This window comes from Tripterygium wilfordii, chromosome 13 (assembly GCF_013401445.1).
Source record: "Tripterygium wilfordii isolate XIE 37 chromosome 13, ASM1340144v1, whole genome shotgun sequence".
Taxonomy (NCBI): Eukaryota; Viridiplantae; Streptophyta; class Magnoliopsida; order Celastrales; family Celastraceae; genus Tripterygium; species Tripterygium wilfordii.
In genome coordinates, this window is record NC_052244.1 from 6491446 (window position 1) to 6563534 (window position 72089).

Genomic DNA, 72089 nt, shown 5'->3' on the forward strand with positions numbered 1-72089 from the left:
TCATTAGGAGGCCATGGGTCACTTAGTGTGATAGGCTCCAAATCGATTCACTTAGGTTCTATTAGTTCAATTGGTGTGTTGCCATGACTATTTGTTGATGAGAACTAGTTTTGATATTATTTGAAGCATGTTTATGGTCTTAAATCACTTTTGTGATAAAATCTCAAAAATGCTTATAAATCTTTTACAAAACTTGCATAAACCCCTTAGTTCTCCACTTTTTGAATTATTACAAAAAGGGGGAGAGACATGATGATAAATTGCATTAAAATCATTTGCCAAAATGCATATATAGGCATAACTTAAGAGGGAGTGTATATGCCATGATTGGGAGAGAATAGATGTTAAAGTAAGGGGGAGCTAAGCTTACTTAACTAAAGTTGTATATGAGTTTCAAAATTGTTTTAAATTGATATCATTAAACTTTTTAATGCACTTTGAATTGATATTAAATTCAATTACAATCAAATAGACATTTATATCTTGCATGTTTTGTAATCATCAAAAATGGGGAGATTGTTGGACCTATGGTCCTATATGTCTAATTTTGATGATATTAAATCATTTATAAATGATAATGAAACATTAAAGCAATATTTGATTTATATGAATTGAATTTAAATGACTATATATTTTTGAGATAGTGCTGGAAATTAAGTTTTGAAAACCAACATACATGGACTAAGTTAGAGCATTAATTTTTCAATTATCATATCTTAACCAACTTAGGTCCAAATGACTTGAAACTTGAACCACATGCACATGAAGGTTTAATACATGTTCTAGGACTATAATCATGAGAAATTAAGTGCATCACATATATATTTGGTCATATGCTTAAATTCCGCCAAAACTAGGTTTTACCTAATTTTGTGCATATGTGTTCTTTGTGAACGTGGTGAACCAAATGAACTCTGATTTAAATGAAATTTCGTGTGCATCTTAGTTTCATCACTATGAACATATTTGATTTAGTAAAGTTCAAGATAAAAGGTCATTTACACTGAGTTTGCAAAATGACTTTGAATTTACACTTAGAATTTATCGGTTTCACTATTAGTGATCTAATTGCTTGGTTGAGTGACCAAACGATTTCCGATTGTTATGAAATTTTACATGGACATTCTAATACATATAAAATGATTTATCATGTAGTAATATGAATTTTCTGGGTTGTTTTTCTAATGTAATTAACCTATGCGATCTATATGAAGCTCTTTGAGCTTACATGCAATTGGGGAGTTCTACCTCCTATTTCCTTGTAGGTTAATCATCATTGTGGTCTCATATGGCTCAGAATTCAGTATGTTCAAGAGTGGTCGAAGTCCTGTTTCTAAGAATGAGCTTGGAGCTCTAGGAAACTATGAAAAATCCTATATTTGCCAACTTTCCACTAAGGCATTTAATCAAGTTGAATGAATCCAACATTGAGGCTATTGGTTGTGGTCTTCATGGAGATACAACTCTTTTCAAACATGTGGGACAAACCTTGTCCTCTCTATCATTAGTGATATATTCTTGTTTGACATTTTCACTCAAGACATGTGCTACCAAGAAAGTTAGGATTGGTGCAATCAAACAAGATCCTTGACATTTTCACTCAAGACATGTGCTACCAAGAAAGTTAGGATTGGTGCAATCAAACAAGATCCTTGACATTTTTCACTCAAGACATGTGCTACCAAGAAAGTTAGGTTGGTACAATCAAACAAGATCCTTGACTAAGGGATCACTTTTGAAGTCTTTGATTCAAAATGAAGGGACAAGATGACATAGTACAATTTACATCCATGGTTGAGAGTTAAAGAGAGTTTGAATGGTCAAGATTTGAAGACATACATTGATCAAAGGGTTGTGTTTGTGACAACACTTATGGAAGAAAGGTACAACTTGACTTCTCTCAAGCTTCCAACGTCTATATGCTCTATAGTGGAGATTTGTTTGCTCAAATCATCAATGACCAAGATTAGGAGCTGCAATAGATGGTAGAGATCAACTCTTGAAGTTTGATCCAATGGCTGCAAGCATAGGAGAGAATTGCCTTTAAAAGAGGATCTTCCCTTTCATACAACTCGGAGAAGCAAATTGAAAATTATCCTTGAGAGAAACCTCTTGCTATCAAGTTCATCAATCATCAAGCTTTCTTGCTATTTGCTACAACAATCTTCTCCAATACAAGCCTCTACAATCAAGGACTTCTCACTACTCTTGCTTTTGCAAAAGGGAAGTTCCTATATCCTTTAGGCTTTGTTTACTTACAATTCACCCCCCCTCTTGTGTTAAACTCGATCCGTCAAAAACGTCCTTCATGTACAACGCCACAAGGTGGTATTTGTACCTTTTGTTTTCTCCTCTTTTCTATACTAATCACGTTAGTATTCATACAATAAATTTAATCCTAATCCAATTAGGATTCATAAATTTAATTGTAGAGATATTTTTCAACTCTATAATATATTTATTCCTTATCCTAATCTAATTAGTAAGTTATTGGTGAAGGATCGTGTTTAACACAAGAGGAGGGTGAATTGTGTCCACAAATTCCAATTGGAATCCCTTTTTACAATTTCAAACAAATCAATGTCAATTAGCAAATAACATACAACTTTGGACTCTAATGATTGTCTTAATCAATATTCAATCCAATGCAAGATGTGATACAATATGGTGAATGATCAAACATCAAATAATCAAGAATTGCAAAAAAAGATTTTTCAAACTACACCCTGCCCACAGATTTTGTAACACAGATTTCACCTATCAAATGATGTCAAAATATAACAAAATTTTATACGCAATGTCATAGAACCTTGATAAACACTATATCAAAAATTCAGATTAAAATTCAAAGTCTACCTACGTGACCAGTGCACGAACAAATTAGTGCTCCAGAAAATTCTGAAATCAAAACATTTGACCTATTGGTTTAGAGAAACCTCCACTAATGCAATTAACAACCTCAAGCAAATGATCAACACACAAGGGCAGAAAATCAGTTTTAATGCAAGATCTTGCAATGATCAAAATGGTTTAGGAAGTAATTAAACACTTGGTCAATCAACAAGCAAGAAATGCAATCAAGAAAATCGACACAACGATTTATAGTAGTTCGGAGACCCTTCTCCTACGTCTACTACCTAGGTTCACCAACCTAGGATTTTCCAACCTCCACTAAGGTGTGATTTTCCAAGAGCTCTACAAAACTCGTAGAGCACCCACAGTGGCTCTTGTAACCAAGTCCTCCACTCTACTTTAAAGGATGAAATCCAAAAAATGTTAAAAAAACCCCCATAGCAATTCTTGTATTTTAACGGAAGATTTTACAGTTGCTACAGTGATCAGCTAGAGGTAGCGGTTCACTGTAGCTCTGGTATTTTTCTTTAATAATAAAATATTAATTTTTTTTATTTCTTTAATTATTTATTATTTAGTTTTTCTCTCTCTCTTTTCCTTTGTCCTTCCGCTCTCCCGTTTTCTTCTATTGTTTTCTTTTATCATTTCCTTCTCTCCTTTCCTCCTTTTCCTCTCGAAAATTCTCGTTTGATCTATCTAAGTGGTTCTCTTCCAGTGCCAGTGGCTAGTTTGTGCCCAAATTGATTTCAATTTTGGCTGCAATAAGGTATTTTTCTTTTGCCCTAAAATCTCTATGATATCTGATGGTTTCAATCAGGTTGGTTTGTGATACTTTTTCTGAAGGGTGGCCTTATACTGGGTTCTGTTAGTTTTGTTTGCATCCTGGGTCAGTTTCTTTTGGCCCTTTGCTCCTGGATAATCATTCATCAAGTTTTGAAAGTGTGTGTAATATTTAGTTTTTACATGTATGCTCTTTTGAAACAATGATCTAAATGTATGCATGTATATTCCTTTTGAATTAAAAAAATATATTTTTTATATTTTCTGATATTTGCATTGAAATTATTATTTTATTAAAAAATTTTGTTGTAAAAAATATGCTTTGTTCATCATAATATAATCAGTAAAAATTAACAAAAATGAAATTGGAAGTGATTGGAGAAAATAAATATTTTAAGTTATAGAGGATGGTTTAGAGGAGCTGATGTGGAGTGTTGTTGAATTGTGATTCTGTAAAACTATAAAATGACTCATTTTATTATATTTTAGAGAATTTGTTAAGAGAAACTACAGGAGTTGCTCTTACACTAGGGTTTAAAACACTCCCTCAAACTACTAGGGTTTTAAAGAACTCCTTCAAACTTCTAAGGTTTCAAAGCACTCCCTCAACCTCAACCTCTCAAAGGTAGTTGCCCTAACAAAAGGGACTTTTACAAATGTTGAAGAATAAGTTCTCACAATGATAGCTCTATGTCAATTTGGTGGAGAACTCTCAAACACAACAATGGTAGCCTCCAAGGTATGGATTGAAATGTAAAACAAGTAGACTTTTTGAAATCTTAAATCAAACCCCCAAGATGAGAAGCACTTCCTCCTTGCAACAACAAGATAGTGTGGAAGCTTTTGTAGGGGTAAGGGTAGAAGCTTGAATCAATGAACAAGTTGGCTTGAATGCTTGTAGAGAGTGTTTTCTTTCAATCTTTGCAGTTTGCAATAGCTTCTCTAAGTTCTTCCAAGTGTGAGAGAACTACTTCATTTGTCTCTACACAATCTCCACCATTGGATCAATCTTCAATCTCTCAATCTTGGCCTTCCATTCATGACTCAATCTTGGCCCTTGATATATTTGAATCAACAAATCCTAGCCATAGGATTTCTAACCGTTGCCCACTTCTCCAAAGGTGAGAACTTGGCACATTTTGATATCAACCATTGGATCTACATGTACTTGCAAATATTGACCATTCAAATTCTCTTTAATTCTTAGCCATGGATGCACATTGTACTATGCCATATTGTCCCTTCATTTTGGCTTCAAGAATCAAGTAAGATATTCTTTTACTAAGTCTTGTTTGATTGCAACAAAGGAATCCCCATTAAAGCTCAAGTCTTGAATAAGAGACTGTCAAACAAGGAATATAGGTGATGTGGCCTCTTCTCCTCCAAGTATCTTCTTTCTCTCCTTTTGTTGACATTCACGAAATGGTGCCCCTGCACGTGTTCCGATCGATCGGACTTGGTCACCAATTGATCGCGAATCAACTCTGTCATAAAAGATGAAGTGCTGCCATCCACTCCCGATCGATCGAGAACCCAAACCGATCAATCGATTTTCTACTCGGCTATAAAATTTTGCACATATTTATTTCATGCCTTTCTTACTCCAATGACTGCTTGAATACCTTCCATATGACCCCAATGCTTAGCCCCTAAGGCTTGTTTTGATCATCACGTCAAGTCCTTAGTGGTAAGTTGGTGAAAATAGGATTTTCCATGGTTTCCTAGAGCTCCAAGCTCATTCTTAGAAACCGGAATTCAAATCTCTTACTGAATTTTGAGTCGTATGAGACCACAATGATTATTAACCAACAAGGAAATAAGAGGTAGAACTCCCCAATTGCATGTAAGCTCAAAAGAGCTTCATATAAAAAACATAGGTTAATTATATTTGAAAAACAACCCAGAAAACTCAGATTACTACATGATAAATCATTTTATATCACTACAAGAAAAAGGGTCTATTGATTAGCAGCGGTTATTTATAAACTGTCGCTATTGATTAGTTACACCTGGGTTTTAAAATGCGCTGGAATAGATATTCAAAAAATGCCGGTATTGACGATATATAGCCACGGTTTATTGAAATGCAAGTACACCTTTTAATTCAGTGGCGGTTTATAAACGCTGGTTTACGTATGATCAACAACTGCGTGTATCTTAGAAATAGAGGCGTTTTAAAGCGCCAGTATAGGTACTGATTGAAATGACATCGTTTTAGATTGGCGGTCTTATGTTCAGAAGACGAAAATTTCGCGCGACCGAAATGAAAAATGAAAACTTTTTCCGTATTCCCTCATATCCTCCCTCAACCCTAGACTCCTCTCAAACCCTCCCTCAAATCCTATCTCTGGTTCATTGCGAAGCAATATCTGCAACAATATCTCCCTCCAACGCTCCCTCAATCTCTGTCAGATCTGGACGTTTAGGTAAACTTTTGATTACTGCCGATTCAAATTCTTTCTTTGTTCTATTTGTTTTGTTGTTGGCTATCTTTTGATTATGGGTTTTCTTTCGAAACTATTTTCTTTCAAAGTAAAGGAGGAGAAGAAGAAAAGTCGTGTCCTCTCTACTCCTGAAGATAAACACACCTCTCAAATCTGACGAATTCTGGTACGCCATAAGCTGTCTTTCTCTTTTTCAGTCTAAGTTAGTTTTAATATTTCGAAATGGACCATGAAATTGATTTTGGTATCTTGATATATATTGGTTTGGACCTTCAATTGGATTCTTCGATTATCTAATTGTTGAGATATATTGCTGTAGTGAGTGGCTAGAAGTCTTCGATTCTCTAATTGTTGAGTTATATAGTGCTGTAGTGGATTCTCTAATTGTTGCTAGAAGTCTTTAGACGAAAAGTCTGTATAATCTCTGTTTTTGTCCAAGAACTGAAGCTTTTTTGTCCTAGAACTGAAGCATTTTTTGTCACCAAGTTTTGTCATTTTGAAATTTAGTTGAGGAAAACTCAGACCAATATCTGTTTTTGAAGGCAATTTTTGTCCCAGAGCTGTACATAGCATTTTTCCTCCTCTCCATTTGGCTCAAATTTACTTGGCCAGTCTAAAGAAATTGATGTAAAGGAGTCTCACATGGTTTTTGGACTTAACAAGTCAAAGATTAGGATGCAGGTAGATATTAATTTTACATATATAACAAATTAAGAACTAATAATCAATGGAGAGAATGGAAACTTACTGCAAACACTGTCCTTATTGATGTGATTCATTACTTGACTTTTTGTGAATGAGTTTACTTTGAATGCAGTGTCAAAAGTCATAATTTTGTATAATCTTCTTAGTTTTTTTGCTTAAAATATTTTAATTAGTCACTGTCCAGCTAAACTTCTTATCATTGATGTACTAGCTTAACCTTTTTAATTTTTTAATGGCTAAAACTATATCAATGCTCCTTAAGTCACAGTTGGCCAATTTTCTCTTCATGCTTGAACTTTGATATGATTTTTGTGGCTTGCTTAGCTGCTTCTAATTTTTTTTTTTTATGTTGTACGTTTTATTTTCAGAGATATATATCAATTGGGATATGTCTAATCAAATGCATGTACAGAGGAAGAGTGAGCAAAATAAAAAGATTCGTTCAAAACAAACTTTGCTCCATACTGCTGGTACAAAGAGCTTTGCGCGAGTTGCTGCTGAGATGGTAATAAATAAAAGTTGAATTTGTTTGCTATTGCCCTAATATTGCTATATTATACTATTTCTTCTATATTGACAGACTAAAATAGATGGTGTGGCTCCTTCACGTGCCAAATTATTTATCAAGACACACACACGTAAGGATGGCAGTATTCTCACTGAAGACACTCGTGAAAAGATAGTAAGTATAATAAAGTTTTTGGATAAATTATTGCTTTTAATGGTGTTTGCTTGGATAAAATAATTCTTATTTCTAATTGTAGCAAAAGATTGAAGAGAAAATCACTCAAGATCCAAATGTTGGGATCTCAAATGAAGATGACATAGGTTGGAGCAAGGATGATGTTTATTCTGAAGTCTATGGAGATGAAAGAAATGGTCGTGTTAGGAGTCTGGGTCATGGCCCTACTCCATCTCAAAAAAATTGTTATGTCCCTCGTTCATTAAAAGGTGTTTCTATCATTTCATCATCAACGAGTAGCAGACAATCTGCTCAAGTGATGGAACTTACGGATCGACTAGCATCATTGGAGGATAAGTTCACCAGATTCATGGATGCATTTCAATCTTATGCTGTTAGACATGTATGATATTTTTTTCTTTGATAATAAATCCATGCATGTTGCTAGACCTGTATATAAGTTAATGTAAATTTTGGATTAACTTTGCATTTGTTTCATATATGTTTTCATAGGGTGAATCAAGTGAGCATGTGGTAACTCCAGAGACCCATCTTCGTTCTTCAAGCTCTAGTCATGATCCTGTCAATCAAGTTGCACGACGTAAGTCACAATTTCGATCAACTTACATACTTTCTTCAACTGATCTAGTTGTGACATTGATAATTAATGGTCTTTGTTGATTACTAGTTGATATTTGGTTATGATTCTATAAATATTAGCGGAAGGAAGGAATATTGAACAGAGATAGCTAGATCAAAGCAGTTAGCTAGCTAGGTTGTCATCAATTTAGATTATAATTCAATACTTAGTTATTCTATTATGGGCATTTGTCTCTGAAATATATGTTTGTGATTCAAGTCTTATATCCATGGATTTTATCTGAATTGGAAAGTAGTTTGGGTGGGTAGCATGGTCATACTTTGATAGCCATGGATTTTATCTGATTATTAAGCATCGGACTCTTGCTTAGTTTTGGAAAATATCTCTGATTGAGGCCTCTAAGGCTGACAATTATCCTCATGTTGCTGCAAAGAGGATTGGAAAAATGGCTTAGAGCATGAGGCTTTGTGTCCTGCAGGGATTAGGAAGAACTCAGAGCTCTAGCCTAATATTCCCAAATTAATCTGAAGTGTTTTTTGTGCTAAATCCTGATTTCAATATTGAATGCTTGGTTGCATTTTTTCACTTGAGTTGATGTCTAATTCCAATTAATATTTCAGGAAACTGATAGGGCATTTGAAGATCTAGCTATTTTGGACCGTGCATGCATAACAACTTTGAGAAGGACTTCTGAAGATCAATTTTGGACTTTGAAGCTGGATCTACTAAAACGACTGATGTTTTATTCCAATTAATATGTTTTCTTATACTTTGAACAATATATGTACGTGATAATATATATATATATTATATGCTCAATAGCAATGGAAGTTTCTTCAAGTTATATCTCTATGTTTCATTAACTGATAATAATGTTTTGTGTTTCGATATGCTTAATTTCTTAAACTAAATTAATTAGTTGAATAAAATAAACAAGTTATAATAGCGGTTTTACAAAATTTCAGCAGTTATGGGTCACAAAAAACTATAACAAATTCCAGCGATTTTTAACCTATTGCCACGTTTTTTGATGTCACCAGACATATGTCTACAGCTATGTTTAATAAGTCAACAGCGATGGCTAAAAAACGCTAGTGTTTTACCTAGATATTACGGCGCTCAAAATACTTGTACCAACGCTCGTAAAAAACGCAGGTATAGACCTAGCGACGCAGACAATACCAGCGTTTTAAAACGCTGGAAAAAGATACGCCTGCGCTTTTTTGAACTTATGCCAGCGGTTTTAAGCGCTGGTATTGATTATTTTTATTGTAGTGTATGTATTATAATGTCTGTATAAAATTTCATAATAATTGGAAATCGTTTGGTTCGAACTCCCCATTCTAGTTCATTTGCAAAACTGAATTTCCAGCATATATTCAAGCATGTGTATATGTAAAATTCACATAGTATTAGGCAAAAGCCTCACTTAAAGCATGTGATCATGTAAGATAATCAATACGATATATTCATTCAAATTCAATTCATATAAATCAAATATTGCTTTAATATTTCAATATCATTTACAAATGATTTAATATCATCAAAATTAGACATGTAGGACCATAGGTCCAATAGTTGGCATATCTTAATCATATTAGTAAATGTCCATTTTTCGGTTAACACATGATGCCCTACTCCAAGTAGAATACTATATGTTTAGTATAACTTTTATACATCTCAATCAATTATCATATATAAATGATTACACCTACTATCTCATAATAGATCATTCGTTACTTTCGTAATACACAATTTTTCTATTATGTGTAACCTCAATAGATTCGACATAAACTAGTAACTGAACATTATTTCGTATAATATGCTAATCAGAACAACTTCTGATGTTTGGTTCGAACTCTTCCAATCCTTGCAAACAAATTAGAACTCTTTTTAATTTTCCCTACCATTATTTTCATGTAAGCTTTCCATAAGCCATGGTTGATACCTAATAACATGAGCATAAACCGAACGCTCCTCTTGCATCTTCATGTGGAACAGTTTCTTAGAGATGAAAAATCTCATGGTGCGGCTCCTCTCACCATACAACTATTATAGGTGTAGAAGTATGTTGGTAGCATCATAGCATCATCCATGTATTCATCTTCCTTTCATGTTCTATAAACTATTAGCTATTACAACACTGATGTTTGGTTGGAACACTTTCAATTCTCTGAAATGAATTAGAACTCTTTCTAATTCTCCTTGCAATTATTATCGTGCAAGGTTTCCATACGTCATGGTTGATGCCTAGCTACATGTCATGACTACCTAGTTATGAACAATATATATAGGCAAATATTTTGGTATGGATAACGTAAAGTTCATTAGTCAATCAATGATCCTCTATCGGATTTTCACCAAAAACCAATCAGTAGTTATACTAAACTAGGTTATAAGTATACCAAACAAGACATCCGGAGTTTTTCCTTTGGTATTGTAGTGTACACTTCCAATAACCTCTTCTTTAACTAAAGAATCTACCATAGGTTGTGTAAAATTACACAAGCTCTATGAGACATTTATCCATCCACGTTTTCCATGCAAAACCACATCAAAACCATGATGCATGCCTCTTTTGAAAAAGTTTAAACCATTTCCATAACAACCTCCCCTTATCCCATTTGTCCAAACCATGTAATTTTAAACAAAACCCAGTCCAATTTGCATTTTGAGCTACGCATATTAAACATATAGTTTAATCAAACCAATAAAAACCATTTTAAATAGTTCCTCCTCACTCGTCTATCCCTCTCATGAGATATCATACCCACTCGGGCAACCACAATGAAAACATTTCATAATTCATTTAATGCAATTTAAAACATACTTTTAAATAAACCTATAATTTCATTAAACTAAGGAATTTGTAAAACCTTTGTGTCGGAAACATGCAACCTGCGGAAGTATATAAGGACCTCATAGACATAAACGATAGCTAGACAAGTTTCAAAAATTTCTTATCAAATACTAATCACCATAGCACAAACCATATATCAATTAATTGCAAGAAGATTATATACCTTGAGATCTCTTTGATTTGATCTCTAATAATCAGGAACGAAGGATGGAGTCAGCAAGTTTGATACTAAGCTCAAACCTGTGGATCTTCCACCGTATGCATCAATTCCCAAACTTGGATTGAGAGGGTAGTCTCTTTTCTCCAAGAACCTAAAGAACACAAACCAAAACTAGTGGAAACGATTAGAGAGTAGAGAGGCCAACTGGTGTCTCAAAACTTGTGTTAACAAAACACACACTGTGTGTGTATTTATAGGGTTCGGCCACACCTAGGGTTTTCTCCCTAGGTGGGCTGGCCCCTAAGCCTCTCCCTCTCCTAATTCCAGTCCGTTTTGGTTTTCCTGTATCTTCTAGTATTGGGCTTCTGGGCTACAGTGGGGACCAACTAGGAAAAATAAAATATGGGCTTCCTATGAATTTAATTATCAGCCCAAACCCATGGACATAATTATAATTCATAAATTATAATATATTCCACTAAAATATTATAATTGCACTCCCCATTTTATCTCAAATTAAATATGAGCCTTTCGTTATACTTGTTCATAAATTCCTTACGTTAAGTTACAGATACCCGTCAATTAAATATGCCACTGACATATAATATTTAATTGACATCTTTAAATATTTCCTTGATCTTACCGCTTAACTTATTTGAATGTGTCGGATTAATTAAAATCCACCTGCAGGGTTTTGACACAATCTCAAATCCTATAAGCATTCTCAAGAGGGTATCATCAATCCATAATTGGATGTGAATTTTATTAACAGATTATTTTCCATCGTACCATTAATGCGGTGACCCAACTAACTTGTTGTTTGTTGGCCTGTACAAAAAGACCTCACCCTTTTGTAAATCAAAGTCCCGTACATTAAATGCACCTGTACCAATAATCTTTAATAAATTAAGAATATGAACAATTCTATAATGTCTGTGTGAGTGTACAATTTTCATATATGGTCAGACTGGGAAAATTGATTCATACGTAGTCCTGATCAATACACTCCAAGTGTACTGGTATAGTAAGTTCAAGCTTTGCCGCTCTCCTCAACCAAGATAGGTATACTGAAATACTATACCACAGCCAAGCTGATGGTTTGTCCAATTCCGTCTTAGCTGTGATCGCTTATATTCAATAGGAACTTATGAATTGATCTTCCGTGTGCAAGGTTAGACTCTACACACCAATTCATGTACCATATAGAATAAAAGACACTGATGTCAATATGTCTTTTCTCATTTTAAATGCTAAATATATTTTATTCAATAAATAAATCGAGTTTGAATATTACATAAAATAATGGCCTTTAGCATACTATTCCTATCAATCTTCCACTTCTGCTCAAGGCCATGACGATACACATCTTATTGCCAGGCCCTCCAAGTGTCCCTCAAATTGTTTTGTTGGTAAGCACTTGGTGAATGGATCCGCCAGGTTATCCTTTGATGCTATCTTCGCCACTACGACGTCACCTCTCCGTACGATCTCTCGTATCAAGTGATACTTGCGTTCAATATGTTTTCCTTTTGAATGAGCCCTTGGTTCCTTTGAATTTGCAACTGCTCTGCTATTATCACAGTAAAGTGTAATAGGCGACAGAGCTGTAGGCACCACATTCAAGTCTATAAGAAAGTTCCGGAGCCACACTGATTCTTTAGCTGCCTTAGAGGCAGCTACATATTCAGCTTCCATAATGGAGTCAGCAATACAAGATTCCTTGACACTTCTCCAACTAATGGCTCCACCTCCCAATGTGAAAACATACCCTGAAGTTGATTTCCTGAAATCTTTGTCTGACTGAAAATCTAAATCTATATACCCAGTGGGTATAAGCTCATCAGACTTGTAAACTAGCACATAATCTCTCGTTCTCCTTAGGTACTTGAGTATGTGCTTTACAACAATCCAATGTTCCATACCTGGATTAGACTGATATCTGCTAACTAGACCAACCATATAACATATGTCCGGTCTAGTACACATCATGGCATACATGAGGCTTCCCACTGCCAAAGCATATGGTACTTGACTCATTTTCTTTATCTCATCAGCATCTTTAGGACACTGATCTCGAGATAAAGTGACTCCATATCTATAAGGAAGAAATCCTTTCTTGGAATCTTTCATACCGAATCTTGCCAGGATGGTGTCAATGTAGACTCCCTGAGATAGGCCCAACATCCTTTGTTTCCGATTATTTGATCCCAAGAATGTGGCCGGCTTCTCCCAAATCTTTCATTTCGAATTGACTACTCAACTAGACTTTAACAGTAGATAATATAGCTACATCATTTTCGATGAGTAATATATCATCTACATAAAGTACTAAGAATACCACCACACTTCCATTGCTCCTCCGATAGACACAAGGTTATAAATGGATCTCTTAAGCTTACACAACAGATGCTCTTGGTTTCTCGCTACAAATCCATCTGGTTGCACCATATAGATGCTTTCGTCAAGACTTCCATTTAGGAAAGCTGTCTTGACATCCATTTGCCATATTTCATAATCATAATATGCTGCAATGGATAAAAGTATCCGGATAGATTTAAGCATTGCTATCGGCGAAAAGGTTTCCTCATAATCGATCCCTTCTTTCTGAGTGTACCCTTTCGTAACAAGCCTAGCTTTGAAGGTTTCAACCTTCCATCCACCCCCTTCTTTCTCTTGTAGATCCACTTGCAACCAATGGGTTTTACACCATTCGGTGGTTCTACAAGTTCCCAGACTTGATTTGAGTACATGGACTCCATCTCAGATTTCATAGCTTTCTTCCAAGATATTGCATCTTTATCTTGGAGAGCTTCTTTGTAGTTACTAGGATCAGTATCTTGTTCAGTTGTGATCATTTCATACACTTCACCCAATAGAGCATACCGACTAGGTAATCTAGTTACCCTCCCACTACGACGAGGCTCTATTTGTTCGTTTGGAGTATTTTGGTGTGATGATTCTGTTCGATTTGTATTAGGATCTTCACGCTGATCTGGTTGATTCCCCAACATGTCCTAATCATCCCTCTGAATAGAATCAATTTGGGATTCCACAATCCTCCCACTGTTATGTGGTACTGGATCGTTATCCTCAACTGGTATTTCTTGAGTTGTTTGGTTTCCTTGTGTTTCCCCTCTTAATTCTTCAAGAACAATCTTACTTTTGGGTTTGTGATTCATCATATAGTCTTCTTCTAGGAATCAGGCATTGGTGCTAACAATGACTTTCTGATCCTTAGGACTATAAAACAAACCACCTTTGGTACCTCAAGGGTATCCAGCGAAAAAACATACTTCAATTCTTGATTCCAACTTTCCAGTGTTCCCTACCAACACATGGGCCGGACTACCCCATATTCGTATATGGGCCAAGCTCGGCTTTCGTCTTGTCCATAATTCAGTAGGAGTAGTTGGTACTGACTTAGAAGGAACTAAGTTCAGAATGTAGGCAGCTGTTTCCAGGGCATAGCCCTAGAAGAAATTAGGCAACTCAGAAAAACTCATCGTCGATCTTACCATTTCCATAAGAGTCCTATTCCACCTTTCTACCACACCATTTTGTTGTGGTGTGCCTGGCGCAGTCAGCTGGGATGAAATCCTTTCTGCGTTTAAGTATTCCATAAACTCTCCTGAGAGATATTCGCCACCACGATCAGATCGTAGTGTTTTGATACTCTTTCTTAAACGCTTCTCTGTAACTGCCTTATAGCTTTTGAACATCTCAAAAGTTTTAGACTTACGGTGCATTAGAAAAATGTATCCATACCTTGAGTAATCGTCTATCGAAGTGACGAAGTACTCATAACCTCCTCTTGCTTGGATAGTCATTGGACCACACACATCAGAATGTACCAACTCCAAACATTCTTTGGCTCTATACCCCTTGGCCGAAAATGGCCTCTTAGTCATCTTACCTTCCAAACATGATTCACGGACTGGAAGTTCCTTAACTTCTAATGAACTCAAAGGTCCATCTCGTACCAGTCTAGTAATCCTGTTTAGATTTATATGACCTAAGCGTACATGCCAAAGATAAGTTTGATTTGGTTTCGAAGGTACCTTTCTCTTAGATGGCAAAATTGTTGAGTTAATAAATTCATTACATATAGCAGAATTTGGACTTATAATGTAAATATTATCTACCAAAGTATCAGAATAGATATAATGTTTATTGTACCTGATAACAATAGAGTTATCAAACTCAAAACAATATCCATTCAAAGCTAAAGATGGAACTGAAAGTAAATTTCGTCTCATAGCTGGTACATAAAGACAATCGTTCAAAATTGAAGTCCTATCACTACTAAAACTCAAATGAAAAACGTCTACTGCTTCTACTCTTAGTCTTGTTGCATCTCCCAAAAGCACATAACTCTCTTCTTTATTTGGTCATCTGGTTTCCTGGAACCCCTGCAACGAATTGCAAACATGATTAGTGGCTCCAGTGTCTACACACCAAGATCCAGTAGACACAACCGCTAATTGTGTTTCGACAACAAATAAAAGATAGTTACCTTGAGTATTCTTGCTTAGCCATGTTTGACATTGCTTTTTCCAATGTCCCTTCTAGCCACAGTGAAAACACTTGTCTTTCGGCTTTTTCACTCCACCTTAAATACCTTTGGAGTCGACTGATTTATTCTTCTTTTGAGTCTTTTTCTTCTTTTTACCTTTCGGTTTAGCAGAAGATCCTTTCTCATTCAGATTGACCTTAGCTTGCTTAGGTTGAAATTTCTCTGCTCCTTTAAGCTCATTGAGAAGTTCCAACAAGGTATAAAGCCTTTTGTTCATGTTATAATTCAGCCGAAAATTCTCATAGCTATCAGGAAGAGATTGAAGTACGATATCGATCTGGCTTTCACCATCAATATCAGCACCAAGTACTTCGAGCTCATTCAAAAGACTCATCATCTTAAGAGTGTGCTCACTTACATTGGCTCCTTCCTTCATATGGGTGTTTAGAAGTGTTTTCGTGACAGTCTGCCTTGCGGCTCTACCTTGATCACCAAACATCTCCTTTAGGCTATAAATGATGTCATAGGCACTTGTCATATTCTGGTGTTCTGTTTGCAACACGTCTGACATTGATGCTAACATGTAGCATCTAGCCATTTCATCAGCCTTCTTCCACTTCTTGTGAGCACTGATTTGCTCATCAGTGGCACCCTCCTCAGGCAATTCAGGGCATACTTCAATCAACACAAATTTGTACTCTTCAGAGGTGAGCACAATATCCAAATTTTTTTTCCAGTTGACATAGTTTGTTCCATCCAACTTATGGTCTTTTAATTAGTTAACTTGCTTTGGTCCTATAAATAATGGTATTGATTTCGATGGGAAATATTTTCATAATTTATAGTTAAGTGTATAACCATCACTTGATCATAATCTCACCATCTTCATAAAATTTATTCCGATGGGGAAATAATTTTATAATAAATGACTACCCATTATGACTATCAAGAAAACTAATAATCTGAGATATTTGTAAACAAAAATTTCCGATAGGGAGGAAGATCTAAGCCAACACATATTTTTAATTACATCTCTATTAAATTTCCTTACCAATAATCCAAACTTAAAAAATATTTCCATAATACCAAAACTCCTGGAATTGATATATCTTAAAAAATGCATTGACAGGAATTTACGCATTTTGGTGTCACTGCCCAAAACAAGATTCATTACGGATTTTCTCCATGAAGTGAAACCGTTATTGCAGCACCATAAGTTTTCAATTTAACGATTAACAAATCTAGCAACCAGGTCGTTCCCAGGAAAGAGGGGGGCTTTCTCCCACTTAATATTTTATTTTCGAGTGATTAATATTTTAATTTTCATGTTTAGATAACATCCATAAATAAATAGGAATCCTAATCTAGCATGGCATTTAATTACAATCATACATGCAATTAAAATAAGAGACATAGTTAAAATAGGAAACCGAATCAATCAAGAGTCATAGCTATCATGGTCTTCAATCAAGCCCGAATCTCAACTTGATTAGTGTTTGAAAACTGCTCGAAATACTACTGCCCGAACTGCCCTGTACCCGCTGCCCAATCTGCCCCTTACCGCCCACATTTGTCCGACAGCTTCCGGCGGTGACCGTCGGCTTCCGGATGCGCTATAGCAACTGTCGCCAGCACTTGCTGCCTGCGCTGGCAGCAGCTGCCTGTGATGGCAGCAGTAGTCGGCAGCTGCAGCAAGGCTGCCGGTACCCTTCGTCTCTTCGTTTCTTCATCTGCTTTTACAAAAAAAAAATCCTAGCATTCTTCAAACTGGAGTTCATAATCTAAAAAAATCGATTTACAAAAATTCCTACTCCTTTATTCGGAGTGAACAATTCTAAAAAATCAGAACTAAAAAAAAACTAGACCATAATAGCCAGAATTTCAGCCTGCAAAAACAAGTTAGCAATAACACAGAAAAACATAGATTATGCTAACAAATTAAATTTGACAAATTTTTAATTTTGTTTAGCATCGATTACGTATCTATGACCCCTCTGATACCAATTGTTGGAAACACGCAACTTGCGGAAGCGTATAAGGACCTCATAGACATAAAGGATAGCTAGACAAGTTTCAAAAATTTCTTATCAAATACTAATCACCATAGCACAAACCATATGTCAATTAATTGCAAGAAGATTATATACCTTGAGATCTCTCTGATTTGATCTCTAATAACCAGGAACGAAGGATGGAGTCAGTGAGTTTGATACAAAGCTTAAACCTGCGGATCTTCCACCGTATGCACCAAGTCCCAAACTTGGATTGAGAGGGTGGTCTCTTTTCTCCAAGAACCTGAAGAACACAAACCAAAACTAGTGGAAACGATTAGAGAGTAGAGAGGCCAACTGGTGTCCCAAAACTTGTGTTAACAAAACACACACTATGTGTGTATTTATAGGGGTCGGCCACACCTAGGGTTTTCTCCCTAGGTGGGCCAGCCCCTAAGCCTCTCCCTCTCCTAATTCCGGTCCGTTTTGGTTTTCCTATATCTTCTAGTATTGGGCTTCTGGGATACAGTGGGGACCAACTAGGAAAAATAAAACGTGGGCTTCCTATGAATTTAATTATCAGCCCAAACCCATGGACATAATTATAATTCATAAATTATAATATATTCCACTAAAATTTTATAATTGCACTCCTCATTTTATCTCAAATTAAATCTGAGCCTTTCGTTATACTTGTTCATAAATTTATCACGTTAAGTTACAGATACCCGTCAATTAAATATGCCATTGACATATAATATTTAATTGACATCTTTAAATATTTCCTTGATCTTACCGCTTAACTTATTTGAATGTGTCGGACTAACTAAAATCCACCTGCAGGGTTTTGACACAATCTCAAATCGTATAAGCATTCTCAAGAGGGTATCATCAATCCATAATTGGACGTGAATTTTATTAACAGATTATTTTCTATCGTACCATTAATGCGGTGACCCAACTCACTTGATGTTTGTTGGCCTGTACAAAAAGACCTCACCCTTTAGTAAATCAAAGTCCCATACATTAAATGCACATGTACCAATAATCTTTAATAAATTAAGAATATGAACAATTCCATAACGTCTGTGTGAGTGTACAATTTTCATATATAGTCAGACTGGGAAAATTGGCTCATACGTAGTCATGATCAATACACTCCAAGTGTACTGGTCTAGTAAGTTCAAGCTTTGCCGCTCTCCGTAACCAAGATAGGTATACTGAAATACTATACCACAGCCAAGCAGACGGTTTGTCCAATTCCGTCTTAGCTGTGATCGCTTACTTATATTCAATAGGAACTTATGAATTAATCTTCCGTGTGCAAGCTTAGACTCTACACACCAATTCATATACCATATAGAATAAAAGATACTGATACCAATATGTCTTTTCTCATTTTAAATGCTATATATATTTCATTCAAATAAATAAATCGAGTTTGAATATTACATAAAATAATGGCCTTTAGCATACTATTCCTATCACTTTGAACATCTTCCAAAACCATGAATACATGCACCACCTTTTTCCATAGAAGAGATCAAGAGTTGATAAGCAACTGGGAGATCAACAATTCCAAGGAAAAACACCGAGAACACAATTTAAGAAAGAGTCCAATATTATTAATATTTAACAACCAACTCTAACAACCTAATCAAAGAAATACGATGATTTCAATAATCAAGAATACACCATGGATTAGGAATTTAATCATTAGAAGTCCAAGAAACACACCATGGCCATACAAGACACCAAAGCACACAAATAATGGCTAAGAGTAATTTATTCAAAGTACACCTATGGCCAGAGTGGTTTCCACGAGGATTACCTAAATAAGAATAATAAAAAAATAAACACATTGTAGCTTAGAACGAAAAGAATAGGATTTTTCTACATCTCCTACTTAATGTTTTATCGAAAATCACCAATTCAATCCACGTGCGCATCTAGGTATTATCCATTGAGCCAATATCCATAAAACAACACAATATATTACTAAAAACATCAATTAAATTGATTTAAATTAAAAAAAAACCCCAAAATCACATTAGTTCTATAATCCCAATTTGTCCAAATCTCAAATAATGATGTTCTAGGTTTAGGAGACTTACCAAGGGTGAAGAACAGATAAATGGAAGTAATTTGAGCTCCCTTTAAGCCTCCAAGGATCTCCAAACTCAAATATTCAAGTTAGGGTTTGAATCTTAAAAGTTTGACAAAAAAGAGAGAAATAGAACACCAAATGGGATAAAGAGAGAGAGAATCATTTAACCAATTTGAAAACAACCAAAGTTTAGAGAATCTTACCTTAGTTGACGATCTCGAAGGGTTGGGAGAATGAATTTTGAGATAAAATGGAAGTTGGAAAGAGTTTGGGGCAAAAATGTAATGAAAAATCGTGAAAATGGCTATTTTAACAAGCTCTCCCCATGCCTTCCTTCTAGAGTCGCTCGAGCAAATTTTGACTTGTACCATTTCTATGTTTGGGAAATGCTTGTCAATCGATAAACTCCTTTGGTAGATCGATCGACTATAACTTTGACTCTTAAAAATAGTTTTTTTTGGCTAAATTTACCCTCAATTGATCCATATTCATTTCTAAGTAATTATAGCACTCCAAAATGCACACCAAATACATATAATCAACCCCGAAATACTTGGTATCAATTTATAAAGTTTTCAACCCCAAGTTTGACTATTCATACTTGTCTAAACAGCTTAAATGGATACATACTCAACACATATCGGTCTTACAAGAATCGTACAAGTATGGGGCTTTACATTACTAATCTCATATAATATGGGCCAGATAGTAATGATTGTAGTTGCCAAAAATCATGTGGCCCTACTGGGCCATGTAACGACAAAGCTAAGCTGGACTATTTGAGTCCGCAGGCCTAACTAGTGCATTTAGGCCCAATCCGAGGTCCATTCTAAGGCCCACATATGACATTTACATCATTGCTAAGTAATGTAACAGTCGTGTGAATCATGTCTAACATCATGTCTGACACCATATCTGACACCTTGTTTGACACTAACAGTTGATATCTTTTGGGTTACTTACTTTATTATGCTCACAGTAACTCTTGTTTTAGACAGGGGCTAAGTTTCAGAGTATCTTTTCTGTATTGGTGCCTGTGTAATGGCGTCACCATAGCGAGGGCGCTGGTACGTCCGAACGCCAATTCATGAATTTATCCTTCCTTAAAGGAGTTTCAACCAATTCGGGTTCCAACCAACATTCGTGGATGTGACAGGCATAGATCCCAAGGTATGACATTCTTCCATGTAAATATCCATTTATTAATTGCCACCCACAATACTAACCATATTCCAGTCAACACCTGTCATACTCATTTCATATGTTCCTATATCCTTATCTTACTTTTTGTCTGTCAACCCTGACACAATCGAGATACTTGACTTTCGTACTCTTACACGATATCATGCTATCCAATAGGATCCAAGTGGGAGATACAATTCCCGAGGCTAATCATGACTTTCATATAAATGCCTTTCTCTGACCTTAGAGGGGGGATCGATTCCAAGAACATTACAAGCTAGAAATCAAAACTCTACAAAACCTCACCAAATACATTCAGACGAGATATACAGACCATCACTGGTCTTCCACCTCCGATAAACACTAACTTGATATTTACATAATATAAAGGTGCAGACGGACCCCACTAAGCTAAAAGTTGACGTTTCAATGATTGTAGTAATTTGCCCCTACAATTTGACGCACCAGATAGGGGGACTTTTACAGTCATTTGATTGAGAAAATTTCACGACGAGTTCCAGTTATGGCCGATACTAGTGAAGCCACCAATAAATAGTTGCTGGACCTCATGCAAGCAATGGGGGAAGACATCTCTAAGAATAAAGAACAGATGGATATGCGTTTAGAGTCGATGGCTAATGATAATGCAGCTCAACGCGAAGAGATGTTGTAGTTAAAAAACTTGAATGCTTCTCAAGTTCAAGATCCGGCTTCAGTCCATATTCCATCTTTCCCCCACCTTGAACAAACACCACCCAAGAACCCTCTGAACTACCCACTAAATACTCAGTTACCCTTGGAGGATATGACGCTTCTACCTCGAGAGGTAAGGGGACCGCCACGAAAGATATCCAGCAAAATGTCAGCAGGGATTCTCCCGTAGATTTAACATGTTCTTCGAGAAGTAGACCTCTACAGCCACCATGTTTTCCTGTGCACCTTTTGTGGGACCCACTATAGCTTCTATTGCTCAAGCAGCCATGGCCAAGTAGATTATTGAATTAATGGGAGATTTGGACAAGTTGACTAACACACCTCCCACCTTGGCCAAAATCAACGCCAATTGCTATATGGGATCGCCATTCGTTGATAGTATGTACCAGACGGATTTGCCACATAGGTTCAGTGTTCCAAGTATGAAGTTGTATATTGACACTGATGATCCCAAGACCATATGGCCCATTACAAACTAAAGATGGGTGCGATTGCCAAACCATATAGGATGCATGAGATATGCATGTGCAAGGGCTTCGGATCAACTCTCACTAGTCCTGCCTTGTGTTGGTACATAACCTGCCCAATGGCAATATCGCTTCTTTTGAGAAGCTAATTGAGACATTCATGATACAATTCTCGAGCAATCAGAAGATTCATAAGTGTTCAGACGACTTATACAGACTACCGCAGAGAGTGAGAGAGTCTCTCTGGGATTTCTTGGCTATGTTTAATACAGAGAAGGTATCCACACCTTATTATGATCTAGGGACTGCTATTCAAGCACTCAAGAGCTGTCTACTCTCAAATGGGGAGTTTTACGAGGAACTCACGAAGTGTGACATAATGAGCTATGAAGAAGCTCTTGTTAAAGCCACTGTGTTTGTTCATTGGGAAGAGGACGCGAGGAGGAAACCGTCCAATTCCCCTAGAGAAGAAAAGCGCATTAAGAAGGAGCAATCTACCATCGATGAGTCGTGCAGCAATTGGAGCCCCCACAAATCTAGATCATCAGATTATGCGAAGAGTTGCTCGGAGTATCCCCTTTGGATACACCAAGTAGAGGCCTTGCTGGTCTAGAAAATTGGGAAGTGAGGTGAAATGGCCGCCTAAGAAGGAAACTGAAGGATGGAAAGACCATAAGAAGTGGTATGATTTCCATCAAGATATCGAGCATACCACTCCCGATTGCAGAGGCCTTAGATATGAGGTGGATTATCTATTGAAGAAGGTCATTTGAGGGAGTTACTATCTGAACGTGACAGGGCCATCTGGGAGAAGACGAAGGTTAATGACCCAGAAACGTTACCACCACCACTGCTGGCCACACAAACTTACTGCATAATTTCTGAAGGGTCAGAGATTAGTGGAATTTTTCACACTTATGCTAAAAAGCACGAGAATGAAGCGACGAACCCTGCAGCTAAAATGGCGTGAACCATAGGGACCTTCACTAACCAAGTGATGGTCTTTGCTGACGACGAAGCTACCCAGCTTCTACATCCGCACCATGATGCTTTGGTGCTCACGCTTCAGGTTGCCACTATTAATTTGAAGCGAATATTGATTGATAATGGGAGTTCAGCCAATGTATTATTTCTGGCTACATACAAAGGGATGGGTCTAGATGAGACTTTGATCCTGCGAAAATCAACAACGCTTATTGGTTTTAATGGCGAGGTGAGCCATTCATTGGGTGAAGTTACATTGCCCATCTATGCCCCAGGATTGAATAAGCATACTAGGTTTTCAATTGTGGATTCGTCATCTGCTTACAATGCTATTCTGGGACGCCCTTGGTTGCATGCTATAAGGGTCATGCCCTCCACTTATCACCAGGTCCTAATATACTTTACCAATGGTAGCATTAGAGAAATCAAGGGTGATCAACACTCTTCCAGGAGTTGCTATAAACCACCATGAGTAGCAAGAATGAGTCCTCGTAGCAGATACATAACCAGGTACCCGGTCTGGAGCTAGATGAGCTAGAGATGGAGAAACTTGATGAGGTAACAGATCCACCCTGACTTTCCAGATCATAAAGTCCTGATTGGAGCGCAACTACCTACTCATATGGGAGAAATAATGATCTAGTTCTTATCTTGGCATTACAATTGTTTTGCATGGAGCCATGCAGATATGACTAGGATAAACTCTGAGGTCGTGATGCATCAGCTCAAAGTTAACCCTGAATATCCTCCTGTTAAACAGAAAAGAAGAAAATTCACTCCCGAGTGAAACGCAGTGATTAACGAGGAAGTTCAGAAGCTGTTAGACAATAGGTCTGTGAAGGAAGTACAGTGCCCTGACTGGCTGGCCAATGTCGTCATTGAGAGAAAGAAGAACGGCAAGTGGAGAGTTTATATCGACTGCACAGACTTAAACAAAGCCTGTCCGAAAGATCCATTCCCGCTGCCACATATTGACATGATGGTCGATACTACAGCCAAGCACAAATTACTGAGTTTCATGGACGCCTTCTTAGGATACAACCAAATTTTGATACACCCGGAGGATCAAAAGAAGATGGCGTTCATAACTGAGAGGGGAATTTATTACTACAAAGTGATACCCTTCGGATTAAAAAATGCAGGAGTCATATACCAGCAGTTGGTGAACAAAATCCTCTTAAGGTATCTGGGGTACACTATGGAGGTGTACATCGACGACATGTAAGTGAAGTCCTTGGTTGCAGAGCAACATCTCGAGCATCTCCAACAGGCATTCGATCTCCTGATCAAGTATAATATGAAGCTAAACCCTACCAAGTGTTCCTTCGAAGTGGCGTCTGGGAAGTTCCTGGGCTATATGGTCACACAACAAGGCATTGAGGCCAATCCAGATCAGATTTCGTTCATCATCAATATCCCTTCCCCAACTTGCATCAAGGATATTCAGAGATTTAACGAGAGGGTGGCAGAACTCAGTCATTTTATCTCCAGATCATCTGATAAATGCCGTCACTTTTTCTTCACGTTGAAGAAATCTGTTAATTACGAATGGACGCCAGAGTGTGAAGATGCCTTGAACTGGTTGAAGGCTTACCTCAGCTCACCTCCTTTATTGTCTAAGATCGGGGAGTAGTTATACGTTTACTTGGCTGTTTCAGAGGTGGCCGTCAGTGCGGTCTTGGTCGGGGAAGAAGAAAAGAAACAACTACTAGTGTATACGTTAGTAAGAGCTTATTGAACACAGAAACCCGGTATAGTTTACTGGAGAAGTTGGCTTTAGTATTGGTGATTGCAACCAGGAAATTGAGGCCATATTTTCAGTGTCATTCAATTGCAGTGGTGAACAATTTTCCTCTGAAAAGCATTCTTCATAAGCTTGAGCTTTCTGGAAGGATAATCAAGTGGGTAGTGGGGCTCAGTGAATATGACATTTCGTATCAGCGTAGAACAGCGATGAAATCATAAGTCTTGGCATATTTCGTAGCTGACTTCGCTCCATCGATGCAACAAGAAGCGGACAAAGAGCTACTTTGCATGACAGAGCAAGCGCCCAAAGCTTGGACTTTGTATGTTGATGGTTCCAGCAACGTAAGAGGTAATGGTCTAGGAATCGTGTTGATTTCCCCAAAGGGAAGTGTGATTCAGAGAGCAGTTAGATGTGGCTTTCATGCAACTAATAACGAAGCAGAGTATGACGCTTTGATCATCGACATGATACTTGCTAAGGAGCTCGGAGTGATGAATTTGAAGATTCACTCGGATTCACAGTTGATAGTAAATCAGTCTCTCGGTTCTTACCAAGCTAACGATCCTATGATGACTTGTAACTTGGAGTTAGTCAAGGAATTGTAATTGGCGTTCGTGGAGTTTTCTATAACTCAGATTCCACGTGCGGAGAATTCATATGCAGACGCACTAGCCAACCTTGGGTCGTCAATCCAAACTACCCGAGGGCAAACAATTCCTTTGGTGCATTTGAAATGGCCATCAATCAAAGTCCAGGAAGGTTCGGAGGAGCAGAACAATAATGAAGTCCTCCCTGTTAGTTTGGACCAGACATGGATGACTCCATTCATCTAGTATCTTGTTGATGGTATTCTGCTAGTAGAAAAGAATGAATCAAGACGCTTGGTAGCCAAAGCAGCACGGTACACAGTGTTTGATGGGCAGCTATACAGAAGATCTTATTCACGCCCTTTATTATGATATGTAGATCTATCACATGCTCAGTATGTACTCGCAGAATTGCACAAAGGGGAATGCGGCAACCATTCTTGTGGTAGAAGTTTGACTCATCGTGTATTAACAATCGGGTATTATTGGCCTACGATGAGATCAGATGCAATTGATTATATGAAACGATGCGATAAATGCCAGATATTTGCTCAGATTCCTCATATGGCCCCTGAGAGACTTACTCCAATTGTCGCACCTTGGCCTTTCATGAAGTGGGGATGGATATAGTTGGCCCTTTACCTAAGGCATCAAGACAACGACAATACTTTTTGGCTATGACAGACTACTTCACCAAATGGGTAGAAGCTGAGGCTTATTCGTTGATTAAAGATGTTGATGTGAAGAAGTTTGTCTGGAAAAATATCATTTGCAGATTTGGAGTGCCCAAGGAAATTGTGACAGACAATGGGCCACAATTTGTAAGTCATAATTTTAGGAGTTTTGTGCCAATTGGGGAATAAGAGTGGATTTCGCAACGCCAAGGCACCTACAGTGCAATGGTCAAGCAGAAGCATCCAACAAAACCTTGATCAAGACCTTGGAGAAGCGTTTGGAGAAGGCTAAAGGAGCTTGGGTTGATGAGCTACCTGGGATATTATGGTCTTACAAAACTACTTCACGGACGCCTACTGGGGAAACACCTTTTTCTCTTGCCTATAGATCAAAGGCAGTTTTACTTGTTGAAGCTGGACTACCATCTGTGAGGTTTCAGTGGACAAATGAACAGCAAAATTGGCAAGAGTTGAATGATCAGCTGGATACAATTGATGAACTCATAGACCGGGCGCTCACAAGAACAACAGCTTATCATGACAGAGTATCTAGATACTTCAACAAAAATGTTCAAACTAGGACATTTGAGGAAGGAGATAGGGTGCTTCGAAAGGTCTTTGAGAACACTAAAGAGCTGAATGCTGGGAAGTTAGGTCCAAACTGGGAAGGTCCGTACTTAATTGATAGAGTGTTAGGTAATGGCGCCTATAAACTACGCAGGGAAAGTGGTGAAGTCATCTTGCGTCCTTGGAACGCCATTCATTTAAAGTCGTACCATTCCTAAAAATCTTTGTCCTTACATTATTGTAACTTCTGTATGCTTTAAGATAAATGTTTTTCTTATTCCGAGTGAAAAGTCTATTGTAAATATATGTTCCGATGATTTATGAACTAATTTAAGCATCGGAGTGTCGATGGGAGTCCCATCGACTACCTGTGATTGTTGTTTTGAGTGCAGAACTTGAACAATTGAAATGTTACAAATCAACAGAACACCCGGGAGCCAAACCTTCCGAGCGCCACTATTTCAAATAAGTTATTTTTGTATTTAATTAATAAATTTTATTATTTTCTTATCGTTGTTTGTTAGATTATTTATTTTCACTCTTTGTAAACTTTGTTAAAATTCCCATCGTTGTGTAGAGTTTTAAGTAAAAATAATAATAATACAATATTAGTAGAACTTCTAATTTTATTTATAGTAAAAACTTATTACATAACTCTTAAGACCATATATCTAAACTTTCGTTTATTTCTTCCAAAGTCTCCTTGATTAAAACAGAGCGATTAAGGAGAGAATCTTGGAGTTTCTGAGTGTCTTGTTCCATGGCTCACGTTTCAGCGAGTTCATGGAGTTGTGACAAAGAACTCCCCGCAGATTGCAAAGCTTTAGTAAGCTCTGCAACCTTATCTTCATGGTCTTCAAGATCTTTGTAGGCTTCATTCAATTCTCCCTTAAAATCAGTGATATATTGATGAGGATTCCAGTAGTGTGGGGGAAGACAAGAGCTCACCCCTGTGTTGTCATCAGAGTCCGATGGAGAGTTGACAGAACTTTGAGAGGTTGTCATGCTGCAAGAATAGGAATAAGTTTTGGGAGGATTGATCTATTTGTCAATCTGGTTTAGGCTTTATATAGGAAAATTTTCACCTTCTCATCTTCTCAAAAATACGAAGTATTAATTCTGGATTTAATTCTTTGCAATAATCAAAAAGTCGGAATTAAGTCCAGGTCGATAAAATCCCTATAGAGCAATTAATGCAAACAGAGACTTCTAATACGTGTTGAAAACGTAAATCACTAATTCAATTAACCTGGAGAATCGTAAAAGTCTTTTGAAAATAGAGTAAAATATTTAATTCACTTGTAAGAAAGCTAAGATTAAATCAATAGATACGTGCAATGAACATATTTAAAATTGGGGGACAAAGGTTCATCCAGTATTAAATGCTTAAAATATGATTAACATGAATTAATGAATATCTATGATATGTAAAAAGGTTAATTGTACCACCGCCAAAACGTGGCGTCTCCAAAACATGCAACCACAATTGGTCTTGATTGCTGTAATCTCTCTTGTACCATTATACGGGCATAGTTGGTTAGGCTCATCTCCAGTAGTAGGCAACCCCTATTGGGAAAGCCAAGACTAGAAATGAAACGAAACCAACAGAACCAATACAATGCTCCTTGATATTTATTCTTGCATCATAGAAGCATAGTTGGACTGCTTCATTCCCATTAGTAGGCTACCGCCATGGGGTAGACCAGGACTGATAATGAAGCACGGCCAACAATGCTAATACGATGATCCTTCTATATGTTTCGACTGTGAACACAGATCTCTTTTGCATCGTTATACAGGTTCCTATGGTAAAGCCCACTGTCAGTGATAGGCAACCGACATGGGGTTTGCCAGGATTGACAATGCAGCTTGATCATCAGTGCCAATATGACGGACTTCCATTCTTTGATTTTCTGGAAATCCTTGTGGTTCATGCAGGGATTACTTCTCTTATATAGAGCAATCTTGCGTTACTATAGGTATAAAAATCTTGTAGATTTATCATCCTTTTAAGTCTGTTCTATAGTCTTAGGAGCCACTCAACGTAATTATCAGGTTTCACGGTGCCACCTGGCATTGCAATTCAACTCCTAGAGTACAATCAGTCAAGATTTGGTACTATTTTACAAGGTTCACCCTACAACACAATAAATTTTATCCAAAGTATGAGGTAAACATCCCATCCTAGCAGAACCTGTGTACCTAAAAAGTGAACTACTCAAGTTTAGGTTGGACTTTTCAAGTTGTGTCCTAAAAACCCAACTAAAACTAGGGGACAAGAATAGGGTGTTCTAACGAAATTTGTGCAAACATTTAAATTGTAGTTACGAACAGTTCTAATATGCATAAAAAATAATATAAATATATACAGACAACTATTTCACAAGAAAAGTCAAACTGAGAGATCAACAGTCTTTTCCAAAGTCTCTGCCACCGCTGCTTCAATAATAATAGTAGGATCTACATTTGAGATGTTTTGATCCACGGCTTCTAGCTGAGGAGCTGGGGCTTAAATCCCGAGGACCAAGGGTCCAGTTGGAGATTCCCCTCTTTCAGAATCAGGGGCAGTTGGAGCATCAGTGCTTCCTAGTAGTGGCGACTCAACGACATCTACAGGCAGTTGCTCGGCAGAAGGAGTTACATTGCTCTCTGGAGGCATACTCTCTAGAGGCGCCAAGTCTTCTCCAACATCAGGTTGTTCCTCATCAATAACTCATTTTTCGTTAGGCTGATAGTTTTCTAACACTAGTGCTGCCTTCTTGAGCAGCAAATCCACATCCCAGTTATGGTGCTCATTATTTCTGTACTGGGTCAACAATTTGAACCTTTCCATAGCCTGTCCAACACCTCGCATAGCCCCCATTTTGAAGATGTAATTTTCTTCCATCTTTTTGGCCATCTCAACCTTCTGAGCCGTTTTCAAAGCCTGTGCTGCAAAAGAATCTTTAAGGAGATCCCTTTCCTTGGTGACGTCACCAAGCTTGGAAGACTGTTTGTGCATTTGGGATTCCATCATTTTCATTTTGCTTTCAGCCCCTTCCAGTTGCTTGGTACCCCCTTCCCAGCATTCTTTGAGGTACTGCGCTTCTCTAGTCGCCTGTGCAATCCTTGATTCAAATTGGTTGGCCTTATAAGCGTCATCATTTATTTTCTTTTCCAAAGCACTCAACAATTCAATTGAGTGCACTAACTGCTCTTCTGCTTCTTTCAGTTTCCCTTCTAGGTTCATAACTTGAGTAGACACCTACGAGTTTTTGTTTCTTTCTCCAACCAATTGAAGTCTCATTTCTTCACATGAGGTGTTTGAACTGGACAGTTTATCTTCTAAAGATTTTACCATGCCCTCTAGCCTTTCTTTCTCAACTTTTTCCCTGGCCAAATTGTCAATTGCATTCTCTCCAAACCTCAATACTCCCTGCAGAGCCTACCAGAATACAAAGGATGCAAACATAGTTATAAAAAATGAACAATTGACAAAAGTTTTCGTTAAAAACGGTTATTACATTAAATATATAAAAAAAACTTACAGTGAAGCAATAGGCCACCGCGTAGTTGAATTGACTAGGCAAGGGCATATCATCAAACTTCATAGCATATTCTGGGAAGACAAACTTCCTGATACCTATTGGAGGCAGCACAAGAGCAGAAGTAGCAGTGAGTGATTTGGGGACCCACATGGAAATTTTTTCCATTTCACTCCCCATGACGTCCAACCTAAGCCTAGGTCGTATATCTTCTTCTCCTCTGGCAATGTCTTCTTCTTGACTATCAACTGACGGTAGCTCAGTCCTTGAGCCACTGGCTACAGCTCCTCCTTGAGCGACTTCAGTCTCTAGGACTGTTTCAAGAAAATCAATAATTATTGGGTCAAAATCTCCACGGTCTTCTGTCTCGAGAGCCTCTTCTGGCTCCGTTGAGACCACCCTTTTAGTTCTAATCTTAGGAAGTCGTCTAGTTAAAGGAATTGCATCTCCTTCGTCTTCATCCGTCTCTTCATCCAGAACTATGGCAGTAGACGTTGATATGACAGATACAAAAGGAACTCCACCTCGGCCCTTGGGTATAGATGCTATTGCATCATATAGAAGCTTTCTGGGAACTTCCACTCCAGCACCAACCCCTAGAGCTGCCACATCATATTTAGACTTCTTGCTAGCCTCTGTGATTTTTCCTTTTCCTTTTTCAACAAGGTCTTCTTTTTTCTTAGTTTCGCCTGCCTTCTTATCTTTGGATGCTTCAATAACACGTTTAGCTGTAGTAAATCCTCCTCCTCCTCTTAAGGTTCCTTGGTTGTCTTTTAATTGTTAAGCGTTTCGTACCAGAGCCTCGTATAGGTCATCCGCATCAGTAACATCAGCAAAAACTTTATCAAACATCTCGTCACTTGCACAAAAGGGTAAAGAAAGGACAATTTCAATTGAACAGAGGATATAAATAGTGGGTAGTAAAACATTTTGGTATAAACTTACTCGTATATCTCTAGAGCACATATCTTTCCAAATTATAATCTATCAGGATGTTCTTGCAAGATCTTTTGTGTTCTCTTAAACCATAAAATGTGTTTACCCGTTTGAGCATGTCCGGGCCCTTTTTCCACTTTTTCAAGAAGTTCCATGACACTGCAAAGAAACAGCGCATAAGATTCAGTAAGAGTTACTTACAAATGAAGGAGGAAGGAAACTTACTGTCAGCTTTATTCCAATTCAAATTTAAATCCCCATGAAGCTCGTATACTAGGGCGCCCCTTGCGAAAATGTATTGTCTTTCCAACGACCAATGTGATCATTGGAGATAGTGTCCAGAATCAGGTCTATTTCGCCTTTTTACCGTACCAGGGAGTACCTACCAAGCCCACTTTTCTTGGCATTCCAACTCATTGATTCCAAATTCTAGGCCTTCTTTTTTAGTCAAACATTATACACTCAACATTATTCTAAGGCTGTTTGGCATCCATTGGCTCAGAGATACATTCCGTACTCTGCAAGCATCTGCAAGCAAACTTGGAATGGGGAATCTGAGCCCTATTTTGAACATCAACAAATAAAATGGAGACCATCGAGGAACTTGATGATCAACGCCATCCGTATTGGCCCCAGGTCTAATTTCGATTGACGAATAGATTTTGTATTCTCCACGAAAGTAATCCATGTCGCTTGATGTCAAAACTGATTTAGGGTTTAGCTTTTTTGGTAGCAAAGGTCCTTTAATATGGTCGTTCCTTTTTAAACCTTTAGCTTTACCTTCATTATTAGCGGATTCTGTTTCTTTGTTACTTGAACTTCGTCCTTCTGACCTATACTACGAGTAATTTACACTGGGTTCTCTTTTACCTTCGATTTCACTGACGAATACCCTACCGCTTCCTGACCTTTCCTCATTCTCTGAATCTTGATCATTAGACCGTGCCATTCTACAAAACTTAAGGCGGAAGTAAAGAGAAACAAGAGTTACCTTCAATCGATATGAAACAAGTGGTGCTTCTTCTCTTTTCTCTATGTCCTCGCAAAACCTAGAAAACTTTCAATGGGTCTTGACAGAGAATTTCTTACTCAAGTAGCGTGGGACTGAATGGATTTCACGATTTACAGTTTGTAAGTTGCACGTTTCCTGGAACACCCCTAAATCATCATGATGCACGATTTCTGAAATGTGCTCCCCGAGAAACAATAGCAATAAATTTAAAATGTGATTGTGCAAGTCAGGTGCATTAAATGTCGTCGCTTCACACTGACATGTGGCAAAAATATTTCCTTTAATGTTTCTTTAAATATACACTTTCACCTCTGTGTGATGGCGTCTGTAAAACATTAATTTTGTTACACAAAGTCATTCCTTTGAAAAAGCGTATAGTCAATTGCTTATCAGTCATATTTTTTGTTTATATTCAGTAAACTAATGTTTTTTCTGAGTTTACAGTAGGGATTTACATGCCTCTTCATGGCCAAAGGAGTTGAACTCAACTGAGGACACTCTTCAACAGATATTGTACACTGCAAACGCCAAAGTTATGTACAATCGATTCCTACAAACAGAGTTCGGTTTCATCGGATAGCTAAAATGCTAATGCCTATTTAAGCCACAGCTACAGCTTCAATAAAACCATTACGCTAATGCCCACTCTAGCTATTTGCAACTTCAAACAAATGAAGTTGTACCTTGCCAACCTCAAACAAACGAGGTTGTGCACCTTGCAGCTTCAAACAAACGAAGTTGTACATCACCGACTTCAAACAAAAGAAGTTGTGCTTTGTTATACACGCCTTTTTAGGCTGCATATCATATACACGCCACTTCAAGTTATCTGTGTTATACATACTTTTTCAGGTTATACTTGCTCAACCATTTCTTGTTCTATGCAGGAACTCACCGTGCACTACTCTCCAAGATGAAGTCGTCTTCATGCTTAGAGAGTAGGGGACAATTGTAGTTGCCAAAAATCGTATGGCCACACTACGCCACATAACGACAAACCTAAAGCTGGACTATTTGAGTCCGCAGGCCTAACTAGTGCATTTAGGCCCAATTCGAGGCCCATTTTGAGGCCTACATATGACCTTTACATCATTGCTAAGTAATGTAACATTCGTGCGAATCATGTCTGACAGCATATATGACACTAACAGTTGATATCTTTTGGGTTACTTACTTTATTATGTTCACAGCAACTCTTCTTTTAGACAGGGACTAAGTTTCAGAGTATCTTTTCTGTATTGGAGCCTGCATAATGGCGTCACCATAGCGAGGGCGCTAGTACTTTCGAGCACCAATTCATGAATTGATCCTTCCTAAAAGGAGTTTCAACCAATTCAGGTTCCAATCGACATTCGTGGATGTGACAGGCACAGATCCCAAGGTATGACACTCTTCCATGTAAATATCCATTCGTTAATTACCGCCCACAATACCGCCCATAGTCCAATCAACACCTGTCATAGTCATTTCATATGTTTCTATATCCTTATCTTACTTTTTGTCTGTCAACCCTGACACAACCGAGATACTTGACTTTCGTACTCTTACACAATATCATCCTATCCAATAAGATCCAAGTGGGAGATACAATTCCCGAGGCTAATCATGACCTTCATATAAATATCGTTCTCTGACGTTAGAGGGGGGATCGATTCCAAGAAATTACAAGCTAGAAACCAAAACTCTATAAAACCTCACCAAATACATTCAGACGAGACATACAGACCATTTTCGATCTTCCACCTCTGATAAACACTAACTTGATTATCGAAGCAGCTACGACCGGCACCCCCCAAACTGATCAAAGAGCTTTCACTGTAGTTCTTGTTGTGATATTTACAGGATCTAAAGGTGCAGATGGACCCCACTACGCTAAAAGTTGACCTTTCAACGTTTGTAGTAATTTGCCCCTACAATGATGATGGGTCAAATAAAGCTGACAATAGACCTCCACAGCAGCAGACCTATCTGATTGCTATGAGTGGACCTATGATGGAGATTAATAATCATGTAATGTTTCTTGATATGGTGGCCTCTACTTTTTGAGTCCTATATGATGATATTCATGATACATATAGAGAGGCTATTCGAGCACCAAAGTATGATAGGTGGAAGCATTCCATGGATGAAGAGATACAGACAGTCTCTTCACAAAAATCTAAGTTGGGACTCAGTGTATCTTCCAAAAGGCAAGAAAGAAATTAGATGTAAGTGGTCTATGCAAAAAGAAGGAAGGATATACTAAGTAGAATGGAGCGTGAATAAAAGTTAGATTGGTTGCTAAACAGTGGTATAAAAAGCTTGATCGCTTCATGATTGGACATAAATACACCATAAGTACCTATGATTATTGTGTACATTTTCACAGATTGGGTAATGGTTTCTTCATTTCTTTACTTTTATATATCAATGATATATTGATAACATATAAAAGCAAGGTGGAGTCGTGGAGATTACTAAATTGAAGGCTCGATTGAGTTTTAAGTTTGAGATGATGGACCTTAGTGAAGTCTAGAAAATACCAAGGTTTTGAAAACCAGACCGACCGGCCGGTCGGACCGGTCCAACAGGTGACCGGCCACTTGTCCGGTCCGGTTGAGGTGCCAGAACCGGTAATTGATGAACCGGGATATTTTCGGTTGAACCGGCCGGTTCTTCGGTTGAACCGGTCAGAACCGGGCCGGTTTTGATCGGTTCGGTCATTTATTAAAGTTAATAAAATATTTTTGAAATTTTGTTATTTGTAGGATTTGAACTCATGACCTTTTGTTCATTAAAAAAGGCTTTAACCACTAGGTTATGAAATTTTCTTTGTTTAAAATGGTACTTTATTTGCATATATTGTATTTTTACGAAGTTTTCTTATATATTATATGCATATAATATAATATATATATAAATAATTCATTACGTTAAAACCGGTTCGAACCCGGTTTGAACCCCGGTTGAACCTTTGAACCGTGAACCGAAGACTTTTCCGGTTTGATGACCGATCCGGTTTTAAAAACCTTGGAAAATACTTCGTGTGGAGATTGTTGCGGATCGGAAGAAGGGTATTGTTCAACTCATGCAAAAGTAATAATTGATCATGGTGTTACAGCGTTATAGTATGGATCAAACATCAAAGCCTATAAGTAACCCTTTGGCTCCTAATTTTAAGTTTAGTGTTTTGTTATCTCCACATACAATAGTGACGTGAATATATGAACCGAGTTTCTCATGCTAGTCTGGTTGGTAATTTTATGTATGTTATATTGTGTAATAGGCTAAATATTTCATATCCAGTCAATATATTCAGTAAGTACATGCATAGTTTTTGGAAAGTGCATTGGCAAGCAGGTAGATGAATTATTTGAATGGAAAACATGTGGTTGCTTATGTGGATTCTGACTATATTGGTGATTTGGACAAATGGAGGTATACTACTGATTATTTGTTTACACTTGAAGAAGCACTTGTTTGTTGGAGATTGACTTTACAGTCCACTATTGCATTATCGACAATTGAGGCTGAATATATGGCTATGACAAAAGCCATTAAGGAGATCATTTGGTTGCAGGCTTTAGCATCTGAATTGGGTATTCATCAAGAAAGAGTTGATACATTGTGATAGTCAGAGTGTGACCTACTTGGCGAAGAATCAGGTTCCCATGCTCATTTGAAGCATATTAATGTTAGTTTTTATTTTATTCGTGAGGTTTTGAATGAAGGAAATATTTGTATAATAAAGATTAATATTGTTCATAAATCTACAAATATGCTTACTAAGGTAGTGATTGGGTTCAAGTTCCAATACTTTTTGGACTTCATCCATTTGGAGCAAACTTGAGAACCTTAAGGTGCATGGTATTGTGCTATCGGATTAGAGGCAATACATTTGATTTGTTGGTTGGAGTTGATTATTGTTTTGTTGACGTCTCTTGTTTTGTTTCCAATGATCTCATTGATGTGGAGTTCATTTGAAGCGATTTAGACATTGACTCATTTTTTATTAAGGTGACGATTTGTGTGAATTGGTTCAAACAATCTTGGCTGAGGAGTTGCGCTCAAGCGAGAAGTACTGCACTCAAGCAAAACTTGGGTTTTGATAGACCCGAGAGCTTGTGAACAAGCGAAGGAGTTAGCTGCTTGAGAGAAACTATGCATCAGAGACTCTAGAGAGTTTGCACTCGAGGAAAACGTAAGTTTGATGCGAATTAGAGTCAAAATAATATAGAAAGAAAATTGTAAAAAAAAAGAAAGAAAAAAAAGAGGTGCATGATTAGAGCATCCACACTGGGCTAGTGGTAATTTAGCACTCCCAATACCTTTTATTTTATGCACACTTCATTATCTCAAGTGTTGTGCTACAATGGTGCACTCTTGATAATAATATAGTATTGTAATAGTCCATTGTCTCTCTTCCCCTCTCTCCCGAGTGGCACAAGTTAATTGGATGAGTGGATCCCGCAACCTGTACTATTCATCAACTAGTGAGTACTCCATAGATCAAGTGTGGGTTAAATTGCTACATGTTTTGGAGTGTCAAATATTAATCATTGTGAGTATCTAGCACCCCATTTATAGAGAAAGTATCATCTCAAGCACTCCAAAATCATCCAACTGTGGATGCTCTGACTCCTCTATAACATAGTGAATCTAGATCTCTGTTACCGTATACGTAGGCTATACCAGATCATGTAAATTTCTCATGTTCTTTACTGTTTTTAGCTTTGTTATTTATCATAATTTGGCTTAGATCATGTCATTAGTTTAATTAATTGTTGTGTGTTTTATCTATGGGTGATTGTAGCACAACAATACGTAAGTCGTCTTTATATATATTATTGGGTCCCAAATGTTGGATATTGTGTTTTTGTGGGTGCGACTTTTGGACATGGTGGGTAATGTATTGGACCCATGAAGAAGACAAATGAGGCACATGAAGAATTTTAGTTAGCAAAAACAAACACAAAAATGTTTGACTAATCATTGAACAAGTCTTTGAATTTCATAAGCTATATATATAGGTCTGTCATCTAATTCAAGCTAGTTTTTGTATCTCGGAATTGGAGATAATTTTGCGCTTTCAGTGATACGAAGTGGTAGTAATATGTGGTTTCTTTAAGAAGAAAGCACATCTTCAAGCATCTCCAATTGCTTTGTTAAAGACAACCACCACAATATCCTTTTTGTAGTTTTTACCACACCCAATAAGTCTTCTTTTTTCTCCTTTAAATATTAAAATAATCTATTCTCCAATTACTTTGCTAAAGACAACCCCAAAATTCTTTTTACCAAATCAAATAAATCTTCTTTTAAATAAATGTCTAATCATTCTCCAACTGCATTGTTAAAGACAACCACCAACATCCCTTTACCACATCAAATAAGTCTCTTTCCTTCTATCTCAAGAAATAATCTAGAATGCTCGAGTTGACTGCAATGAACATTTTTAGCTAAGAGATTCAAGTTAAACTTATGAGAATGATGTTGTATGTTGTCATATATATGGTATTTAAAGAGAGTGAGAGCGATCGCTCCAACATATAAGACTTTGGGTGGGGGGTGGGGAGGTATATTTTTGAAACTTCCATTGTTTACTCTTCATCATATATATGGTCAAGAACATACAAGGAGTAGACATCAGAGGTAACTAGGTTGGGAAAACCAAGGACTTGGTTACTCTTGTGAAAGCTCACAATGATTTTAAGTTGGGCTTTACCTTTTAAGATCACATTATTCACTCAATCATTACACTGCATCACTGTAAATTGATAGATATATCATACACATGGATTCTGGGGCTCTGCAATTCCCTAGAGTTTGGAATTAACATACAATGAGTTGGGAGTTGTGCCACATTACTCTATCAAATTTTGTATACACCACATCACTCTTTCATATTATTTCTACACTGTTAAAAGCGAATTTGAGAGTCAAAATATTTCTGCACTGTTATATCCGAATTTAAGAGTCTGTCAAATTTCAAAGTTCCTCCATCATAAATATATCAATGTGAGTAGGATCTCATATTTAAATATTTAATTTACACAAAACCACTCATAACTTAATATAGTTTTAGCTGACATACTTTCGCATTGACACTCTCTGATTAGATTTTCGGAAGTTTTGATTCATTTATTTGTTGTTCAATTTGAACTTTAAATTAATTGTCCCGCCACTTCATGAAGCTTGGCCAATTGGACCAACCAATTGCCCTATACACCATGTCAGAGGCATTGGCATGGTCGGTGGCATGGTCAACACAGTATTGAAATATCACAGAGATTCACATTCGTGGTTGAAATCAAATTTTGAACACACATATGTCTAACTCAACTAATTATCAATCAAGCAAACTCTTGTTGGTTCTCTGTTTTCAACACGTTAATAAAAACAATTAATCTAGATAACCCTTCTTTTCTCTATTCTCTCTTTATCTCTCTTTCTTTTCCTTTAACTTTTCTTTTATTTTTTCCCATACACACCTCCATTTGAGTTTCTGATAACCATAGAGATAACATTCCAGCTGGCAACAGTAATCATTGAGCACTATTATATTCAACAAAACAGTTTAAACATAGACATCATAACTTTCTATATATACATAATCAAAGCAATTACATATAACAACAATAACAATTCTACTTTTTGTTCAATCTTTGGTTCTAATGATAGTGATTGTGCCTCTTCTCCCTTGTGTATGGATTCTTGTAAGGGCCACTACTGCTTTCCCTGAAAGACCAGGACCATCTGCAGACACACATGGTCGACAGGCAAAGTCCCCCACTGGATGCCTTACTGGTCTTGTTGGTGGCATTAGAATTCTCTCATTGATGTCATTTAGAGTCATGTCTCCTTCAATCCCTCCTGGTTTCACCATTGCGAATGGATACACAACTCTCAATATCTTTCTCTTCTTTCTCTTGTCATCATCAGTACTAGTAGTACTCCCTATATCACATATTAAGATTAAGAACAATTAACAATCAACGGAAAAAAAGCACTTTCTTTTTGATAATTGAGAAACCACGTAGTCCAGCATTATCCTTCGGACAACTAGAACAGTGTATATCATACTGATGATAGGTAAGACTAGGTAGAAACTTATTCGGATAGGGGCCCGGAAATGAGACAAACCCAAACAAACCAAGAATCCGAATGAAAATATGATAGCTGGTTGGCTCGGAACTCCCGACCTCGGGCACCATAGGCCTTAAGTCCGAATAGATAACTAACTAGTTTATCATCAATACTAGTAGTACTCCCTAAATCACATTAACAATCAAGTGAAAACAAAAACCCCAGTTCAGTACGAGCAATTTCACATTGATGAGTAATACCATAATGGGTTTTGGGTTTGTATGAAGAGGATGGAGATTCAAAAGTTTCAGGGGCAGATATGGCATCCTCTGCTGTTTTGGTATCTGAGAAAATGTTTGCTTCTTCTTCAGTACTGGTGTTGCTCATTGATGTGCTTATGTGTTCATCTACAGAAGATAAAATTGAACTGAAATGATAATTGAAATTGAAATAGAGAATCAACTTAACAATAAAGTGAAATATAAAGTACTTGAGAATCACCTGAAACTCCAAGAAGATCAGTTATCTGGCTCATGCAACTGAAATTCTCAGATATGTCCCACTTGCAGTTTGAATTATAATAATTATGGACCTATAATACGGACAAACCCCAATTATAACCACACACACAAACAAGAATTCAAAATCCAGCAGAACAAACAACCACCTCTGCAGGGTCACTTGGTCCTCTGATTTGGTCATCTGTACTGTACAGAAGCAATCGTCTTCTTGGGAACCGTTCACCGAATTCAACCAAAGCATCTTCCAAATACCCAGTTGAGAAATCAGACACCAGAGACGAGAAAAACTGTGAATTGCTACTCCCATCCATGACTCCCCCTAAGGCATGACCATAAGCTTTGAATTGAATTGTATATACCCAAGAATCAACCAGTACAGACAAAAACAGTAAAAAGTAGAAGTAATTGAATAAAGAAGGAGAAGAATTGAGTACCCAAAGACATGTCTGCGTTGAGAATTCCAAGGTTTTGAAGATCCCAACCTAGGGAAGAGCTATTACTGTAAGCAATAGAGTGAAGCTCTCCCATCCCCTCTAAATGTTTGTCTTAATGCCCCAATAAAAGAACTGATGCAAAATTGGTCCTATATATGTCCAAATAAAGTGAAGAATAGACGAATTTGAAAGAAGTAGCCAGTCAACGGCAGACAATGAGAAAAAAATAAAAAGAAAAAAGTGGTGCTTCTTGGGATATGGGAAATAGGGTCACTTTTTTTTTATTCAGTTTTTTATTTTTGTAATAATTATTGGAGATATAGATATGTGTGTTGTGGTGTGAGGGTGGGTGGGTGGGTGCTTGATAATGGCAGAGGTTATGATTTGATGTTGTAGTTGCATGTAAAAAGAAAAGGAACAGAGAGAGAACATGCCTGGCTAGTGCATAGCTAGACACAATTCAAATTTCAGCTTTTCCCTGTTTATGCTTCTGCTTCTTCTGATTTATGGGTTACCAACCGTTTCTCTTTTTGGTTCTTTTTTCCTTTGGACATTCTTCATGATTGTAGGGTCAATTTTCATGTAAGTCACACACATAATCAATAGTACGAGTCTTTTATACTGCTCCGTATAGTTAATGCTGTACCAATAACATAGCCTTGATTAGCTCACAAGACAATTATAGGTCATCGAAATTTAAATGGGTATTCCTACATGCACTAATAGGACATTTGATTGACATTTATAGGGGAATGAGAATGAAATTAATATATATTCTTGTTTGGTTGATTTTCAAAGAGAGGGATAATGAGTTTTAATGTACAAAAGACTCTTTTATCTTTATTATAAAATATTTTTTTTATTTTCTGAAAAGAAAAAAGATAATATAGAAATTGTATTATTAAAATTATCACTCTCATGTTCACTCTTTATTGTATGTCAAACATGACCTTGCCTCACTCCACACTACCTTATGCTCACCTCACACAGTTACAAAGCAGATATCCCCTAATTTCTTTGCGGCCACCCTAGGGCTTGTCCAGTGTAAATGTGGGATGAGAGATTCTTTAAGTGATCAGAGCAGAATCTTGGATACTCTAATGTCACGGCCAGCCCAAATCAAGGTTTACTGGATGCCACATGAGCTCTTGCATGGCATGGAGCATTCCAGAAAATTCTAAAATCATGTAGAGTCTTGGGGGAGAGTGTGGTGTTTTTTCGACTCAAACTTGAGCTTTCTAAAGGTGCTATCCGGACAGTAGACTTGAAACAAGTGGCATAATTTTTTTCTTGGTCTAAATGCTTGAGGAAGCCCAACACCTGTCCAGACAAGACTCTTGCTGTCCACACAAGAGTTGCAGTTTAAGTTACGAGATAGTTCCTATAAATAGTTTTATTTGTAGGGTTTTGTGATAAAGTGTTGTATTGAGTTGCAAACACTGGGGAGAGTCGTTGAGAGTTAGAGAGGGGTTTGAGTGTGAGAGTTCGAGAGTCTGAGAGAGAGATTTGGGTTAGTTGTTGAGTTCAAGAGTTTATCCCTTTTGTAAATCTTCTTCATATTAGTATAATTCTTCGTTGTTCTAGGCCCAATGATGTAGGCAAGTTGTGTCGAACCTTGTTAAATCATGTGCCTTGTTCCTCTCTTTTGTTTTCACAAATTTTCTTTACTCAAGTATTGTCGTTTAATTCACAACAATTGGTATCGAAGCGAGGTTCAATGACTCTTGTAAAATTCGATATAGGAAAGTTTGATGGGGAGAATGGTTTTAGTTTGTAGCATATCAAGATACGTGTACTTTTGCAATAACAAGCTTTGGCAAAGATTTTATATGCAAAAGAGGCAGTCAAATTACCCTCAGACAAGGCAACAAATATGGACGAGAAGGAGTATAGTGTGATCCAATTCTCTCTTATGGATGCAGTGCTCAAGAGGTCGCAGATGAAAAAATAGTCAAGGGGCTAAGGAACAAGTTAGAAAGCTTGTATATGACGAACTCTCTCATGAACCGGTTGTATCTGAAATAACAGTTGTATACCGTCAAGATAGATGTAGGTATGTCAATACAACAACACCTTGATAATTTTAATTGAATTATCATAGATTTGAAGAATGTTGACATCAAGGTTGATGAGAAGGGCCAAGCTTTTATTCTTTTGTGTTCACTGCCGGTCTCGTATGATTATTTTGTTAATTTCATGTTATATGGACGAAATTCTATCTCCTTGGTCAATGTAAAGGTATCTTCAGACTCAAAAAGAGTTGAGAACCAAGTTGAATGGCGAGGGTAGTGGTAATCAGGCAATTAGTCTGTTTATTAAGGGCAAGAACGCTTCTGAAAAATACCACGGTAAATCAAAGAAGAATGTCCAGTGCTATTATTATCATTAGATTGGGTATTTCAAGTCGGAATATGCAAAACTCAAAGATCATAGGAAGATGGATGTAGAGGCGAAGATGGACTTAGATGAAGATTCAATTTTTACTCCTTTTGTTTCAGTTCCACAAGTTCACTCCAAATAGAAGTGGATTGTAATTTCAAATTGCTCCTATCATGTGTCTCCTTATAGGGATGCATTTACTACCTATGATTCAGTCAAAGATGGCACAATCTTCGTGGGAAACGCTACTTCCTGCAAGATTGTTGGGAAAGGCTCAGTTCGGATCCAGTTACAAGATGAAACTCTAAGGACTTTGACGGGCGTTTGTCATGTACAAGACTTAAAGAAGAATCTGGTGTCTTTGAGCAGTCTGGATTCCAAATACTGTAGGTTCTCCGCGAAAGGTGGAGTTTTGAAGGTTAGCAAGGGATCTATGATAGTGATGACAAGGAATAATAGTGACAGTCTATATGTTCTTTAAGGTTGTACAGTCGGTACTACAAGTGTTTTAGATTCTCAAAAGCAGATGGAGCTTTGGGTGGGAAAGTCTAGTAGAGTACAGGTCCAATTCAATCTATGGCATATAATCCTCAGAGAAGACAGGTTGATCATTTTAGGATGAGAAGCATAGTTTTAAAAGTACTTACTAAGGTAGAGAATATCAAAGTTTCATGTTCTAGAGTTGTCAAAGCAAGTGAGAGTTGTCAAAGCAAGTGAAACTGATCGATCGACTTTTAGTATATTGGTTGATGTTGTGTATCTAGCAGGCAAGTTCAAATATTGTTTGAACTTGGTTGGAATTGATTTCTAAAGTTTGAGATTTTGTTGGAGAAGGCAACATTAGGAAGGATGTTCACGAGGTAGAATGGAGATTTTTCGATGGACTATTGTGTTTTTTCTTCTATTTGGTTTCATATTTGTTGCACTCAATTTTTATCCAATATGGAGATTTGTGGTGTCTTTTGGCTAAAAATTGTGATGTCTAAAGGTGTTGTCTAGGGATGGCAATTTATCCTCGACCTGCCCCGCGCAGATTGTCCCCGATTCGAGGCTTGTGCGAGGCAGGGACAGGGCAAAAAATCTAAACCCGTTGTGGGGAGGGGTATGCCTCCCAACCCGCCCCACCCCGCTATACATGTTCATATATATATATATATATATAACATAATATAGATAAATATTTATTTGTCTAAAGATATATTAATTTGATATTATTATTAAAATCAAAGTAACACTTAAACTTGTTTAGTAAGTCTAACCCCAAGTCCCTAAACATAATATTATCATACTTTTAATTAGATTGAATAAATGTTGATAAAAACTTACCCTAAAGCCTAAGTTAAATATGACTCTCTAGTGTAAGTCAATTGAATTGATGCTGATAAAAACATAGGACCTTAAACCTAAAGTTAAATATGACCCTATACTCCTAAATCCTAATCTCCAAAACCCTAAATGCCCCAAACCCTAAACCTAAGTACTAAACCCTAAAGGCATAACATGACCCTCTACTCATAGATGTTGATAAAATCTTAAGAACCTAAGGTTTTATAAAATTAAACAATTAAACCTTAAGTAAGTGTGTGTGTGTCTCTATATATATATATATTTATTTATTTATTTAAATATGTCTAATATTTAATAGTTGGTAAGTAAAACTAATTAATTGTGTTAAAAGTATAATAGGTGGTATGTAAAGATAATATTTTAATTAGTTGACAAGTGTAATATAAAAGTAGCTTTTGTATGTTGGTTAGTCCATTACTCTACCACCTAGAAGTCTCAAGTTTGAATCCTAAGATATGTGCAATTTAATTTTTTAATTTTCAAAGCTGTTGAATCGAAGCGGGGGCGGGCCATAAAAGTCGCCCCGACATGCGGGACGAGGACGTGGCATACCCTTGGAGGTGCAGGGCGGGGACGGACGATCATGATCCACCCCCGCCCCGTTGCCATCCCTAGCGTTTTTCGGGCAGTAGGCTTGAAACAAGTGGTGATCTAGACACTTGAGGAAGCTCAAGACTTGTCTAAACAGGACCCTTGTTGTCCAGAAAAGAGTCATCATTTAAGTTACGGGACAACTCCTATAAATAGTTTTATTTGTAGGGTTTCGTAATAGAGTGTCGTATTGAGTTGCAAAGTGCAGTGAAGAGCCAGGAAAAGGGATTTTAGTGTGAGAGTCTGAGAGAAAGGGATTTGGGTTAGCTCTTGACTTAAAGAGCTCATCTCTTTTGTAAATCTTCTTCATATTAGTGGAATTGTTTGTTGTTTTTTATCCGAGTACGTGGGCAAGTTTTGGTGATGACAACCACTCTCTAAGTGACGACCAATCTCATGGAAGATGACCCACGTTCCACGAGCAAGCAGATCAATGACGACCCACTCTCAGGCCCTTACGAGCTTTTTCAGATAACGAAAATGGATATGGGTCCATGCCCTAAAGCTCATTCCTTGCAACTGAGAAAAAATATGAAGAAGCCAGGGCAAAGAGTATTGAGAACAATGAGGGATCTGGAGGATGTTATTGATAGACTTATTGTTTAGTGTGATAAGAAAGAGGGGAAGCAAAGTTGAGGAAGGAAGAGATGAGTTGGTTTGAGACAAAGTTAGCTGATTTTTAGTTTGATGAATTTTGATTAAATCTCAACCATTAAATGTAAGGGATGGTCAAGATTTTAGACATTTCACATAATTTCACCAAAGACCATATTAGCGCCTCTCCCACTTCGTAGTAGTGTTCCATAGAATGTCAGGCTAAACTTGGTTAATTAGAGGTAGGGATGTCAAAAACACCCGTACTCGTCGGGTACCTACATAACCTGGCCCAACTCAGACTAGTGCGCTCTGTTAATTAACGAATTGGGTACGAGTACGATTATTTTTATAGGAAAAATAATTGGGCCGAGTACGGGGATAGGGTTTGTTGAAATCCAACCCGCCCCATACCTGTATATTATTAATTATCTATATATTACATATAATATTTATAGCTTATTTATATATATTAGTATAATAAATTTCTAATTTACCTCACCTTATTTGATCTTGTTCTTTTAGATAATTGTTAGTTTAAAACTTATTTGTCAAATTCATACGTTCAAATTTTTTTCCAATTTATTGATTTTACATTTACTATTAAAGTTGACGGGGATGGGTAAATAGGTGAGGACAACCCGTCTCAAAGGGTATGAGCATAGGCAAAGGATAAAATACCCAACGAACGAGTAAATATTTATCTAATGGGAATGAAGATGGGTGAAGGGATCCCGCCTCGTTGACATCCCTTATTAGAGGTGTAAGGATTTGTTAAGGCGGAGGGTTGTTCCCAATGAACACGGGACATTTAGTACTCTATAACTATGCATATTTAAAATAAAAAATAAAAAGAAACGCCAAAACCTTATAAAAACTAGCTTCACTTGATTTGTATTCTTGGCTACAAATTTCATTTTTGAAATGGAAATTTATTAATTTAAAGACAAACATTGTAAATTATAACTCAAAAAACAAAACATGTACTAACAAGTAGGGCCAAATTAAGTCTAATTCACACAATGTGGATTTTTTTTTGAGGTATTTATTTTTAGAATTGCAGTGAAAATAGGAAAGAAGAAAAATAAAAAGAACGGATAGACGAAGACCATGGAGAAAGCAAAAGAAATGAAAGTAAAAATCTTAAGTCTTAATTTATTTAATTATATTTTACAATTCAATTTTCTTGTGGGGCCGTTTGTTGGCATGCTTGTGGGACCTAGTAAATAATTTTGAAGACGAAGAAAGAATTATTGTTGAATGTGTGGGCCCGCAGCTATTCGATCCGGTTTGAATGGTCCAAAGCTTGTCCTGATATGTCATTTGCCAAGGACATTGTATTGGAAAATGACATAGGTGCATAATTTTTGGTATTCATAACATATATAATCTATTTGGCATGTCAACTAAGCATGCCACATAGATTTATGTGGTCAAAACCCTAAAGTTGAATACTACTTTCCCGCTTCTCTCTCATCACATATTTTTTTATATGTTTTAACTTTTTTGGCCTCACTTTTTTGGTTCTCTCTCTTCAGACCCAACAATCTTTGGGATAATTACATTGTGCATAAATAGTGCAATAATATACCGGGCCAAATACACCACCAAATTCATAGTGTAATAACCCCTGGACTAAATACAGAGTCAGATTTCATTGTGTAACAATCCATTGTGGTAAACACACTGGGAGAAATACACTACCAAAAATCACAACTATGATCTTGAACATAAAAAACTATAATAACAATGTCATAACAAATAAACAAGCCAAAACAATCAAATCAACAAAAACGACTACAAATCTTGAACATGTGAAACCTAATAATAACACCAATCTTATGTATGTATATCATCACCGATCCTGGTGTCATTAGTACACAATTCTAACGAATATAATATATTAGCAGTTGCATCGTGCAAAATTTACACTATTGAAAATACACTACGCAATATTGCAAGGCCTACAAATAAATCAATTATATTGTGCATTCTTCCATTGTATTACATTTTTGAACTGACAGTGTATGCTTTCAACCAAAAAATACTTCTAAACCTTATTACTCTATCAAACTGACAAAGTATTTAGCCCATGCTTTGTGTAAAATTATAGATTGTCAAGAGACATTACGTAATAGTTTAGAGCCTACAAAAATATGAATTACATTTTACAAATGACAGTGTAAAACCGATATTCCTTAACAAAACCTAATTACATTGGTCTTACATTTGAACCCATAGACAATAATAGGAAATATGCTTAGGTGCTCCTCACGTAGGGGATTCCATTTGTGTCTTTGATTTTGACCATCCTGAAAAAGAAGGTTCAATTACATTACGCACTAGTGAACGATGGCCTTCAAACAAACAAATTAGGTTGTGCAAAATGAGAGGATATCGAAATACAGAAAATGCATTCAAAAAGTAATTACATATCAAAATGTCAATGTAGTGAACGAGTGCATTGTGCATAATTTATAATGTTCCAAATACAATATGCATTGCCCAAGACCCCAATGGCTGCATCCCTGTTTTTGCAGTGTCTAAAAGGGGCTTAGAATTTGATGTATCTATCAAGGTTGCTAAATTTTTTAGGCAATACCCAACAATCTTTGGGATAATTACATTGTGCACAAATAATGCAATAATATACTGGGCCAAATACACTATCAAATTCATAGTGTAATAACCCCTAGACTAAATACAGAGTCAGATTTCATTGTGTAACAACCCATTGGGGTAAACACACTAGGAGAAATACACTATCAAAAATCACAACTATGATCTTGAACATAAAAAACTATAATAACAATGTCATAACAAATAAACAAGCCAAAACAATCAAATCAACAAAAATCACTATAGATCTTGAACATGTGAAACCTAATAATAACAATGTCATAACAAATTCAAACAATGAAACCTAATAATACACTATATCATGACATTAGACTTCACTATCACCGAAGAAACTTGAACTCAGCTCCCCATTTTGATAATTAAGATTTTTCTCGACAGTGTAATTAATTTGGGACAGTGTAATAACGCACTATAGCATACATTCGATGTGGGTCTCTATTTTTTGGTGGCTGTTTCGGTCGACGAAGGGCTGGGCTAGGTGCTCCTCACGTAGGGGAGTCCATTGGTGGTGTTGGGTTGTCAAACCGACGTCGAAATCAGTCGGATCTGTGATTTTTGTCCAATGGATACCCAAGGCTTCATGGTGGATTTCCGATAAAATCAACAACCGTTGACGGCAAGTGGTGGCTGGGCGTTGCTCCTGGCGACCAAACTCTTCTTTTGGCGACAGTGGCGGTCATATTGGTGGCTAGACGGAGGAGGTCCGTAGTTGGCCGTGAGAAAGGAAGAAAGAATTCACGTGAGAGAGAGGAGAGGGGGAGAGAGAGGAGAGAGAGAGAGAGAGAAGTGAAATATGAGGAGAGATAAGAGTGATTTTAGGGTTTGATTTTTGAATTTTGAATTTGCCTAGTCACTTATTTACATGACTTGCCATGTCATTATATATACTTATCTATACCAATCTTATATATGTATATCATAACTGTATTGTATTTCGTGTGGATTTTGATTGCTGCTCATTCAGTCGGCGAAGAACACTATGTTATGTTTGGTTAGTTGTGAAACATGAACGGAAATGGGAACGAAAATGAGAATGAGAATATGAATGAATGAGATTTCTTAGGATTGAAATATTTATCAATAGACTATATTATCCCTGAAGATTTACTGTGTTATAAGTTTTATTCACCAATACAATTTAATTATTAATGATAGTCAAATAATCAACAACTATAATCAATTATAAAAACTATATTTGTGGTTTTTTTTTAAAAAAAAAACTATATTTGTAACAACTTCAATGATTGAAATCCATGTGAAACGCATCGTTTTGTAATAAATTCTCTCTCCCTTCTCTCTTCCGTCTTCATCTTCTTCTTCCTTCTTCTTTGTTCTAAAACTTGCAAACAGAGATCATAAATATCATATCATTCATATTATATTATACATAGACAATTCATATCTCAACCGACAAAATCCGACACTTTCTCTCCGTCCCAATCCGGAAATCAGTAACCCAACATTAGTCTCAAACTCTTCAATTCCTCTCCGATTAATATACTGTCTCTTATCTTCTCTCCATCCAAATACCGTCAATCCATCAATAAACCCATTTGGTCGAAACAAATTCGTTAATTTGATTGAAATATTATTTTTACGGTGTTTTGTGCCACCACTGAATCAAACTGATCAGTTGTTCATATAATTCTCCTGGTAGAGCCAAATTTTAGGTTTAATATTTTTTTTAAATTATAAGCGTGTGGTATTCAGTCTCACGAATCTAGTGATTCAAATTTATTACAAAAAAGACATAGAACATTTTAAGTTTATATCCAACGATCAATAATAATTGTCATGTATTTTTCATGTAGAATTTAATTTTTATTTTGGATAAAAAATTGTTTTATTTTTTAGAAAATTTTTAAAAAATTATTGGAAGCTGTAGTGAACTACAGCGGGGTTGCATTTGTACAGACCCTAAGCAAGTCTTAATCAAACTATTATTGAAGTGAAGCCCACAAACAGCTGGATGACACAATATGTTAGTAGTTGATGTGTCCTTAACTAGGACTGTTATTGATACGGTTATCGTTACCAAACACGGAATATCGTTACCATACCAATTCTTTCGGTAACTCAAAAAATGTTACCGTTACCGAAAGAGTCGGTATACCGATGGTCGGTATACCGATCGATTGGTAATGGTAAGTCGGTAATTGGTAAATTTACCAATTCTTAAAACCTATTTAAAAAAGAGAAGAAAAAAAATGTATCAAGTAGCATTGTGCTTAATAGTCATTGTATGAGACTACAACACTTTCATCTTGCCTACAATACCAATAATAAAAATTATAGATCAGTGAGAAGGATCATTGTGCTACATGTGAATAAGAGAAAAGACCTATCAATCGGAGAAAAAAAGAAAGGAGAATTCAAATAACATTATTCCAACAATCTATAACGGAAAATCTTTCATTTCATTAATTTCTAATATTTTTAGTATCCGAAGTGTTTTAAACTCCATAGCAGGAAAGCTAGAAGAAACAAGATAAATAAAGATAAAAGACCATAATGGAAAGGGAGAAGAAAAGCATGTAATCAATACCAACAAAGCATTTTGTTATGTAACAAACACCACTTTAAAGTTAATGAAATTGCTACGAGTGATATATAAATGATAACCCTAAAAATAATCAATGGTCTAGATTAAATTAGATCAATCTAATTGTCATAATTAAATAAAACTAAAACTAAAAATAATATTAATATATATGTCGGTAATCAGGAAATTTACTAGTTTTGAACTTTGCTTACCATTACCGTTACCGAAATCATTGGTAAATTTACCGTACCGAACAATTGGTAACGGTATACCAATCTTCTGATATTTTCGGTAACCAATTCGTCGGTAATGGTATACCAATGGATAATTTACCATACCAGTAACAGCTTTATCCTTAACTGTTATTGTGTTAATGATTACCACCAAAAACATTTATTTCGGTTGGATTTGGTGTGGTTTGTGAAAGAGAGAAGGAGAATTTGAAGTTACAAAAACCCAAAAAAAAAAAAAAAGGTAGCTTGATTGTCTAAACTTCCCATTGAATGTTGAGCTTAAAATAGTATAAATATAGATGTCAGCAATTTACATATGTCCACAGCTTTTTCTTAGGACAATCGCTCATATTAATTTATCAAATCCCCAAATAAAACTCACTTAAACTTGGACATTACACTATCAAAATCAAAGCTCACTTGTTGTGAATGTGACTTGATTTTTGATGGACTTTTTTTTTTTTTTTTTTTATTAACAAATCTATGAAGTAAATATACTACTACAAGAATAGCTCGCGCTTTACACCGATTTTGAATTTAAAACTGTTGGTACCAAATATATGTTGGGCCTAATGAGCTTAGACCATGTACAAAGCTTATGGAGCAGCCTAACCACATGGGCCAAGGTGCAGCATATACGGGTCATACAGCCTATTAGGGTCCAATCACTTACAGTCCATATTGAGAAGGAGATGAAGCCCAATTGATGAGTATAAAAGCCCAAGTAGAGTGGTGCTGAAAGTGACCCATGTAAAGTGGAAGAGGTTGTGGCAGTTACAACAAGGTGGTCCAGGTGGCAGTTTATGAGAGAAGTAAGGGAAAAACTGATATGAAGAGGTGGTAGTGACTTCTAACTGACAGAAAATGACACAAATGAGGGAATAACTGCAACAAGAACATGGTTTATGGAGGGAGAATTTCTTGCAAGACATGAATTATAAAAGCTGGTAGACAGACAGATCAACAACACACACAAACAGTCAGACAGACAAACAAAAAACTCGAGCCCAAAGGCACTTTCAAGCTTCCGAGCATTCTAGCATTCTAATTACTTTCCAAATCTTTGTCAATTTCGAACAAATATCATGTTGTTCATTCTAAATTCCTTTGTATTTATTCCTTGTCAAGTTTCAACGCCAACCATCATTGTGTAAATTGTTCTTGCTGTCTATATATTTTTCTTCATTCCAATCTCAACAAAGAGCACTTCAATGGAGTTGGGGAACCTAAAACTATTGAGCTCCCAAGATAGTTCGTTCAATTGTCTAGATAGAAGTCTTATTTACATTCGGTGTATTTTATTCAAATTAGTATCGAAAACTATAAGCCTTGGCACACCTACAAATCATTACCACCTTGGGTCATTTTTTGGTGACAACAACCTTTTTTGGCACACCTGGTGGGACTGGGGAAGAAGAATCTGAATACCACCATGGCACCGCGCACTCACTTATCGGGAAAAGAATCAATCGATGGGGAGAATCCATAGGAGGAAAACTCACTGGTAGAGATGGAAGATGCTGTCAATGATGGTAGCACTGAAGAAAAGCAAGAGCTCATTGAATGACCAGCTGGCTTATAAGATGAATCTGCCATTTTGTTTGAACATTTGATCAAAAGCATAAAAAATCTGGAGGTACATTCTAACCAAACAATTGAAGATGCTATGAAACAGGTTGAGCGTAAGTTGGAGCAAAAGTTGGAAGATATGACTATGGGGGCCAATTCCATCACAGAAAGGAACAAACTACCAGACAGATGGTGGTTACAGCAAGTACACTCCTCCTCCAATGCGCTCTCCATCTGGTAATGGTCAGAAATTCAGACCTGTTGCATATGGAAATACTAATCCTATGAACAATCCAACTGCCTTTGCAACCACTGAACCTGCTGGACCAGAAGGCAACGTTGCTGCAGGGATGGACGCTGCTTGCAAAGTTCAACCCCTTATTCCACCACAAATGCCACCTATTGATCTGTATGCTCTCAGACAGGTAGTTCAAGAGTTATATGGCCATGACTTTAGACAGGTTGGTTGGCCAGAATATCACAAACCTTATCCAGTTGTTGTGGATAGGGAGAATCCTTATCCTCGAGGGTTTAGAGTACCTGATTTTACTCTATTCTCTGGAGAAGAAGGGTTGTCCATCGTGGAGCATATCGATCGTTTCAGTATGCAATGTGATGAATTGGCAAACTATGACAACTTTGACAACCTTTGTCTCAGGTTATTTCCAAACTCTTTGACAGGAGCTGCTCTTACTTGGTATTCCACATTACCAAGAAATTCCATCAACACATGGTGGGAGATGGAGCGGTCATTTCATACTCAGTTTTTTAGAGCTGAACCAGAGGTGTTTGTGGTTGAGCTATCCAGATTGGTGTAGAAGGCAGGAGAAACCATCGATGCTTATATTGCTCGTTTTAAGAGGTTGAGAAATAGATGCTGCATCTATCTATCGAAGTCAAAATTCATCAAAATGGCCCCACGAGGATTGAACATTAAATTGCGCAAAAAGTTCCAAGGTATGAAATTTTATGACTTTTATGAAATGACAGCAAAGGTAGCGGAGTATGAAGAATTGTTGAAAGAAGAAAGTATGAGAAAGAAGTCTTCGATGGGAACTTACTACCAGGAGATGGAGATGGCTGCTGTGGAGGTGACTTTAGAAAGAAAGTGTGGGTTTGCCCTGCATTATCCAAACCGAAAGCAATTGAACCAGCATAGAAATAGCCCACTAATGGTAACATCAATTATACTTTTGATGTGACCAAAACGGAGGAGATTTTTGACTTTCTATGTCAGGAAAAGTTTGTTACATTTCCAGCTGGACACAAAATACCATCTCAAGAAGATACAAAAGGGAAGGAGTACTACAAATACCATGACCTATGGTCTCATACTACCAACAACTGCTGGACTCTGAAGAACTGATTCGGGAGAAAATAAAAAAGGGTGTCCTACGATTCCCTGATAAGGAGTCAATACTGGTAGATGAAGATTCATTTCCTCGAGTAATGACCACCATGCATGCAATTAATGTAGATCTTCATGACTACCTTGAGCTTAAAAGGAAACTGAAGGAGAAATCTCAGGTATGGGAACCAAAAACTCACAATTCTCAAAATTCTCAGGTCCACAAAGAGAAGAAGGGACAGAAACCACGCTATGTGCGACCACCAACCAACACCATTACCAACAGATGACAAAGAACTCAGTTGAGGAGAAAGTAGAGGCAGTATGCTACCTATAGAGGAGTTACTACAAACCTTAAGTGATTTAACGCAGGAGCTGGGCATGGGTTCGCAAAGAAAAGAAGCAAGAGGATAACCATCAAGTGAAAAGGGATCAACCACCTACAAAGGAGTTCATGGTGGGAGCAATTCAAGTACCATATTCTACCACTACTTTAGTTTTGTCAGCTGCTTGGCAGGCTAAGAAGCACATAAAAGAAAATCAAATGCCAAAGCTTGACCGACTAGGGAAAAGTGATCAACCTTTCAGCTCAGTAACAGTGCAGATAGTGGATGAAGAAACCCCCAAAAGGATTATCTTGGAGAAACCTTCAATCCAAATGTCACAACATATCAAGCCATTGTATGTCAAGGCACAGATGAATGGCAGGCTGATTGATAGAGTCTTGGTGGACAATGGTTCTGCAGTCAATACCATTCCACGATCAGTTCTTAGGCTGCTGGGTAAGAAAGAAGATAATTTAATTCCAACTGACGTGACTATGATAGGTTTTACAGGTGAAGTTACTAAGACAGTTGGTATACTGTCGGTGGAGCTGACTGTCGGGCAAAAATCTTCCATGACTGCCTTTTCTGTCATTAACAATCGGGCCAAATACCAAGCTTTATTGGGAGGGGATCGGATTCATTCCAATTGGTGTATCCCATCCTCACTACATCAGCTCTTGGTGTGCTGGAGAGGAAATGATGTAGAAATCATTTGGACACACAACCAGCTATTCAGGACTACATCAGATCAGGGGAAGCTCGTTACTACCATGCCCAATGTGGACCAATTCATTTCGCAACCAAGAAAGAAGAAGTGCAAACAAGTGCAAGACAATTATTGCAACGAATGACCATTATTCCTTATAGGCCGAGGGGATCAGAGCCAATTATTGAAGAAGTCTCATGATATGGTCGAAAGACAAAGAGAAGATAGTGGTGGCTACAATAAATAAGATTGTAGTACAAGCTGTCATTGATAGAATTGTAACAGAAGAAATTAGTGAAAAAGAAATGATAGTAGAAGATGATGGTTGTTTAGCCACTAATAAAAAAATGAGTTGAATTGGAATATTTTGAAGATAGAACTGGCCAAATTAGATTATTTGAAGGCCGAAACCCAAGATCCTTTGGAAGAAGTGAACTTGGGGGGGGGGGAAGAAGAGTCTACCTTGGATCCATCTATCAAGGTAAAACTAATAGGTTTACTTCATGAGTTTCGTGATTGTTTTGCTTGGGATTACCAGGAAATGCCAAGATTGAATAGAAAGGTGGTAGGACACAGACTGCCTATCAAGCCAGGATACAAACCATACCAACAACCATCTAGAAGAATGTCTTCAGAAGTGGAGTTGCGTGTCAAAGAATAAATATAGAAGTTGGTTAAGGTCGGCTTCATACGGCCAACCAGGTATGCTAAATGGCCATCCAATACTGTATCGATAGTTAAGAAAAATGGTGAAATTCGTATTTGTGTTGATTTTCATGATTTAAACACTACTATGCCTAAAGATGTGTATGTTATGCCAATTGCTGATATGCTGATAGATAGCCTGTCTCAACACGAGCTACTATCTATGATGGATGGTTATTCTGGATACAACTAGATATTTATTGCAGAAGAAGATGTTTCAAAAAAGGTATTTAGATGTCCAGGAGCATTGGGTACCTATGAGTGGGTAATGATGCCCTTTGGCCTAAAAAATGCTGGAGCCACCTACCAACGGGCAATGAATGCTATCTTCCATGACATGATAGGCAGGAAACTAGAAGTTTATATTGATGATATCATTGTCAAGGCCAATGACCATATGGCCGATCTCAAACTTGCATTTAAAAGGATGAGGCAGTACCAACTAAAGCTCAATCCCTTGAAATGCGCATTTGGAGTTAAAAGCTGAAAACTTCCTGGGATTTTTGGTCCATCAGAGAGGCATGAAGGTTGACCAAAACAAATCCAAAGTCATATGCCAAGCTCAACCACCGAAGAACAAACAACAGCTCCAAAGTTTCCTTGGTCAGATAAATTACCTTAGAAGATTTATTTCTAATCTTGCAGGTAAGACCAAGGTATTCTCACAATTATTGAAGTTAAAGAAGGAGGATGCATTCAGATGAGAGTCAAAACACGAAGAGACCTTTCAAACCATCAAGGCCTACCTAAGCAAACCTCAAGTTCTCATGCCACCTACCAGGCACAAACCATTGAAGTTGTATATATCGACTACTGATGATTCCATTGGGTGCTTATTGGCCCAGGATGATGATGTTGGAAGAGAAAGAGCAGTCTACTACCTGAGTAAATTGTTGACAGATACTGAAGGGCAATATTCCGTGGTGGAAAAACTCTATCTTGCATTATATTTTGCATGTACCAAGTTAAGGCACTACTTGCTTCAAACTAAGGTGTACGTGATCTCAAAAATGGATTTGATCAAGCACATGCTGACCAAGCCATTGTTGACAGGAAGGATAGGTCGATGGTCATTGGCCTTGACAGAATTCAACCTCAAATGGAGACCACAACAGGCAGTCAAAAGGCAAGCACTTGCTGATTTCCTTACCGACCACCCATGTTTGGAAATTCTTGAGACCTTACAAGGCATGATAGATGCGTACACTACACCAATCTTTGAAGATGAAGATGAAGATGAAGGTGAATGGGTGTTAAAATTCAATGGGTCTAGCACTGAGATGGCTGCTGGAGCTAGGGTAGTCATTCAATCCCCAAGAGGTACAAAAATCACCTTAGCTTTTAATTTTGATTTTGATTGTACTAACAACCAAGCAGAATATGAAGCACTGATCATTGGCTTAGAGATTTTGCTTGATCTAAAAGCCAAAAATATTCTGGTGGTTGGAGATTCTCAATTTGTGCTAAAACAACTGGCTGGAGAATACAAATGTGCTAGTTTTACATTGGCTCCATACTACAGTACAACCTTGTAATTGCTTGATGACTTCTAGGAGGTGGAGTTGAAGTACATTCCACGAGATCAAAATCATGAGGCCAATGGATTGGCCCAACTAGCTTCTGACTTAATACTTCCAGAAAGTTTGATACAACAAATCATCACGAGGGAAAGACGATCTCATCCATCTATCAGAGAAAGAGGCATGGCAGTTGAATGCCTAGCTCTTGACGATCAGATGGAAGATTGAAGGAGATATATCATTAACCATCTGACATATCCCAATGATCCCGCGTCCAGAAAGGTGAAAGTGTTGGCACGAGCTACGTAATGATCGAGGGTGAACTCCTCAGAAAATGAGCTGATGGTTTGTTACTTCCCTGCCCTAGTTTTATTGAAACTGTGAAAATAATACAACAAGTACATGAAGGTATCTGTGGTGCACATCAAGCCGGTCCAAAGATGAGATGGTTGATCAGGAGACATGGCTATTATTGGCCGACCATCCTGAAAGATTGCATTAAATATGCAAAAGGCTGTCAATAATGCCAGAAATTTGGTAACATTCAAAAAGCATCAGCGACGAATATGCAGCCTATCATTAAACCATGACCATTCAGAGGGTGGGCACTTGATATCATTGGAAAGATTTTTCCTGCCTCATCTAAGGGTCATCATTTTATCTTGGTGGCTACTACCTATTTTACAAAATGGGTAGAGGCAATACCCCTGAAAAAGGTCGAACAAGTAGAGGTGGTAGATTTCATCAAAGAACACCTTATTTTCAGATTTGGAATTCCAGAAACCATCACAACTGATCAGGGGACAATGTTCCCTGGAGGGGAGGTCAAAGCATTTCTGGAAGATTATGGAGTCAAATTGCTCACATCTACTTCATACTATGCTCAGGCCAATGGGCATGCAGAGACTTTAAATAAGGTGATCATCTCTATCTTGCAGAAAACTATCGAGGATAATCCCAGAGCATGGCACAAGATACTACCAGAGACATTATGGGCCTACAGTATATCCAAAAGAACAAACACTGCAACCAGCCCTTTTGCTCTCACTTATGGGCATGATGCAGTACTACCTATGGAGCTGGTGGTCCCATCTTTGAGGATCATGAAGCAACATGATCTATCTACTGAAGAATATTCGGAAGCTATGAACATGGAGCTGGAACAATTGGATGAAAGTAGGATGGAGGCTTTGAACAGGATGATAGTCCAAAAGAAGAAAATAGCAAAGGCCTACAATAAGAAAGTAAAGAAGAAAGTATTCCATGAAGGCCAAATGGTGTGGAAGGCGATCCTACCACCAGGAATCAAGGACAGAGAGCTAGGCAAATGGTCTCCAAACTGGGAAGGACCCTTCAAGGTCCACAGAATTCTCAAAGGCAATGCATATTGGCTGGCAAACCTAGATAGTCAGCCATATAAGAGATTTATCAATGACAAATACTTAAAGTCATATTTCCCAAGCATTTGGGAATCTACATCTGTAATGATATAAAAAATGTAAAAGCAGGCTATTTAGCCGCAACTATGAGCTGGCCTTAGCGACTACATATTATGAATAAAAATATTAGATGGCCACAGGTCACACATAAAAAAAAAAAGAAAAAGAAAGAGGGTTGAAAAATCAGCTTTAAATCCAGCTTTGAACAGTTGAATTCAAGCTGGGAGGCAATTGTTGGCACCAAAAATATGTTGGGCCTAATGAGCTTAGAATATGTGCAATGCCCATGGTGCAATCTATTATGATTTGGAATGGTGGAGCCTATAAACCCATATTGGAGAGGAAGAGAAGCCTAATTACTGGAAAAATGGCCCAAGAAGAAGTGTGTTGGAAGTGGTCCACGTAAAATGGAAGAAGTTGTGGCAGTTACAACAAGGTGGTCCATGTGGCAGTTTATGAGAGAAGTAAGGGAAAAACTGATATGAAGAGGTGGTAATGACTTTTAACTGATAAAAAATGGCACAAATGAGGGGTTAACTGCAGTAAAATCATGGTATATGGAGGGAGAATTTCGTGTAAGACAGAAAGTATAAAAGCTGGTAGATAGACAGATGGACACACACAAACAATCAGTCAAACAGACAACAAAAACTCAAGTCCAAAGGCACTTTCAAGCTTCCTAGCATTTTAGCATTTCAGTTACTTTTCCAAATCCTTGTCAATTTCAAGCAAATATTATGTTGTTCAATCCAAATTCTCTTGTATTTATTCCTTGTCAAGTTTGAATGTCAATTATCGTTGTGTAATTGTTCTTGGTGTCTATCTATTTTTCTTCATTCCAATCTCAACAAAGCGCACTTCAGTGGAGTTGGGGAACTTAGAACTATTGAGGTCCCAAGATAGTTCATTCAATTATCTAGATAGAAGTCTTATTTACATTCGGTGCATTTCATTCAAATTAATGTAGGAAACTATAAGCCTTGGCACACCTGCAAATCATCATCACCTTGGGCCACTTTTTGGTGACAACAGATATACTATGCAGAGTTTTCAAGATCAAATTGGAAAAATTGATGAGTGACTTAAGGAAGAATCAAATTTTCGAAAGAGTTAATGCTGGTAAGTAAGTTAATTCTTGCATCCTAATCTTATGAGAAAATATCATTTACTATTTTTTATTTGACCATTTAAAATATTATTTTTTGTTTGCATATATTATTTATGTGTAAGATAATGGTTACAAATTTATTCTAAACTCAAAATTATTTAGTTGTTTACTAATTTATTCTAAATTGAAAATCATTTAATTTATATGATTTTGAAATGCAGCAATGTATGCAATCGAGTTTTAGAGATGTTGCCTTCCCACATGAAGATGTTGGTAAGATCGTTTCCACTAAGATTCCAGCTATGGAAGATAATCGTGAATTATATTGAGCTTGTAAAAAAATGCATAATTCATGGCTCTTGTGGAGCTTCTAACCTTCGATCCCCATGTATAAAGAATGGAAAGTGTTATAAAAAGTTTTCTAAAAAGTTCAATGATAGAACATTTATTGATCTAGAGGGTATCTTGTGTATAGAAGAAGGGACAAGGGTAGCACAATACAAAAGAAAGGAATTGTCATTGACTATAGGTAAATGGTTTCATACAACTCATATCTTTTGAAGAAGTATCATGCTCATATCAATGTTGAATGGTGCAATCAATCGAGATCTATCAAATATCTATTTAAATATGTGAATAAGAGTGATGATAGGGTTATCGTTTCCTTCTATCGACATCAAAGCACTTATCAAGGAGATCATAGCATAGATGAAATCAACATGTATTATGATTGTAGATACATATCTCTTAGCAAGTCATGTTAGAGAATTTTTACCTTTAACATTTAGGGTCCGTTTGGTAGAGCGGAAAGATTGATTTTCAATGCTAACGGAAAGCTATTGTAAAAAAACTGAGCTTAAAGCTGTGTAATATGCTGTGAGGTTTTTGGTGAACGAAAAACTGACGCTAGCGGAAAAGTTATGGAATAAAAGTATTATAATATTAGATTTTTTTATTTATATATTAAATTTAATATTAGATTAATACAATAAAATTAATTTTAAGCATAATTAATTTTATTAATAAAATAATTAATTTATTAAATTTTATATTTTATAATATTGTTGTTAATAATTTAATCTTCAATTTAATTTAATAAATATGATTTATTACTAAATTTAATATTAATTATAAATTTTAAAGAAAAATGAATAAACTGTTATAATATTACACGGGCCCCACGTGAATAAACTATTATAATATATTAATAAAGAATTTATTTGAGTAATATATTAATAAAGATATTAATATAACCGTGGGCCCCAACTGTTTTCATTGAAAAAAAACTATAATGATGTTGTGAGCCCATATGCCTTTTTGGCAGAAAAAAGAAAAAAAGGTATGACGTTAAGAACCTCATAAGCTCCTATCCAGAGCCTCTGGTTTTGCAATGGAACCGCTGTCATGTGTGTAGTGGTTCCGTTACAGGCGCTATACCGTTTGGCAGAGCGGATCCATACAATGGTCTCGCAAGCGATTCCGTTCTCGGATCCGCTCTGCCAAATAGGCGGTTATTATAGAAATCCCTCAATTGAGCATTTGTCTTTTCATCTTCCGAATCAACAAAATATTATTTTTTCTGATGATAAAGCAATAGATGATGTTCTTATTAGAATGGGATCTCAATAATCAATGTTTATAATAAACTTTACAAAGAAGCCAAGAATATCTCATATGCTAAATTTTCCAATAAAATTTGTACGGAAGACAACAAGAACGTCAATAGTTCCCAAGGAAAAGAAGATTCTCAATCGAAAGAATTTTTTATATACCTCTAAGTATTGGTGAAATGCATTATCTTTAGAATTATGCTAAATATTGCCACAAGCTCTGCATGTTACAAAGATCTTAGAACTATCAATGGAGTATGATATTCTTCCTTCAAAGAAACATGTTATACATTAGGATTGCTTGATGATGATAGAGAATATGTCAATGCCATCAAAAAAGCAAGCTTACGGGGTTCATGATATTATTCTGAAGAATCTATTTGTCTCTAATTTTTGTCCAATTGTATGTCTATACCAGAATTTGTATGAGAGCAAACATGGTCTTTACTTGGAGAATATATACTTCAAAAAAAAAAGGAATATTTTAAATATCCAAGCTAATATTTTTTACTATCAAATTCTGCAATCTTATTGATATACATTTTTTGACTTGTGATATTCTTTATCAAAATTAAAATTAATTATATTCTATGTTGAATATTATTGGTACTATATTCTCTTTAATTTAAAACATATTTACATGTACCTATTTAATATTTTCATATTCGCATCTGAATGAGGAAGAGTTTAAAGATCCTATTCTCGCAAAGATTGAGAAGTTATTAAAAGCAAATGGAAAAAGTCTAAGGGATTATCGTCCAATGTCTTTCTCAAACGAAATTTATCTTGCCAAAGTTCAAAATAGTCTAATTCAAGATGAACTCTCGTATAATAAAGTTGCCTTGGCTGAAGAGCATCGATGAACAAATGAGAGTTTATTAAACAATAATGCATGATGTATCGGTAAATAAAGGAGGTGTGTTCTCTTTATACATGTACATGAAAGACATACATATAGAAAACACTTTCAGCAGCATTGCGAAATATTCATTTGAAGCTTTGGACAAGACCTTGAGGGATGTTCTTAGATTTACAAATCGTAAAAGCTTTCAGCAACCTTTCGGAGGTAAAGTTGCAGTTTTTGGGGGTGACTTTAGATAGATTTTGTATGTTGTTCCAAAGAGGACAAAACAAGACATCATATTTGCAACAATAAACTCTTCATATTTGTGGAAATTTTACAAGGTCTTAAGATTGACAAAAAAAAAGAAACTGTAGACAAGTGGTCAAGATTTTGCATTTAACAATATAAGAGAGTTCTCAGAACGGATATTAAAATTGATGATGGTAAAATTGGTGATCATAATGATGGTGAGGGCACTGTAGAAATTTTAGATGATCTTCTTATCAAGGACTTAGACAATCCCTTGGCAGCATATGTTAATAGTACATATCCTTCTTTACTTCAAAAAAAAGGGTGATTCTAAGTATTTGCAGGAGAGGGCAATTCTTACGCCTACACTTGAAATTGTGCAAATAGTGAATGATTTTATGCTTTCATTAGTTCTAGATGAAGAAATAACTTATTTTACTTCTGATAGTGCTTGCAAAATAGCTGCGATTGTCGATAGTCGTGAAGATTTATACACAACTTAGTTCTTAAATTCTATTACATCTTCTAGTCTTCCAAACCATGAATTAAAATTGAAGATTGGTGTTCCAGTAATGGAACCAGATTGATAGTAACACAATTGGGAAAACATATTTATAGAAGCTAAGGTTATTTCAAAAGGGAAGGTGTGTCATAAGGTATTTATTCCTCGAATGATACTATCTTCATCGGATTCTCGGTTGCCATTTAAATTTCAAAGAAGACAGTATCCATTGACAATTTTTTTTGTTATGATAATAAACAAAAGCCAAGAATAATCACTTTCTCATGTTGATTTGTATTTGCCAAGGCTGGTTTTTAGTAAATGCCAACTATATATTGCAATCGTTAGGGTAAAAAAGTAAAAATGGGTTGAAGATATTGATTGTTAATGATGAAGGCCAATTATGTAATATCACAAGTAATGTAGTATTCAAAGAGGTGCTTCAAATTTAACATAGGTATGTCATACTATTGTCAAATTTTTATTATTATACACTTCAATAAATTCTAGCTAAAAATCTAAAGTTAATGTCAGGAATATCTCTTCACTTTTCCTAAACCCACTTAATGTGTTCGTTCTTCTATATTCAAGTATTTTAGTGAAATTATAAATTCTTTATTATTCATGCATTGCACAGGTCCAGATACTAATTAAGAAATATTATAAGGAGATTAGACCGCAGAAGATGGGTGAATCTTCATCCTCTAGAGCTGAAGAGGGAAAAAAAGACCAAGCTAGACTCAAAGCGAATGTCAGAGTGAAGATCATTCAGAGAGATGATTGGCATGATCAAGATTATCGGGGACTGATTGGTAGAAAGTAGGGCTCTTAATGTAGAGATCATGGACTACATAAAAGAGATAGGGTTCCCAAACAACCGACCGTGGCATGTTTCAATTGTGGTTAGTACGAGCATCGCTCCAATGAGTGCACCGAACATACTCACGACACATATTTCTATAGTGGACGGCTCATACAGCAAACTAGGGATTGTCCAGCTAGAAGAAAATTTAGACCGCTGGCCCTACTTTTAGCTTCATAGCAATAGAAAGTATTATCTCCCGCAAGTAGAGGTTGATTGTTTTGCCTTAGCTTATTCCTGGTTATATTGAAAGAACTTTTGCTAGGAATTCCTATTATTCCTAACATTCGAACTCAACTAACAAAAATCCATTAAGTTCTATGGACAATCATGTAACAACCACATAGGTCATGCCCTTATATTCCCATGATTCATGCAACTATGGTATCTATTGTCAGAAGTATAAATCTAAACATCTCCTTCTAGTCTTAGTTCAAAACATCAAATCTTTCAAATATTGATAGGTATTTGAAAGCATTAAACACACAAATAGATACTCAAACATATAATAATAATTATGGATTAACGAAAACCAAACCAAATTCGTTGAATAATCATGGCTAGGCTACAATAGAACCCTAGCACAAGAGTTTGGCTACTTATAGTACAAGAACACAACAAAAATTAAAGAGAATGTAGCTTTTCGACTCTCCTAATACATGTCGTGTGCCTCCCTTATCTAATAACATGGGTTTTTATCCCTAAGGACTAAACTTAAAAGTTGCATTCTAACAAGGATAATCTAAAAAAACTTTAGAAAAAAGGACAAAGCCTAACAACTTACCAAAATACCCTCCCTCCTTCTTCCTCCTTTCTTCTTCCTGCTTTCTTCTTCCTTGCGCAACCATATTGGAAGTTGGTCGTCCGGCCATCATTTTCGACGAACAAGTATCAAAATGAAGCTCTAGGTCAGCCCAATCATCACCAACAATAAAAAATCACTTGAGTAGCTGAAAAAGCTTCGTGAAATCACAACCATCGTTTGAAAAAGAGCTAGATCCGGCCAATATGGCCAATGTCGATGACCATCAACATCTCTAATCAACTTCACAGACTAATGCGCATCACCTCTGAGGTTTTATTGCTTTTTCGAACTCTTTTTTTTCATCTGAAATCGGATATAAATCTGCAGATATTATATATGTTTCGTATATGATGTTATATTTGTTTCGTATATGATATTATATCTGTTTCGTATCAGTCAATATTATATATGTTTTGTATCTGTCAATATTCTTCTGAAATTGAATCTAAATCTGTAGATATTATATCTGTTTTGGATCTATTCTGATATGTTATTGGTTTTGGTCATTTTGAAACTTCAAACAGATAACATTTCATTAAGGACAGATAACATTTTAACAAAACAGATAACATTTAGCAAGACAGATAACATTATCACAACTATCAAATTAATTGAAACAGATAACATATCATCTACAGTCTGCAGATCTCACATCAGAACCAAAAAACCACGAAAATCACCACAGAAACTATCAAAAATAATGATGTGATGACAGATCGAAGAAAAACAACAAGATCTACAAGTCTCGTGGTGAGTATGAATAGATCTAGTTCGAACACAACAAAAATCCGGATGAAAAATCACTAAAAAATGCCATAGAACTCTCAAATAAGCCACGAGGGGCGGAGACAAAGCTTGCAGTAGCGAAGTGATATGGATTTAATTGCAAGCGCACAAATCGCACAAGTAATAAAGAGGTGAGTAAATTATCGTTTCCACTAGGGATGTGTTGGCAATAGAAATCAATGTCAAACTAGTAACAACTATGCAAATTGGGGAAAGGTTTTGCGGTTTGTTTTGATTTTTAACTAAACTAATTAAAAAGAACAAAGACAAATCAAACACAAGTGTGAAATCAAGGATGGAAAGCACTAGGGTACTTAACGTCACCTCACCTATCCAATTCAATTCCCTTGGTCCCTTAATCCTTAATTCCTCTCTATATAATGACAATCGATTTCCCAACCTATTCAATGTTCTATTCCTAGATACATCAAACGTATTTTCAACATAAATCCCTGTTATTCCTAACAATCGGATTAATATATCAAAAACTCATAAAGAACTATGGAAATCATTTAGCGATTGCATAAGCCACAAACCTATATTCCTATGGTTCATACACCCTATGTCATCTATGGCTTGAGGCAAACCCTAGATATCTCCTTTCGGTCTCAATCTAGGCAGCAAATCAATTGAATGATGGCCAAACATTCAAAAGCATTAATCACATCCATAGACAATCAATAGAGAGAGAGAAATCAAGAAATAAGGAAACCAAGTTTATTGAATCTTCAAGGTTTGGTTACATTAAGACCCTAGTAAGAAATCTAGCCACTCATGGAAGCAAAATACATCATTAAACAAAGGAAATCAACCATAGAAACTAGGATAGAAAAGGAGAGAGAAAACCCCCTTGTAGACCCTCTTCTTCTCCAAGCTTCAATGGTGGCTCCAAGCTCTCCAATGGTGGTAGAATGAAAAACCCTCCAAGAACTGCCCCAAAACCCTATTTTATTCCCTTTTATACTTCCCCAAACTCTTATGTCGTTTTCAAAACAAGTTGGGGTCGTTTTGGCTTAAAAAAAAGTGAATTCGGAACTTTTTCGCGAAACTGCTCGTGCTGTGAATAGTACCTCAGATCGATCGGACACTATTCCGATCGATCGGAAATACAATCTGCCTCCACGAGTTTTTTAGTGTTTTGGCAGGTCCGATCGATCGGAAATCAGTTCTGGAGTCCAAATCTTCATTTTGCACTCTTTTCCTCCCTTTTTTGCCTTGGCACCTACAATATGCAAATATAGTTTTCTTAGGCAATGTCAACTCTTAATCAACTCAAAATGGGATGAACTTATGTGTAAAGGATGTGCAAATGTATGTATATATTTGGCACATCAAACACCCCCACACTTAACCTTTGCTCGTCCTCGAGCAAATTGAGAATGAATAAAGGAGGGAAAGAGTATTTTCCGTTAAGCTCAAATGAAAAATAAAACAACTAAGACCTACTCTAAATAAGCAACTAATCTATGCCACTTTCGTAGGGCTCACGATGACACTTAGCATGTGTCACAAGCCTTTAAACCCCTAGGTGCCCCTAGTAGGAGGAGTTGTGTCTCCTGAGGGTTTACCAGAATGATACCCACAAACATTAAACAACTTCAATGTCAAAATCAATGTCATCAACAAGAGTATAAAATGGATTCTCAATTGCAAACCTATCCACACTAACAAACCAAGCATTAAGGCATTCAAATCAATAAAAGCATTCCTTCAAGAATCTTATCTCATCCACTTTGCTTGTAATTTCAAGAAATGATGCACATAATGGATTTCACTTGATATTTGGCTTCAAAGTGACATAAAAAAAATGGCCATGTAGTCAATGAGCATTTATTCAAACTTCATTCTTATTCACATTTTTTTTTTCTTTTTCTTCTCAAAGGTGATTTGTGCAATGTTCAACCTCCTTAAGCTTTCTAAATGACTCATGTAACGAGCTTTCGACCAATGACTCCCAATCCAGTTGGCTTAGGGCACTAGGTGTTAAGACACCCCAACGAATCTAATTACCCGAGTCAAAAAGGCTACGAGGTTAAACTAGTCACCAAGGTACTCTAACATTCATTTCCTACCTTTTTACGCGAAACTCATTGCTTGCTAGGCAAGAGGCCCAGTTACTCAGCAGAAAATTTATGAAAGAAACCATTTATTCATAAACATAATTTTTTTTCTCTTTTCTATTTTTTTTTCATTTTTCATTGCTCAAGTAGTGCTATTTAGAATCAAATTGATCTCAAACAACCACAAATGCCAAAGTCAAGTCATATTTCATACCCCACAATCAAGTGTTCCATATTCACAAAAGCACAATGGACAAAACAATTTTCAAGATAGGAAGACTCAATTGGAAAGAATGTCCATAGAAAGATTCATCCATGCTTCAAAGATCACAAAATTCATCCAAATACACTCAAGAATGACATGGCATAAGGCATTTGAAGTCAAAAATTTTATTTTTTTACAAAAACTAGAAACCTAAATTCCCACCCCCACACTTAAAATATGCAATGTCCTCAATGCATGGAATAGGTGAAAATAGAAATAAAAAGATAGAGATAGAACAATAAAACCTGGGTTGCCTCCCGAAAGCGCTTGGTTTAAAGTCTTCAGCCCGACTCCCCTTTGTGAATTCAACCGGGATCCTTGAGGGTTGTGGTGTAGACTCCCCTTGATGGCTTCTTAACATTTGATTGCTTAGGTGTCATGTAAGGAGCATAAGCTTTCATCACCACCATTTCCTTAGGATAGGCATTTTTCTTCATTTTCTTGGTCTTCCTCTTCTTCTTTTTCTTGCTCTTCTGTTTCTTCTCCTTGGGATCTTCAACTTGAGACTTTGATACATCATTTTCAGCTTGGGTGGCTGCCTTGGGAATTTCATGCTTCACTTTGGAGTCTTGGCCTAGGAAAATTTCCACCGGAATATATGGAGTTTCCTTTTTAAGAGTGTCGGGGATAACCATGTCAATATGCTCCACTTGGAGGCATTGTTGAGAAACCTCTTCTTGCCTTCTATTGCCAAACACTTTAAAAGTGATTTGATCACCTCCCACACCTCTCAAAGTAAGCTTCCCTTTTTCAACATCTATCAAAGCTTTCCCGGTGCTCAAGAATGGCCTTCCCAAGATTATGGGAGTAGTGGGATTGGCCTCCATATTCAAGATAAGAAAATCCACTGAGAACATAAGATCACTCACCTTCACTAAAACATCCTCCACCATGCCAATAGGATACTTGATAGATCTATCCGCCATTTGCAAAGACACCGTGGTTGGACTAATCTCCTTCATCCCAATTTGCTTAGCAACCGACAATGGCATCAAATTGATGCTAGCTCCAAGATCACATAGAGATCTTTCAATCAAGGTGTTACCTATAGTGCACGGGATTGTGAAACTTCCCGGATCAACTTGCTTAATGGGGAGCTTCCTTTGCACAATGGCACTACACTCTTCGGTTAATTGTATCTTTTCATGCTCCTTCAATCTCTGCTTCTTGGATAAGATCTCCTTCATAAACTTGGCATAGCAAGGAATTTGCTCTAAAGCTTCGGCAAAAGGGATGTTCACTTGAAGCTTCTTGAATACCTCCAAAAATTTAGAGAATTGATCATCATGCTTCTTGTTGCTCTTTAACCTTTGAGGAAATGGAATTGGAGGCACATAAGCCTTGACTGGAGGTGCAGGGAGAGAACTATCGGGCCAATCGGGCTCAATTGCATATCGTGGCTGCACATCTTTCACTTGCACAGGCCGATCGATCGGTTGGGGCTCCGATCGATCGGAATTAGCCCCTGGACACTTTTCAGCTCCTTTTCTGCACTTCTCCTCCTCCTGTAAAATTTTCGCCTTTTTGGCATCTAGATTAGAAGCATTTTTAACCACCTTACCAGTCCGGAGAGTGATTTCCATGCATTGCTCTTTCTCCTTCCCTTTTGGATTCACCTCCGATTGGCTTGGCAATGTACCTCTTTCTCTATATGACAAAGTGTTAGCTATTTTCCCCATTTGTACCTCAAGATTCCGGATAGAAGTTCCATAGCTTTGCATCAAAGTTGCTTGAGCTTGTAGAGTGGTATCGGTTTTACTCATGTATTGCTCCGTCCTCGTCATAAATTGGGAGGTATGAGTTGTAAGTGTATCTAGGCCTCCGGCTAGCTTTGAAAACATCTCATCAATATCCCTCTTCTTCTCTTGGGGCTGCACTAGATGTTGAGGATTTTGCACATTTTGAGTATTGCTCCAAGAGAAGTTGGGGTGATTCCTAAATCCCGGATTGTAGAAGTTGGAGTAAGGATCATTGCGGGGTTGATTGAAGTTGCCTCCACCAATGGCATTCACTTGCTCACTAGAGTTAGAGGAAGAAGCAATAAGGCACTCCCCCGTAGGATGATGTCCACAACAATAGGCACAAGACATATGAGAATGTGTGTTTTGCATAGCATGTACCCCTTGAGCTTGATTTAGCGTCAATGCCTCAATCTTCTTTGCCATAATAGCCAAGGTAGACATAACTTCATCATCTCTACAACTTACCCCTTGCTTTGGATTCCCCCTCACCGAGGACCAAGAGTTAGTGGTCTTGGCCACTTTATCAAGTAATTCCCGAGCCTCCTCTTGATTTTTGGTCATAAAAGAACCTCCCGCAGCCGCATCAATAGTCTCCTTAGTATGCATGCACAACCCATTATAGAAAGCTTGGTACACCACCCATTCCGGAAGACCATGATTTGGGCAACTTCGAATAATTCCTTTAAAGCGCTCCCAAGCCTCATAAAATGATTCAATATCCTTTTGGGCAAAGGACATGATATCCGTCCTAATTTGCACCGCCTTGCCCGGAGGAAAGAATTTCGTCAAGAATTGCTCCGCCATCTCATCCCAAGTGGTGATAGAATTGGGAGGCAAGGACATCAACCATCCCTTAGCCTTGTCCCTCAAATAAAATGGGAATAACCTCAACAAGATAGCATCCTTAGAAGCTCCGTTAATCCCAAAAGTAGTGCACACATGCAAGAAAGAGCGAAGATGGACATTGGGCTCTTCATTAGGAAGACCATAGAAAACCACCAAATTAGAGATAATGTTGATGATAGCCGGCTTGATCTCAAAATAAGTAGCATTGATAGGAGGATAGCGGATGCTTGAAGGATTTGTGTCTCAAGTAGGCCTAGCACAATTCTCAAGAGAGTGAGGATCAAATTGCCTAGGAGGGCCTCCAACCTCATCACCACCATTTCTTCCATTAACACCTCCACCATTACCATTACCATCATTCACAATTAAAGCTCCACCAAGATCACCAACATTCCCCCTTCCTTGATTGTCTCCCATGCCTTCCATTTGATTATTAATAAGCTCCCGTCTAAGATTGTGAAGAGTCCTTTCAATCTCCAAATCAATACCAATTAATTCCGGATTAATAGAACGTCTTCCCAAGCTCATACAAGAGAAAGAATTTCTGCAGAAAAATAAAAACCAATTAACACAATTGAAAACCTAATTTGACACAAAAAAACAATTGCCTCAATCCCAGGCAACGGCGCCAAAAACTTGATATGGATTTAATTGCAAGCGCACAAATCGCACAAGTAATAAAGAGGTGAGTAAATTATCGTTTCCACTAGGGATGTGTTGGCAATAGAAATCAATGTCAAACTAGTAACAACTATGCAAATTGGGGAAAGGTTTTGCGGTTTGTTTTGATTTTTAACTAAACTAATTAAAAAGAACAAAGACAAATCAAACACAAGTGTGAAATCAAGGATGGAAAGCACTAGGGTACTTAACGTCACCTCACCTATCCAATTCAATTCCCTTGGTCCCTTAATCCTTAATTCCTCTCTCTATAATGACAATCGATTTCCCAACCTATTCAATGTTCTATTCCTAGATACATCAAACGTATTTTCAACATAAATCCCTGTTATTCCTAACAATCGGATTAATATATCAAAAACTCATAAAGAACTATGGAAATCATTTAGCGATTGCATAAGCCACAAACCTATATTCCTATGGTTCATACACCCTATGTCATCTATGGCTTGAGGTAAACCCTAGATATCTCCTTTCGGTCTCAATCTAGGCAGCAAATCAATTGAATGATGGCCAAACATTCAAAAGCATTAATCACATCCATAGACAATCAATAGAGAGAGAGAAATCAAGAAATAAGGAAACCAAGTTTATTGAATCTTCAAGGTTTGGTTACATTAAGACCCTAGTAAGAAATCTAGCCACTCATGGAAGCAAAATACATCATTAAACAAAGGAAATCAACCATAGAAACTAGGATAGAAAAGGAGAGAGAAAACCCCTTTGTAGACCCTCTTCTTCTCCAAGCTTCAATGGTGGCTCCAAGCTCTCCAATGGTGGTAGAATGAAAAACCCTCCAAGAACTGCCCCAAAACCCTATTTTATTCCCTTTTATACTTCCCCAAACTCTTATGTCGTTTTCAAAACAAGTTGGGGTCGTTTTGGCTTAAAAACAAGTGAATTCGGAACTTTTTCGCGAAACTGCTCGTGCTGTGAATAGTACCTCAGATCGATCGGACACTATTCCGATCGATCGGAAATACAATCTGCCCCACGAGTTTTTTAGTGTTTTGGCAGGTCCGATCGATCGGGAATGGCTCCGATCGATCGGAAATCAGTTCTGGAGTCCAAATCTTCATTTTGCACTTTTTTCCTCCCTTTTTTGCCTTGGCACCTACAATATGCAAATATAGTTTTCTTAGGCAATATCAACTTTTAATCAACTCAAAAAGGGATGAACTTATGTGTAAAGGATGTGCAAATGTATGTATATATTTGGCACATCACGAAGACAAAGCTTCCTATGGAGGTCCAAGATGAATCATGCGCAGTAGACATGTGCCATGTTTGAGGATGAAAATAAGGGTATTTTAGACAATAAAATCATATATTTTGAATTTTTGTCATTCTTGGAATATTAGTTCAAACGATATGGACTTTATGAAATAAAATTTTTAAGAGTATCCTTATTGGAACAAAACTTTTTAATAAGGGACTTATCCTTAATTTTCCCATATAATAACAAAAGCTGCCCTTTTCCTAACACAAATCGGAGATTTCCTTCAATTAGAACTCTTCAAAAACACCTCCATTTGTAACTTGAATCAAGACCCACTTTCCTTATTTCTCTTAATTTACGAGTGATTTTATTTTGATTTGTTTCCTTTTGATTTTCTCTTTCTTTCCTTAATTCTGGCGGCACATCTCCACTCCCTTTTTTCTTCCCATGTCACTTTTCAA

General features: G+C 37.0%; 4 protein-coding genes and 1 non-coding gene across 6 annotated transcripts; 3 read left to right on the plus strand and 2 right to left on the minus strand.

Moving 5' to 3' along the window:
* Positions 1–5810: 5810 nt before the first annotated feature.
* LOC120013847 lies at positions 5811–8909 on the plus strand. 2 transcript variants are annotated; one of them, XM_038865806.1, is made up of 7 exons: positions 5811–6059; positions 6167–6243; positions 7151–7287; positions 7363–7464; positions 7547–7867; positions 7978–8065; positions 8686–8909. In XM_038865806.1, exons 3-7 carry the CDS (start codon positions 7171–7173, stop codon positions 8691–8693), a joined length of 636 nt encoding a protein of 211 aa, XP_038721734.1. In that variant the 5' UTR covers positions 5811–6059; positions 6167–6243; positions 7151–7170; the 3' UTR covers positions 8694–8909. The 2 variants fall into 2 exon arrangements, with proteins under 2 accessions (XP_038721734.1, XP_038721733.1); XM_038865805.1 differs by having other exon boundaries at positions 6172–6243.
* Positions 8910–14278: 5369 nt separating this feature from the next.
* LOC120012497 lies at positions 14279–16352 on the minus strand (the record flags this gene model as incomplete). The annotated part of the gene is made up of 4 exons (XM_038863929.1): positions 14279–14410; positions 14601–14793; positions 14851–14899; positions 15704–16352. Coding segments are annotated over 4 exons (1023 nt in total), but the record flags the coding sequence as incomplete, so codon positions are not given.
* Positions 16353–23056: 6704 nt separating this feature from the next.
* LOC120012498 lies at positions 23057–23515 on the plus strand. The gene has a single exon (XM_038863931.1). It carries the CDS (start codon positions 23057–23059, stop codon positions 23513–23515), a length of 459 nt encoding a protein of 152 aa, XP_038719859.1.
* Positions 23516–38602: 15087 nt separating this feature from the next.
* On the minus strand, positions 38603–40271 carry LOC120013499. The gene is made up of 5 exons (XM_038865333.1): positions 40111–40271; positions 39823–39995; positions 39657–39747; positions 39416–39562; positions 38603–39026 (listed from the first exon to the last, which is right to left on the minus strand). The coding sequence occupies exons 1-5, from the start codon at positions 40202–40204 to the stop codon at positions 38728–38730; spliced, it is 804 nt and encodes a 267-aa protein (XP_038721261.1). The 5' UTR covers positions 40205–40271; the 3' UTR covers positions 38603–38727.
* Positions 40272–69531: 29260 nt separating this feature from the next.
* LOC120013975 lies at positions 69532–69637 on the plus strand. Its single transcript, XR_005471513.1, has one exon. It is a non-coding gene; the product is annotated as a small nucleolar RNA R71 (small nucleolar RNA).
* The last annotated feature ends 2452 nt before the right edge of the window (positions 69638–72089 follow it).

Excerpts from the sequence above, each read along its gene's own strand:
- LOC120013847 (XM_038865806.1), top strand. The coding sequence starts at position 7,171 with ATGTCTAATCAAATGCATGTACAGAGGAAGAGTGAGCAAAATAAAAAG. Across the intron at positions 7,288-7,362 it reads CGCGAGTTGCTGCTGAGATG|ACTAAAATAGATGGTGTGGC; the intron begins GTAATAAATAAA and ends CTATATTGACAG. Across the intron at positions 7,868-7,977 it reads AATCTTATGCTGTTAGACAT|GGTGAATCAAGTGAGCATGT; the intron begins GTATGATATTTT and ends ATGTTTTCATAG.
- LOC120012498 (XM_038863931.1), top strand. The coding sequence starts at position 23,057 with ATGGTCTTTGCTGACGACGAAGCTACCCAGCTTCTACATCCGCACCAT.
- LOC120013499 (XM_038865333.1), bottom strand. The coding sequence starts at position 40,204 with ATGGGAGAGCTTCACTCTATTGCTTACAGTAATAGCTCTTCCCTAGGT. Across the intron at positions 39,996-40,110 it reads CAACGCAGACATGTCTTTGG|GGGGAGTCATGGATGGGAGT; the intron begins GTACTCAATTCT and ends GTCATGCCTTAG. Across the intron at positions 39,748-39,822 it reads GACCAAGTGACCCTGCAGAG|GTCCATAATTATTATAATTC; the intron begins GTGGTTGTTTGT and ends TCCGTATTATAG.